Source organism: Schistocerca americana, chromosome 4 (genome assembly GCF_021461395.2).
Source record: "Schistocerca americana isolate TAMUIC-IGC-003095 chromosome 4, iqSchAmer2.1, whole genome shotgun sequence".
Classification (NCBI taxonomy): Eukaryota; Metazoa; Arthropoda; class Insecta; order Orthoptera; family Acrididae; genus Schistocerca; species Schistocerca americana.
Window position 1 is genome coordinate 116945632 of NC_060122.1, and position 72089 is coordinate 117017720.

Genomic DNA, 72089 nt, shown 5'->3' on the forward strand with positions numbered 1-72089 from the left:
GTAATCAATACCGATCAAGCTGGCTGTCAGTACCAGTCGACGAGCAATAGATTCCGTGAGGAGCGAAAATCGTTTTGAACAAGCTTAATCATTCCTTCCGAGCAGAGTATACTATAATTGCTCCAGGGAAGGTATTCCTATACGTTTTCTCATGTATGACAGAACCATCATGGAAATTTTATAGTATTGTTCAAAGAGAGTTGGCGAGTTCACTCACAAATTTAGAAATTTAGACTCATTATGTCCTGCACGAAATCAGGGAAGTTCGTGAAACTGCTGAACAAACAGATTTCAAAACGTTCCATTCATCTGTTCTATAACAATACCTTACTGATTCGTGGGGAACGCAGACTTTACTATAAAATATTTGTAGACGAGAAAAGCATGCGGCTGCACCATAATAATTATACCACAAAAATTTACAGACTTCACCCTCCTTAAGATCTTTTAGAGGCAGTTAAATTTTTCGTGAAAAAAATTCAAAATGTTCCTTACTTGCTAGAGATTAATGGAGAAATAGCTTCGAGCGAAGATACCATAAAAATCAGCTTAGTGCATTCACAGAATGATCAAATGCACGTGGTTTGTGTGGTGTCACCGCCAGACACCACACTTGCTAGGTGGTAGCCTTTAAATCGGCCGCGGTCCATTAGTATACGCCGGAACCGCGTGTCGCCACTGTCAGTGATAGCAGACCGAGCGCCACCACACTGCAGGTCTAGAGAGACTTACTAGCACTGGCCCCAGTTGTACAGCCGACGTTCATAGCAATGGTTCACTGACAAATACACTCTTATTTGCCGAGACGATAGTTAGCATAGCCTTCAGCTACATTTGCTACGACCTAGCAAGGTGCCGTATTCAATTGATAATTAATATTATGAAGCATGTACCGTAACGAGAGATGTTCAACAATTGTGGATTAAAGTTAAGTATTCTACCAGTTACCTCCTGTTTTGCTAGTCTTATTTCTCTGACCTGTTCCAGACCTCACGCCAGTCAGCGTGTAATTAAACGCGTGCATTTCGGCCTCCTCTAGAAACACAGTGTTGGCTCTTCTGCCAACACTACAGTTTGCATCGAAGTTGATCGAAGAGAGAACAATCCTTCTGAATTCAAACGAACTGTGTTTTCCGGTATTCGAAACATTCGTGAGTGTACAAGGCACTAGCTTTCATGAAATGTGCGTCGTGCTACGAATTTGCGTTTCGATTGTTTCTGCGACAAATACCATCCGGAATTCTGTTCTAGCGGGGGATGTGGTTCAAGTGATAGCGAGTGAAACGATTCTGCAACAAGCTGAATACACTTTCGAAGCAAGTTTACTGTAATGGCTCATTTAGTAATGAAACTACTGCTGTGAAATTGACTGAATTTGAATGATTTTGCATTACATTATTTAACGATGTTCTGTAGCATGACGGTGGAGAATAATGAATAAGATATGGATTTATACACATAGCGCCAGTGCGGTTGCTGCGAACCAAAGCCGCTGCACTATTCCCTTTACCCAAATCATAGCTAACGTTCTGGGTCTAGCGGATGCACATAAACCTTCAACATCCATTTTTTCCTAAACTAAGGGGCGCTGGATAAAAAGCCGCTAATCAGCTACAAAGAACCGGTCCCTCTACAACATACCCAAAACTCATGAAAATCCAAGATCTATCGGTCCGCTTTATCCGAAATACTGAAAATGAAACACGGATTCACATTAACGAAAGAGGTCACTGAATACTTTTGAGGGTACTGCTAGGGAAACGTAGAAGCAAGACGCTTTGTAAGACTTCAGAATAAAGGAAATGGAAACGAATGTGACGAAGAGTAGCAGAAAGGAGATTTACGACTCTCACTTAACATCGGTGTTTGCAGTGACACTGTTGAGAAAGAAACGGCAGAATACTCACAGGTAGATGTCAGGTTTATACAGGAAGACGGGTGGAAAGAAAATGAGCAACTGACACGGAAGAATAAAGCATTCACCAAAAAAATGTTAAAACTGAAAGATTGGCGAATTACGAAGCGGAGCGATACTCAAAGCAATAATTATGTGGAAGACCCAAACTAGAAAAAGGGACACGTTTATGGAACATGTGCATCTGCGCCGCTAAGCAGTTCTTGACGTAGTGCAGGAAGGATCGGTAGAGCATAGAAATATTAGCGCAGACAAAGAAGAGATTATGTAACGCGGATTATACCTGACTCGTTAAGGAATCGAAACCTTTTGCATAAAACAGCTGCAAACGTATGATTGCTTTACAGTTGAGATACTGTATACTGTGTTAAATTTCTCAGGTTAGGAATGTGAAACCTTTGCGCTTGAAGATGTAAAACCCTAATTACTTTGTTGCACTATCACTTTGGTTGTTTCGGATTATTCACTCACAGACTAAAGAAAAATTGATACTGAAGTCTTACCGCATGAACGACGAACATTTGATAAGCAATAAACTGTTTTCGTTTCATTATTTTGTAGGGAATTAAGCGAGAAATTTTAGAACACATTTATGATTATGTCTAAAGTCTGTTGGACTTCAGGTTCATTCAGCGGCATATATGAACACTGTCTGCGAAATGCGTTGCGGACAGAGTTTGTAGTGAGGAAATAATAAACTAAAACGTTCTACCTGACGCTGAAGCGTGGGCAGCAGAATGTAGTTTATTCCTTTCGTTGTTTTCTGGGGGGAAGGTGGGAGAGAATAACTGTAGAAAGCCCGATATTTTACGCAACACTAATTGGGTAACGTGCGCGTGCGCTGTGCTGCTCAAGACATGTGCTCGGTTTCTAACTTAAATTATTGCCGTATTTCATTCAATCTTTTACGAAAGATTATACAGGGTGACAATTATTGAACTATATGAAATGAAATCGTCGTAACTTCTGAATGGTTTGCGTTAGGACGTTCACACTGCGCGGTTGGCTGCGGACGTGATAGAAATCAGTATGCGCGTGCATAGTTTGGTTTAGCAATGAAGGCCACTTTCATTTGGACTAGTTTGTCGATAAGTAAAACTCATGCATTTGGGGGACTGAGAGTCCACATTTCACGATCGAGAAGTCTCTTCATCCTCAACCTGCTTTCGACTAGATGTGATTCATGCAAGACGGAGTTCGACTCCATAGAAGAAGACGGGTGTTTGATGTGCTGGAGGATCACTCTGGGGACCGCATTCTGGCTCTGGGGTACCCAGAGGCCACTGACATGGGCCTCGATTGATCGCCATATTCTCCGGATCTGAGCATATGTGAATCCCTTTTGTAGGACTACGTTAAAGACCAGATGTACAGCAATAATTCCAAAACAGCAATAATTTCAAAACCACTGCTGAGCTGAAAATAGTCAATCAGGGGGTCATGGCCAGCATCAATGTTCCAACAGTTTAGAGGGACATGCAGAATTTCGCTATTTGCCTGCGCCACTTCATCACCAATGATGGCAGGCAAACCGAAGGTGTCATAACCTAAATGTGAATATCTATGGTGACGTTTACACGTTGAAAAGAGTGTGTGCACGCCGTAGTTTATAACAAATTTACGTTTGTTTTATTTTAATACAGTTCAATAATTGTCACCCTGTAGCCCTTAATGTGCACATTATGGCACCATTTCATATTTTTCAATTTTATAAATTATTGTACGAAAAATACTAAGAATTAAATTCATGCTGTCATCGGATGCCGTTAGACGGCTAACTTGTGACTGCTGATGGTTGCTTGTAGCCGTCTCGTAACTCACATTGCGCAACAAAATTAAGGAATCGCTTCCTTGAAACAACATAATTATCTCCCACTAAAATGCAGGAGTTTCAAATTCGGTTCAAAGGTGCCTAAAACCTTCCTCTGCGAAGATGTAAATGTGTGCACACTTTGACGTGACCCGCTGGCTCGGTAACGGTTCCGACAGCAAGGTGTCGACACAGCCCAGAGATCAGTCTCTGAACAAGTCCATTTTTGAAGTGTTCAGTAACGGCGTGCAAGTAGCAGCAAGGTGGTGCCGAACTGGGAAGGCGTGGAGCGGCGCTTTGCCGTTTTATTCATACACGTGCAAACGTTGCCATCCCGCCCCTACCCCCTCCTAAAACCGGTGGACAGGACTACATTGTAGACCCTGGCCAGGGTGGAGAGGAAAGAGACAGGAGCTTCACGAAGGTGACAGTAGGTGACACGATCATGACCAGGAGCGGTGTTGCATTTTGTGCGGAGTGTAGCAATGAGATCCTGTGTAGTGATTGGGGCGTTGAGGTATGTGTGTGCAATGTTGTCCAAGTACTGGAAACCAGGTACGAGGGGAGGGACAGAGGTGACAGTTCGATCGCGGACATCCGGGAAGAGGGAGTAATCGAACTGGGGATCATCGGGGATGGAAAAGACATTGGAGAGGTAAGAGGCAAAGTGATTGGCCTTACTAAAGGTGTCAGGGAATGGGTGATCATCATGGAGAATAGTAGGGGGAGGGTTTAGTTCCGGTAAGGTGACGGAAGACTGACCAGAACTTGGACGAGTTTATAGGTAGGGTAGCATTTAAATGGGTGCATGTCTGTCGCCAGTCCCAGCGTTTCTTAGCCGCGAGCAAATTTCGAATGTACTGGAGTTGCCGGTGGCATCGGAGTGTGTCTGGGTCACGTGTGTGGAGGAAGGCACGGTAGAGACAGCAGGATTCACGGAGGAGGAGGACGGCCTGTGAGGGTAAGGTAGGACGGTGGGGGTGGAGGGCGACAGTAGGGGCGTGGGCCTCCACAGCCTCAGACAAGGTCTGCTGGAGAAAGGAGGCAGCATGGGTTACATCGTCAGGTTGGTGGTAGGTGAAGGGGTGGATATCGACCTGGGTGGAGAGGGTATCCCAGGAGGCATTCCAGTTGGCACAGGAATAGTCATGGATGTACTTTGGGGGAGGGTCATTACAAGGGTCAGGGTGGGGGCGACGACCATCTGAAACGGTGAGGAGGACAGGGAGATGGTTCCTACCAATAGGCTCCAGGACATACACCGTTATGTGGCCAAGGAGGTGGGGGAGGAAAGGATATCATCGGGCGTGGAGTTGGATTCGGGACGGATGTACAGGGGGATGGGGTGAGGTCGCCTTGAAGGGAGGACAGGAACCTATGCCACCGCCGTAACTGGGCGGCGGAACGACTATGGATGTTGAGATCGGCGGCGATCGCGTAGGAGGAGAAGGTACAGTCAATGTGGGAGAGGAAGTCGAAGGGAATAGGGACGTTAGGGCGGACACAGATGGTGGTGCAGGTAAGGCCGGGGAAGAAGAGACTAAGGATCTGGTGTTCAGTGGGGTTGGGAAGGAGACGTTGGAGACGAACAGGGATCTGGCAGTGGTGACCAATGGCAACTCCACTATGCGCAATCGGGAGGGGATTATCGGAGCAGGGAAGGAGGTAGGGCGACGTGTGGATGGTGTGGTGGGGTTGGATGAATGTTTCATTGAGGAGGAAGGCATCAACGCGGTGGGTGGCAAGGGTGTGCAGGAAGAGGTTCTTGTTGGCAGGAAGGGAGCAGATGTTGTTGAAAAGGATACGGTGCTGTCTCGCCATGACAGGGAATTAGACGAGGGTGTCAAGACGGGAGAAGGTGAAATGGGCATGGTTGTTGGAGTAGGTGGCATACATTTTTAAGTGGAAAATGGAACGGGCAGTGAGGGAGACCTGTTGGAGGGTGTGAGGGCAATGGAAAGGGTGGACGTTTTGTAGGACAATGGTGAGGAAGCTGATGATGTCCTCAGCGGTGGGGGGGGGGGACGAAGGGAATTGCCAGGAGGGGTGGGGGCGTCCAGAGGACGGACAGGGATGGTGAGTTCAGGGGTGGTTGCAGGGGGTCGGGCTTTACACTTTTGGGAGTAGGTGGGATGGGGGAGATTGCAGGTATTGCAGGAGGGAGGGGATTGAAGGTTAGGGCACTGCCGGAGGAAGTGCACTTGCCTACAGTCTGGGCAGATGGGGGCCTCATGGCACTTGGCTGTGAGTGTGCGTTATAGCGCAGATACCTCTGGCAGTGCAGGGATTGAGCAGGGGAATGGAAGGGGTCGACCTTATAGCGCTGGTTGAAGAGGAGGGCACCCTCCTTCAGGAGACAGTCAACGGAAGGGGTGTCCTCGGAGAAAACCCGCATAAGGTGGATGGGGCCGGCCGAGTTGAAAATGTGGATGGAGGAGGAGCAGTGGTGAGGGAGGCGTTGGGTTCAAAACGGGTGATGGGGAGGCGGGAGAGGATGTCAGTATGGAGGGTTGGGCTGGGGGAGGAGATGAGAACTGAATCCTGTCTGGGAGTGAGGAGAGAGATGGGGGACCAGGGAAGTGCTGGCAGAGGAGGAGGGAGAGATTCCGGGCCTCGAGAAGGGAAGGATTGGGACGGGATTGGAGGTATTTGTATAAAGAGGGGGGGAGGAGGAGGAGGAAGCGGTGGGAGCAGGGCCAGGTGGGGAGATATCCATGGCATCCTGGGGAGGGGAAGGAGGACGGGCCAGGCCTTTTTGGGAGCGGAGGAGGTGGTGGTGCCACTAGGGCGTTTAACGGCGACAGAAGGGTGGGTGGTGGCATGAGGGACGGGAGCTGTAGGGAAGTAGCGGGAAGGGGCAGGTCCCGGCGTGGACGCAGCAGTCGGCGCCAGAGATGGTGACGGTGAGGCGACGGCGTCGGCGACGGTGGTGTCGGTGATGGCGAAGGCGATGGGGAGAGTTGGGCATGGGCAGTGGCCCAACGGGCCACCACCCTAGCTGGAGCTGCAGTGACAGGCTGGGGGAGTGGGGGGAAAGGATCAGAGGGAGAGGGGCGGGAGGAAGAAGCTGGAGAGGGGGCAACAAAGAGCGAGGGCGAAGGGAGAGTGAGAAGAGGAGGGATGAAAAGAGGGGGGTGTGACTGGGCACACAATGTTATGGTGGTGGTGGTGGCGGAGGGGGAAGGATAAAATATGGCTGTGGTGGTAGTGGTGGTAGTGGTGGTGAGGGTTGACATGACGACAGGGATAAACAAAAATGCACAGGACGAAAAAGAAAGGAAAAAACTGGGGACAGGCGAAGACTAAGACGAAGATGGATGAAGACGAAGACGGATGAAGACGTAGACGGACGAAGACCAGAGTCCCACGCTGTTGGCGGTGGCGCTGACGCCGACGACGGCTGGCAAGAGTGCCACCGCTGCTGCTGCTGCCGCGGACGGGGCCGGGGCCGCTGCTGCTGCTGCTGCTGCTGCCGCCGCTGCTACCGCTGCTGCTGGAGGGCTGGCTGGATGGACCGCTGATGCTGGAGGGCTGACTGGCTGGCTGGCTGCTGCCAGCTGGACCGCTGCTGCTGGCCGGGACCGCTGCTGCTAGCCGGGACCGCTGCTGCTGCTGCTGCTGCTGCTCGGCTGGACTGCTGCTCCTCGGCTGGCTGGCTGGCACCTGAAAACCTAGCCCTTCGATTAGTGCTGGAATGGCACAATCGAACGGCGGTGTCCTTGCGGAGTACCGCCGGAGATGATGTTCTGATTTTCAAAAACCAGAATTTTATATAGAATTTAAAAGTAGAAAGACAACGAGATCAGATTATTTCCCAAATAGCAAACTAAGAAAAGTGGCAAGCTTATTCCAAGTATTATATTCGCTCATGTGTATATACAGGGTGGTCCATTGACCATGACCGGTCCAAATATTTCACGAAATAAGCGTCAAACGAAAAAACTACGAAGAACGAAACTTGACTAGTTTGAAGGGGGAAACCAGATGGCGCTATGGTTGGCCCACTAGATGGCGTTGGTGTAGGTCAAACTGTTATCAACTGGTTTTTTTTAAAAATAGGAACCCCCATTTTTATCACATATTCGTGTAGTATGTAAAGAAATGTGAATATCTTAGTTGGACCACTTTTTTCGCTTTGTGATAGATGGCGCTGTAAAAGTCACAGACATATGGCTCACAATTTTAGACGAACAGTTGGTAGCAGGTGGCTTTTTAAATTAAAATGCAGAACGTAGGTACGTTTGAACATTCTATTTTGGTTGCTCCAATGTGATACATGTAAATTTGTGAACATGTCATTTCTGAGAACGCATGCTGTTACAGCGTGATTACCTGTAAATACCACATGTGTAAAGACATTCCTCTTAACAGCGAGTAGTTCGCCTTCCGTAATGTACGCACATGCATTGACAATGCGCTGACGCATGTTGTCAAGCATTGTCGGTGGATCACGATAGCAAATATCCTTAAACTTTCCCCACAGAAAGAAATCCAGGGACGTCAGATCCGGTGAACGTGCGGGCCATGGTATGGTGCTTCGACGACCAATCCACCTGTCATGAAATGTGCTATTCAATACCGCCTCAACCTCACGCGACCTATGTGCCGGACATCCACCATGTTGGAAGTACATCGCCATTCTGTCATGCAGTAAAACATCTTATAGTAACCTCGGTAGAACATAATGTAGGAAATCAGCATACATTGCACCATTTAGATTGCCATCGATAAAATGGGGGCCAATTATCCTTCAACCCATAATGCCGCACCATACATTAACCCGCCAAGGTCGCTGATGCTCCACTTGTCGCAGCAGTTGTGAATTTTCCGTTGCCCAGTACTGCATATTATGCCGGTTTACGTTACCGATGTTGGTGAATGATGCTTCGTCGGTAAATAAAACGCGTGCAAAAAATCTGTCATCATCCCATAATTTCTCTTGTGCCCAGTGGCAGAACTGTACACGACGTTCAAAGTCGTCGCCATGCAATTCCTGGTGCATAGAAATATGGTACGGGTGCAATCGATGTTGATATTCCATTCACAACACCGACGTTTTTGAGATTCCCGATTCTCGCGCGATTTGTCTGCTACAGATGTGCGGATTGTCCGCGATAGCAGCTAAAACACCTACTTGGCCATCATCATTTGTTGCAGGTCGTGGTTCACGTTTCACATGTGGCTGAACACTTCCTGTTTCCTTAAACAGCGTTACTATCCGGCGAACGGTCCGGACACTTGGATGATGTCGTCCAGGACACCGAGCAGCATACACAGTACACGCCCGTTGGGCATTTTGATCACAATAGCCATACATGGACACGATATCGATCTTTTCCGCAATTGGTAAACGTGTAACACCCCACGCATCACTTATCTGGTTTTGGAATGTGTTCACCCCAGGTAGTTGACTAACAGATCAACAGAGAGTGCAAAATTGCCGCAATATCGGATAACGCAAAGAAAGTAATAAGACCCTGTTACTCCTGATTGAACTGCGGTGGCAGTGTTGACATTAATTGATTCAGATTTGATCACATTTAACTAATAAGGGGTGCACATTGATGTTATATTCAGCTATTGAACACCAGATGCAAATGTAGAACATAAAATTAATTAAGAAAATGACTTGGGATTTCAACTACTTGATTGAAAACAGATGCAGTCTCTTATCACAAATTTATTTTAACCCACGGCCTTCAATCGTCACATTACATGACTCCCCCACCAGGCAGTGGTAATAAATTGCGTTTGCGTGGAATAAAGTGCGATAACTCAAAAGTAATTCCTGTCGACTGACCCAGGCATAATGCGAAGTGTGAGAAGAATTCTACAATACACGGCCCATGAAACCCTCATGGAAACTTTGCCGACGTGATCCAACAAATTAATCAGTGGCCGCAGTGGGCGCAATATCACCGAATACAGCATGGCGGAGCGTCATCGTTGTGTGTACGTCGGGCGACCTCGTGGTGCTGCAAGGCTGCGGTCGTTTATTCACTCCTAGCTATCTTGCTCAGTACATAGCTGAACCAAAACTACCTATATCCAAGCTCAATCGTTCCATTTGCTAAGTCCTAAACTGCAGAGGTGCTCACTCTTTCTCAGGCAAGCTGAGTAAAGAATGCCACGTCCGCACTCTGGGCAAGCTGGGAATGGAAGACCTCTACGGAGACTTCTCCCAGTCCACTCTTCGCCTCGGTTTCCCCTCCAGCAAAATCACTTACTCCAATTGCAGCGCAAGTCGCGTTAATTATGCATTGCTTCCCAGCGCCGACCAATGCCTGCTCTGGGAAGTGAACGAATTCCCACAAAATTTCACTTCCTCTCAACTTCTGCTATTTAGCTCCTCCCAGGCCACCCATCAAGGTCAACGTCTGCACAAACACCAAGTTTTCCGGAATTCTGACTCCCAGGAGAGTACTTCAAATTCCTTGGTCCTATGTTCCCATCAGAGGCCAGCTTATTTCATTCTGTCACTCTTCACCTGATTTGCTTCAGACTCTGGGGACCGTGAATTCAGCGTGAAGTTGCTATAGTCACAAACATGCACATTTTGACCGCTGTTGACTTCTCCACTGTAGCTTTGCGTGGCTTTCTCGCATGTTTCACTGAAAATGGGACGACGGACATTTATCAACAGGCATACAAGTTCTCCGTCTGCTTCCCGGTACACCAGCATGGGGTCAACCACCCCCCTCACTGTCACTCATCTTAAGGCAGCTGGAGGCCGTGCCCCGTTACCGCTTTCTCAAGAGTTTGAGCCACCCTGTCTATTGTCGCTTCCCTTCGCTGCTCCCCAGCTGTGCGCCGTCTTCAACTCGAATACTTCCCTGGGGTATAGTAGCCTCCAGTAAATCGACGCGTTTCCACAAAGTTTGCATGTCGTGTGAATTACTTTAAAACCATCACCCGACATTAATTATTCCAATATGTCCGTACTATATGCTCTACAAGATCCATTGTGCCTTGTCAGTCATTTTTGTTGAGCCCTACTGTTCGCTCAATGTGAATTACGTGATCTTTAATGACTTCATGTAAGGGGCATAGTTCCTGCCATCTTACAAACGGTCCATTTTAACACGGGTAATGTATAACGAAGGAAATATCGCCCGCACAGGCGGAATGTTACGTGATAACACGTACTTATACATTTGTGACTATAACAGCGCTATCTATCAGAAAGGGAAAAAAGTGGTCTAACTAAAACATTCATATTTCTTTATGTACTACACGAATATCGAATATGTAATACAAATGGGGGTTCTTATTTAAAAAAACGCAGTTGATATCCGATTGACCTATGGCAGCGCCATCTAGCGGGCAAACCATAGCGCCATCTGATTTTCCCCTTCAAACTACACAAGTTTCGTTGTTTTTAGTTATTTACTTTGACGCTTATTTCTTGAGATATTTGGCCCGGCACTATCAATGGACCACCCTGTATACTTGTACTTCACCCACAGACATTTTACAATAGAACTGGAGTGATATTGAGTCAAAACACAAAACAAAACGAGCAAGTAAACTAGGAGAGAATAAGCCGAAACAAATCAGATGGGAAACATACATAACAAAGAGAACACTTATCATCAGAAAAATGGAATTAACCAACACCTTGCCGACGGAAAACACCACTTGAGCACCATCAGCGCTAACTAACGGCATCTACGCACAGGTACATCAGTTACGTAATAGACGCTTTGATTTGTTTTGCGATTTTCTCGGAACTGCCAGAATAGTGCACATTATGTTGTTTTAATGGTCCCGGGTTCGATTCCCGGCGGGGTCAGGGATTTTCTCTGCCACGTGATGACTGGGTGTTGTGTGATGTCCTTAGGTTAGTTGGTTTAAGTAGTTCTAAGTTCTAGGGGACTGATGACCATAGATGTTAAGTCCCATAGTGCTCAGAGCCATTTGAACCATTTATTTTAATGGCCTACTAAACGTGTACAGAGTTTAAAGTAAATCCGTGATCGCAATGTTGTGGCGTTCCTTGTAAGACAAGTACTGGGTGGCAAGTATAATGAATCTCGGGAGCGCAGAATCTGCTGGTAGGCAACAGGCGCTAGCTGGCCCGGCCACGCTCCCAGACTGCGGCCGGCCGTGTGGACCCTTGCCCGTAGTCCGCTTGCCTGTCGCCAGCCGCCAGTCGATATGAGGCGCCGGAATGTTTTCCCGGCCTGTTTGCACAGCCACCCGCCCGATCGCCGGACAGCCGCGGCCGCTGCGCCGTGGCCTCTCCTCCCGTTTATTGGATCGGCACCCATAAAACATTTCAGGCGATGCCGGGTTGGACGCTGTCACTCACCGGACTACGGGGAGAAAATGGCTGTCAGGGAAGGTCATCCCGAGAATAGGGATTGTCACACAAAAAACCGCAACAACTTACCCCCTCCCTCCTATAGCACGGAATTGCACAACTCAAGCACCTAAGTCTGTGCCATAAGCATGGTGAAACTGTCGCCCATTCACCTATTACCCAATTTTCTGGCTGTCTGCCTAAAGGCTTCCACGACCAACAAAAATTTGGTTTCCACTCTTTCATATGAAGGGTCCACGGGTCAAAGGGGTTATGTCAAAAGAATGAAATATTATATTATTATAGTTTCAGAAATCTTTCAACAAGCAGCTGTCATCAGTTTCTGTTTCACGGAAAGAAGGGGGATAGTCTCGAAGTCATAGCGGTTTAAAAATACAGCGTCCATGGGAAAAATGCGATAAGTCAGTGTGAAACAAGGAAAAAAGGGGGTTAGTCGGTTTGTAACACTGCCCGCAGGTGTTGTTTAGGTTCCATTGTCTATGATTATCAGGTATTGAATGTTCAAATGTGTGTGAAATCTAATGGGACTTAACTGCTAAGGTCATCAGTCCCTAAGCTTACACATTACTTAACCTAAATTATCCTAAGGACAAACACACACACCCATGCCCGAGGGAGGACTCGAACCTCCGCCGTGACCAGCCGCACAGTCCATGACTGCAGCGCCTAGACTATCAGGTATTGAGTATGTGCTGTTGCAGAGGTTAAGTTAGTGCTTTGTGTTTTGTGTGAACTGTTTAGTTTTACTGAACTTTGGAAGTGAACATGGAAAATAAAGATGGGGAAAGCATCACCTACAGCCAACTGTCACATTCAACGAAGAAAAATAAGAGCACAGCTCGATTTTCCGACGTCTTCCACACATGAATTAGGGCCAGATTGTTAGTCTTCCAGATTGAAATGTTTTCAGAGCATCATTGACGCAGAACGTAGGTATTTTATAAGTAACTATAACAAAATGACTGTCAATGAGCAGACTGCTTACTTGGCAGGCCTTATTAATGGCCGGACGCTGTGACCGAGCGATTCTAGCCGCTTCAGTCCGGAACCGCGCAGCTGCTGCGGTTGCAGGTTCGAATCCTGCCTCGGGCATGGATGTGTGTGATCTCCATAGGTTGGTTAGATTTAAGTAGTTCTTAGTCTAGGGGACTGATGACCTCAGATGTTAAGTCCCATAGTGCTCAGAGCCATTTGAAACTAATTAATTTAAATAGTATATCGTAAATGAGAACTAGCCAACCAGAAAAATGAAGCTAAATTTCGTGACAGCAGTTATTCATATTGTGTAAGAGTGAAGAGGGGGAATTCTGTCACAGAAGTAAATGTTTGTACTAAAGCCTTTACATCTTTTCATGGAATATCTTAAAGAATTATAAGTAATACAACATTATCTGAAAACAGGTGTGAGTTCTAAGGACGGTCGAGGCCAACACTCTAATCGGGAACATCGTGTGACACTGGAGGCACATCGAAAGGTGAACGAAGCCATTACAGCTTGAAAACCTCTAAGAAAGTGTATCTCCCACCAGATCTAAACATCAGTAAGATGTATGAGTTATTTAAGAAATCATACCTACTCTGTGTCGTATGAAAAATGTAGACTTGTTTTCAATACAGAATTTACTGTCGGTTTCGGGTACCCTAGACTGGACACTTATAATTACTGTGATAGGCATGCTGCTGAAATTCGAGCTGTTGAAGGTGCTTTGAAATCGTACCTGGAAAATAGTTCAGAAGGGGCGAGTGCTGAAAAAAATCAGTCAACTGTCAACGTTGAAAAAATTTCACTTATTAAAATCTGACACGTTTTATATTCGTAAAACAAGTTCTAAAGCAAACAGCAGAGCATCAAAAGAATGTGAAAGTATTACTATGAATTTCCAGAACTTGCCTATCCCCAAAATCACAACTAACGACGTGTACTAAAAGAGACAGTTAACGTTGTGTATGTTTAATATTCATATATTGTCAACCGATGAATCGTATTTCTTCTTGTATGATGAAGCAGTAACCCACAAAGGGTCTAACAAGGTCTCTTCCTTTTTGTTTTGTGAAGACAATTCTTGATTCCTCTGTTAGAAAATTAGTTGTATTTCCAGACTCTTGCGGGGGGTAGAACAAGAATTGGACTATTTTCCCCCAGCTGCACTGCATCGTTCATCACGTCAGGAGACTTGAGCACGTGAAAATGACTTTTACAAACCGTGGCCATTCGTATCTCGAATGTGATATTAACATGGCCAGTGTCACCCAAAAAAAGGGTTGAAATGCCCAAAAACTGGATAGAGGAAATACAGAGCAAAAGCTTCATCTTTTCATGTTTTCGAAGTAGACAGGGAGTGTGTAAGATAATGGTCTACACACCTCGATCAGTTATATTTCAAGAAGTGCCCATATCCTTCTAGATCAATAAGAGAATTAGTGGCTGCAAAGGAGCATCTCCGCTTCTTGGAATACAGAAGTTCATTACATGGACATTGGGATCGCCATGTTATCAACAAGCCACTTACGGAGCCACACAGAGAGTTCTTTCTACCTGACTATGCATAAAAGATTGAGTGTTTTTTGTTTCATTCTTATTTTTATCATCATTTTTATTGTATTATTTACTTAAAACAGTTTTATTTTAAATTTTGTAAACAATTTCACCTACATATACTTTTTTAAAAACATATAAGAAGGTGTTTTTGTTGTTGGTGCACAACCTATTACTTACGACAAGTATGCAGGCCTACAACAGTTAAAGATGTTTTGCGGAGAAGAGGCTAGGCAGTTTCTTTCCCAGCTGCCAAAACTGGAAGAAGGACAAAAGCATTACAAAAAAACTGCCATCAAGATGGCACTGTTTTTCCAAAACCAATAAGTGCAAGTGCTAAGAAGCAGACCCAGAGCGGAAATGAATAAACATAGTTTACAAAGAAACTGTTTGGACCTACAAAATTTTGTTCTGTGTGTAAAGAATTAATTCTAGTCTATAAGTTTTTATCTTATGACTTTTATGGTTGTTTTCGAGACTAATAAATGTTTGCACATTGATTTGTTACACTTTTTAATGACATCTTAAATAATACTGGTAGTTAGTTCTAATTGTACTAGGTTGAACAAAGTTAACGAATTAACGAGATTTACTGACTTTCCCCCATTTATAATGACTTACCCCCTTCTTCCCTACAAAAAGTTGAAGTTATTCGATATAATATTTTCTTTAGGTTGTTGCAGTACGTTTACACAAAAACCTTGTAGAGGTATCTAACGACTATAAGTAGGGCTACCATAAATTTCAAGAACATTGGCTAAAAATTTCATTTGGTACAGAAGGTTTGGTGTTAAAATCTTCTTTCCGGAAAAATTAAGAAGAACTGACTACATACTTTATTCTAAAATCGTTGTCTTACAATATCATTTCATAAGCACAGTTATTTATCATTACGCATTAACACATTGTTTCATGTGCTATTGAAACAATTTGAGTATAGTCTGGAAATTTTATTTAGAAATAGAAACCTGTCTTAGTCGCTGCCTGCATGCTGCTTGCTGTTATACTTTAGAGAAATCTGCAGCAATGTTGTCAAGACGCGAGGTAAGTGGAAATTTTGATCAGAGCCACCGGTGGAATGTACTTTTGGTACCAGCAACTGATACCGCTTCCCTATTCCACTCGCGAATACCACGTGGGAAGAAATATTGTTGGTAAGCCTCTGTATTTCCTATAATTTGTCGAATGTTTTGGTCGTGATCATTACGTGAGATGCATCGGGGAGGAAGTAATATGTTGTCCAACTCTTCCCGTAAAGTACTCCCTCGTAATTTCAATACTAGACATGTATGTGATGCACAGTGTCTCTCTTGTAACGTGTGCAACTGGTGTTTGTTGAGCTGCTCTCTAACACTCTCGCCCGAATTCAACGTTCTTGTGAGGAAACGTGGTGCTCTTCGTTGGTTCTTCTCTCCATCTATTTTGTCAGACTTACTAGATAAGGTTCACATGCTGATGAGCAATACACAGGAATCTGGCGAACAAGCGCCTTACGAGCCACTTATTTCGCGGATGAGTTATTTTTCCCCAAGATTTTTCCTATTAATCTCACTCTGGCATCTGCTTTTCCTATTACAAAGTGTTTGCTTTATCTGATCATTCCACTTAAGGTCGTTCTGGATAATTACTCCTAGATACTGTTTCGATACTGTTTCCAGCAGTTTGATATTTGCAATGTAGTTGTAGAGTAGTGGAGTTCTTTTCCTATATCCGGCCGCGGTGGCCGAATGGTTCTAGGTTCTTCAGTCCGGAACCGCGCGACTCCTACGGTCGCAAGTTAGAATCCTACCTCGGGCATGGATCTGTGTGATGTACTTAGGTTAGGTTTAAGTAGTTCTAAGTTCTAGGGGACTGATGACCTTAGATGTTAAGTCCCATAGTGCTCAGAGCCATTTGAATCATTTTTTCATTTCCTATGTTTGTGCAATATTTTAATATTCTAAGAACATAAGCACGATCTGAAGGAGCTGTATTTTTTTCCGTGCAGTTGGCCACTTTCAACCGTGGGTCAATCTGAATCTCGAATATATTAGGCCTCCAGCTTCATTTCACATTCTAATGCTTCGCTGGTACATGTGGACGGGAATGCATCGTATTTCCGTGTGTGTGTGAAATCAAGCTGGAAGCTTAATATATGTGCTTCAAAATGACTCACGGTAGAAACTGTCCAATTGCATGGAGAGTAAAAAGAATACAATCTACTTGGACCATGTTTTCATTCTTAAAACACACACCGAAATACGACGCATACCTGTCCACGTGTACCAATTGTGTATTAGAATATGAGATGGAGCTGGAAGCTTAACATACGAGCTTGGAAAGACGCTTGGTTGAAATTGACAAATTTCACGGAGGATAAACAGAATACAGTCTACTTAGACTATGTCTTCATTCATAAAACACGCCAAGGCTCTGGATCCCGACAAAAATAACATTTTAAAAGGATTAACATGTTTCATTTATTTATGTCCAGGATCAACTGCCAGAGCCTGCAACATTCATCAGCCCTCTGCAGGCCGTTCTGCAAATGGATAGAATCTTTTGGCGTTGCTACTTTCGCGTCGAGTTCTATCTGCAGGGAAGTCTTGAATCCAGTAGCCTTTGCTGTCCGATACTCTAAGTTCGCATTTCTTTGCTACACTTCTGTGCAGGTAGGCGTCAAATGCCTTCCTGAAATCAGGGAAAGCGGCATCGACCTCAGCGCCATTGTCTACAGCCTCACGGATGGACGGATCGAGCTGAGTTTACAAGATCTCTGTGTGCCGAATCCATGTTAATTATTACAGAGGAGATTTTCGTTCTCGAAAAACGTCATAATTCTTGAGCATAATACATGTTGCATAATTCTACAATAGACAGATGTCAACGATACAGGGATATAGCCGCCGGCCGAAGTGGCCGTGCGGTTAAAGGCGCTGCAGTCTGGAACCGCAAGACCGCTACGGTCGCAGGTTCGAATCCTGCCTCGGGCATGGATGTTTGTGATGTCCTTAGGTTAGTTAGGTTTAACTAGTTCTAAGTTCTAGGGGACTAATGACCTCAGCAGTTGAGTCCCATAGTGCTCAGAGCCATTTTTTTGAAGGGATATAGTTGTGTGCGTCTGTCCCAAGTCCCTTCTTGAGGTCGGAAATTAGCTGCACATTTTTCCGGTCGCTGGGTCCCCTTCATGGCTCCGGTAGCCTGCTGCTAAAAGAGCAGGAAGTTCTTTTGCATAATCTTTGCAACATCATATAGGTATCTCATCCTTTCTTTCTACCTTTCCACTACTAAGCGTCTGCGGTTTCTTCTGTATACTGAGATCGGTTATCTCAATACTGGCCATTTGGACATTCGTACGGCGATTGAACGGAGGCACCATGTTGTGGTCTTCCGCGATCAAACAGTTTCTGAAGATCGAGAAAAAAGGAAAACAAAATTGTAGTCTTCACTCTGTTGCCTTCGTTTCGGCGGCAGTATGGTCAATGAGTGGATAATAGAGAAATTCGAAACTCTTAATGGTTTTATGTAAGAATTGGAAGCCATTTTGACTATTTTCCGACCTTGACTGTCTCAAGAAATATGTTGAGGTTTTTTCAAATTACCTCTACCAGTCACAAACTTTGTGAACTATTGTATCACTTATTTATTTAGCGACATGTTTCGGGGGTTAAACCTCATCTTCAGGCTAAATGGCATTACAAAAACAACTTTACAATAAGGTCATACTGATGTTACATGCCCTTCAGGCTAAGACCATAAACTCTTACGGGCTTTATTCAGATCGGTTGACTAAATTTTACTCTTAAAGTCATTGAACGCTTGTCTCATAGCTTTCCCTACACTCACTTTCGCTTGGTTCAGCTTTTGTTTGTCAGCTAGGTTTTGACTTCTCTTGAATCTGTGATGAAGATCTCTTCTTTAAATTCTAGGCACTACAGTCCGGCGCCGCGACACCGCTACGGTCGCAGGTTCGAATCCTGCCGAGGGCATGGATGTGTGTGATGTCCTTAAGTTAGTTAGGTTTAAGTAGTTCTAAGTTCTAGGGGACTGATGACCTCAGATGTTAAGTGCCATAGTGCTCAGAGCCATTTGAACAATTTCTCTTCTTTAAACGACAGTGGATCTTTCCTATCCTTTGTGGCCTTGTCTTAAACATACTTGTCAAATGGATACTGAACGCTGTTTTTGAATTTTTTCCAGTTGTGACCCACGTATTTCTCCTCAGCACTATTTGATGCTGACTACTCAGATACTCCGCAGTTTGTGTCCTGTCGCTCTTGTTAAGCAAAAAATATTTTCATTCCTTTCTTAGCATTCCTTGTAAAATCCGTAGATGTAGTTGCTATCACAGCGTTATGATCACTGATACCTTCCATTACGTTAAGTGATTCGATAAGTTCCTGTCTGTTTGGTGCTAGAAGGTCAAAGACGTTACCTTCACCAGTTCGTTCTCTAATTATCTGATCTAAATAATTTTCGGACAAGACACCAAGAAAAACGTCACATGAATTCATGTCTATACCACCAATTTTGACACTATGAGTCTTCCAATCTATACCTGAGAAGTTGAAGTCACTGCTCCCTGTCACAACCACATGATCAGGAAAATTGGTGACGATATTCTGCAAGGTCTATCTGAAGCGCTGTGCCATTACATCTCCAGTCTCAAGCGGTCTAATAAAGCACCCGATTACCTTTTCTGACCGACCTTCGACGCGTAACTTCACCCGGACCAGTTCACCTTCGGAACCCGTCATAACGTCGCTACGTATTGTCTAGATCTTTACCGCAATAAGTACGCAGCTGCCAGTGGCGACTTAGCTATTCTTTCGATAAATATTCAGTATGAACTTGAGATTTCGTTGCTATTCACTTTCTATTCCAACAACTTCTCCTGTTTCTTACACTGTCTGAGAATCTTCCTCCATCTCGTCCTACAACTCCTCCCCCACCTCCCCCTTTCACAGCCTTACCCTCCCACCCTCTCTGCCCATCCCTTCTTCACCCCTCTCTCTGACCTTGAGCCTTGTTTATTGTTATTGCAAACGAAATCTTGACTAAGAAACGAAGTCACTTAAAATGACTTGGTATATCTGTGGGGATCATCGTTATCACGAGCCCAAGGCAGATCTACCCAGCTGCTGGGTCTGTGAGAATACTAGCTTCAGTATTTCACTTAGTTTAAATCAGCAAAGTTACAAAGATTCAGACGGTTTACTTCCGTAGTAGTATTCCAGTCATAAGTCGAGAAGCCGCAATTACATCTTTCCTGTTTCGTATTGAAAACCAATGGCGATGAAGAAAACAAAACAGCACATTGTCATGTACACAATTTTTCTTTAAAAAGATATGTATCGCGAGATAATGCATATGGGAGAAAGAATTTGTTTAACGGTATGCACGCCTATAATAAAGTTAACTAAGAGAAAGAAAACGAAACAGTACATTGTCAGCAAACACCTGTTTCTTTCTCGAAGTCAGTCTCGACAGAAAATCTGTACACTGTTATTTAAAAATGTAAAGTAAATCGGTCAAGAAGTTTTCAACATTTTTGCTAATCACGTTTCCCTCTAATGTACCGTATACAACTTTCGTCTCATTTTAACACAAAATAAAAAGAAAAAGAGAGACTCACCGCAAAGAAACTATCTGTATGGGACGGAATTGCAAATGTGTTGCAAATGTACAGGCATACAAATGATTATAACTGGATGCATTTTTTAAGAGGCACGTCTTCACACTTCGAGCAAGTCAATAAAGCGTCGGTCCACCTCTGGTTCTTACTTAAGCAGTTACTGGGCTTCGCATTGACTCGTAGAGTTGTAGGATGGCCTCCTGAGCGATGTCGTGCCAAATTCTGCCCAATTGGCGCTTTAGACCATAAAAGAAGCCGAAGTCGATAGGGAAGAGGTAGGGGATTCAGTACAGGAATCAGTAATTTGAACAGCTTTAGAGTACTTAAAATCAAATAAGGAGGAAGCGATCGGAACTTCTAAAATCACTGGGGGAGGTGGCATAACTAGAAACAAAAATTATTCACGTTGGTGTTTAGAAAAATATCATCAACACAATTTCCAATATTGCAAGAACCGAAAAGTGCGAGAATTACAGGATAATCACCTTAACAGTTCATTCATCGAAGGTGCTGACAATATACAAAAGAATAGAAAAGAAAGTTGAGGATCTGTTAGATGACTATCAACCAGAGAGGCAATTCTGAATTTGCTTTTCATAATAGAAGCAAGAATGGAAAGAAATCAAGACACGTTCATAAGATTTGTCTACCTGCAGAAAGTGTTCGTCCATCTAAATTGGTGAAAGATCTTTGAAATCCTGAGAAAAATAGGTGCAAGCCTTAGGAAGAGACAGGTGATATACAATATGTACAAAAAACCAAAAGGGAACAACAATAGTGAAAGACCAAGAACGAAGTGCATGGATTAAAAAGGGTGTAAGCCAGGGTTGTAGTATTTTGCTCCTGCTGTTCAATCTGCATATCGAAGAAGCAATGATGGAAATGAAACAAAGTTTCAAAAGTGGGATTAAAATTCAAGTGGAAAAGATTTCAATGTTAGCATTCGCTGATGACATTGCTATCCTCAGTAAAAGGACCTGTTGAATGGAAACAAGTCTAATGAGTATAGGATTACAGACTGAGAATAAATCGAAGAACGACGAAAGTAACGAGAAGTAGCAGAAAAGAGATCAGCGAGAAACTTAACATCAGCATTGGTATCACAAAGTAGACGAAGTTACCTTGGCAGCAAAATAGCCCATGACGGACGGAGCAAGGAACACAAAGAAAGCACACTAGCACTGGCAAAATGGATATACCTGACCAATAGAAGTCTACTAGAATGAAACATTGCCCTTGATTTGAGGGAGAATTTTATGAGAATGTACGTTTGAGACACAGTATTGTGCTGTAGTGAAACATGGACTGTGGAAAAACCGGAACGGAAAAGAATCGAAGCATTTGAGATGTGATGCTACAGAAGAACATTGACGATTAGGTAGACTACTAAGGTATGGAATTTCCTAGGATCGACGAAAGGAATGCATGAAAAACAGTGGTAACAGGAATGGACAGGTTGACAGAATATTTGTTAAGACGTCAGGGAATAACTTACACGTTCCTAGAAGAAGCTGTAGAAGTTAAAAACTGAACAGGAAGACAGAGAATGTGATATGTACAGTAAATAATTGAGATTGTAACACATGCATTCGTGGTCTAGGGGTACCGTCTTTGATTAGTAATCAAAACCTTTTCAGTTTCGGTTAATAATCAGCACTGGTGACCCCAAAACTTCCGGCATAAGAAGTCAATCTCATTCTTCCAACGGCCTTGGCAGGGAGGGCGGAGGAGCGGACAGAGGTTCAGGGTGCTCTCTTGTCCTAGGGGTGTAAAGCTGCCCCTCAAGGAGGAAGAATCAGGAATGATGAACGGCTTGAGGATGCAGAAGGCAATGGAAACCACTGCATTAAAGACACGTAACGTGTGTCCACACAAAATGTGGGCTGTAATTGAAAAAGTGTCATGACTGTCTCTCCATTGGCAAAAGATGCCGCAGTAGTCCCTCATTCGGATCTCCGAGTGGGGACTGACGAGGTGGGGAGGGGGGGGGGGGTGCGTGAACATGAGAAAAGGACTGAATAACCAACGAAAGGATAACATTCTACGAGTCGTGGCGTGGAATATTAGAAGCCTTGACATGATAGGGAAGCTAGAAAATCTGAAAAGGGAAATGCAAAGGCTCAATTTAGGTATAGTAGGCGTCAGTCAAGTGAAATGGAAAGAAGAGAAGGATTTACAGTTAGATGAGTATATCAATAACATCAGAAAATAATATAATCGGAGTGGGATGCGCTATGACTAGGAAGGTAGAGCAGAGAGTGTGTTACTGTGAGCAGTCCAATGATAGAGTTGTTTTTTCAGAATCGACAGCAAACCAACACAGACAACGATAGTTCAGATATACATGCCGACGTCGCAAGCTGAAGATGGACAAAAAGAGAAAGTACAGAGGGATATTGAAAAGGTGATGTAGTATGTAAAAAGAGTTGAAAAACTGTAAGTCATAGGAGACTGGAATGCAGTTTTAGGTTAAGGAGAACAAGAAAAGTTACTGGAGAATATGGGCCTGGGACAAAGAATGAAAGAGGATAAAGAGTAATAGAGTTCTGTAACAAATTTCAGATAGTAATGGCGAGAGAAAGAACAGAAGGTATACCTGGAAAAGGCCGGATGAGACGGGATAATTTCAGTTAGATTACACCATAGTCAGACAGAGATTTCAAAATCAGGTACTGATTTGTAAGGCGTACGCAGGAGTAGGTACGGATTCAGATCACAATGTAGTAGTGATGGAGAGAAGAGATTAGTCAGGAAGGATCGATACACGAAGGACTTGGATACGGAAATACAAAGGAAAGGCGAGATACGCTTGAAGTTCTCTACTGCTATAGACACTGCGATAAGGAAGAGTTCAGTAAGCAGTACAGTTGAAGAAGAATGGACATATCTAAAAAGGGCAATCACAGAAGTTGGAAAGAAAAACACAGATACAACGAAGGGTAATCAGAGAGGCAATGAGTAACAGAAGAAATACTTCAGTTGACCAGTGAAAGAAGGAAGTACAAAAATGTTAGCGAAATCAGAAATACAAATCACTGAGGAACGAAGGAAATAGGAAGTGCACGGAAGCAAGAAAGAAATGGCTACATAGAAAATGTGGAGAAATCGTAAAAGAAATGACTGTCGGAAGGACTGTCTTAGCATTCAGGAAAGTCAAAAATGGTTCAAATGGCTCTGAGCACTATGGGACTTAACATCTGTGGTCATCAGTCCCCTAGAACTTAGAACTACTTAAACCTAACTAACCTAAGGACATCACACACATCAATTCCCGAGGCAGGATTCGAACCTGCGACCGTAGCAGCAGTGTGGTTCCGGACTGAAGCGACTAGAACCGCTCGGCCACAACGGCCGGCGTGCATTTCGAGCACAGCATTGTATGGTAATGAAACATGGACTGTGGGAAAACCGGAGCAGATGAAAATCGGGGCATTTGAGTTGTGGTCTTACAGACGAATGTCGAAAATGAAGTGAACTGATAAGGTAAGGAATGAGGAGCTTCTGTGCAGAATCGGAGAGGAGAGGAATATGTGGGAAACGTTGACAAGGAGAAGGGACAGGATGATAGAACCCCTGTTAAGACATCAGTGAATGACTTCCTTGGTACTAGAGGGAGCTGTAGAGGCCAAAAACTGTAGAGGAAGACAGAGATTGGAATTCATCAAGCAAATAAATGAGGTCGTAGGTTGCAAGTGCTACTCTCATGTGAAGAGGTTGGCACAGGAGAGGAATTCATGGCGGGCCGCATCAGACTAGTCAAAAGACTGATGACTCGAAAAAAGAAAACTCTGCAAGTGCTACTCTGAGATGGAAAGGATAGCATAGAACGGTAACTTGTGGGGCATCAGATCTGCCAGAAGACTGGCACAACGAGAAGCAGTAGAGACCCTTACCCTGTGGAGGCGGGAATAATGTTGCTGAAATGTAAGCCCGCAATAGCTTGCCACGAAGGGCAACAGGATGGGGCTAAGAATATCGTCGACGTACCGCTCTGCTGTGGGGGGTGTATCGAATGACAAATAAAGGGGTCTTACTGTGAAAATATATCGCGCCGCAAACCATTACTCCTGACTGCCAGACCGAATGGGGGGTGACAGTCAGGTTCAAATCCAACCACTATCTGGAGCGGCTTCACACACGTCTTCGCTGGTCAACAGGGCTTAGTTCGCGGTGGGGCTGACCACAAGACATTTCTATTCCAATCACTGAGATTTCAGTGTGAAGACGGGTCATGACATCACACAGCAGAGGGATACTAACTTATCGCCCGCCATATGGCCTGACAACCAGGAGTAATGGTCTGGGTCTCATTTCTTTCCATAGCAGGACCCTTTGGTTGTTATCCACAGCACCTTTGCTGCGCGACAGTACGTCAACGATACTCTACGTCCGTTCTGTTGCCTTTCATGTCAAACCATCCTGGGCCTACATTTCAGCAAGACAATGCCCGCCCACACACAGCGAGAGTTTCTCCCTCTTTTCTTCGAGGTTGCTAACCCCTACCTTGGTCAGCAAGGTCGCCAGATCTCTCCTCAATTGAGAGCATTTGGAGTATAATGGGCAGTGCCCTCTACCAGCTAGTGACTTTGACAATCTGACGGCCGGCCGTTGTGGCCGAGCGGTTCTAGGCGCCTCAGTCTGGAACCGCAAGACGGCTACGGTTGCAGGTTCGAATCCTGCCTCGGGCATGAATGTGTGTGATGTCCTTAGGTTAGTTGGGTTTAAGTATTTCTAAGTTATAGGGGACTGATGACGTCAGATGTTAAGTCCCATAGTGCTCAGAGCCATTTTTGACAATCTGACGCTCCCATTGAACATAATTTAGCACGATGTCCCTGAAGAGGATAGCCAGAGGTGGACCAACGTGTTATTGACTTGCTTAGTTTGTGAAGCTATTTCTATTGAATAAATCATCTTTTCTGTCCCATTTGAAAAATTCCTTTACTGTACGTCGTTTCTTATTTTCATGCAGTGTATATCTGGCTAGAAAAGCAGTATTCTATAAGCTCGAGCGCTCCAGCCGTGCTCCTCCATAGCGCTCCCAGCGAGCGACAAGTGGCGCTGAGGGGCGAGGAGGAAGACGAGAACGAATGATGCAGCCGGACGCCACTTGAGAAAAGAATCCGCCTTGTCAGATGCCAGGTGGTTTGCTGACAACACTAGTTGCGTTGAATTAGATTTATATTCCGCTTTAGTTTTTCTACGACGTCTATGCACTTCTTCAAAAAATAAAAACTGGGGAAACCGCGTCTTACATGCTCGATGGGAATTGCCTTACTTTTCATATCGTTCAATGCCCATGCAAAGTGCTTAAGGTACCATAGCACTATTATGTCTGGAAATTATTTACTGGATCGTCGACACAACACCAAGCAGAATTGCGGTATCATGCAGTTTCTCCTGACGAATGATAGCGAATGCTAACTAAGCTGAATATAGCCATTAGTGCAAAAACTAAGTTACTGGCAAGTACAGTGGTAACAAAATCTTTTGTGGACAACATCTCATATTATTTGCGTACATCAGGTGTCTTAATGCAGAGGGAAGATATTTTGGTTAGGTATGGCGGAGTTTCCAGTAATTCAAGGTAGCCATTGGTGGACAAGGCACAACTAACTACGTTTTAGGAAATTGAAATCATCAAGACTTTGCATGACTGAAGACGCATTCCAATTAATCTGTCAGAATGATCCCGCTTTTGGCTGATAATGTGCCTCATTACGTCCAACTTGATCTCAGAGACATACAGTGCAGCAGCCAGCTTAATGATCGGTTTGTCCAATACAGGTATTTACAAGATTTTTATAATATGCCACCCCAAGATCAATATCCTACACTGCACAGACCAACCGCTAAAATTATTTCAATGTTCGGTTCAGCACAAGTGTGAGGTTTTTTTTCTGTTATGAAACTGAAAATGTGCCACCAGCGTTGAAGTTTAACAGATTTTAATCTGCCTAACTCCATGTCTTTCATGGTATCATGAACGGTAGTTCTAGATACATTACATATTACAGTATAAAGAAATCTGTACAAATTTGTAAACGTCACAACTTAATGTTAAATGTCTGTACACAAGCTTTCTGTAGTTCTGCCCAACATATTTGCACTATCTAATATAGTTCTTTAATAAGTAATAAAAGTTTCTGCTTTGGGATAAAGACAGGAAATTGTGTTACTGAATACCTCGAAAACGACGCATCGTACAGAAAAAATGTTCTAGGTGAAAAGTAAATATTAGTCAACGGAACATCTGTCTGTGCTACCATTGACCACCTCCTAACTACCTCTGTTATGTGTGTGGAATCAACTTTTTATTTGCAAATGAGAAGCATCATTTTTATTGCATATTCGGATTCTCCACTGAAAACTATATACGGTTTACCAAAACGTTTTTCCCATTCGTGGTAGTTGGTGCTGAAATCGGCATATATCAAGTGTGCCTATATAATATAGTCCATCCGAATATCTAACATTACCGCTGGTAACACATCCCAAACTACAACAAACACTGAATAATCAATACCGCAGACCGAAAGTGAGGAGAGGGGATGGTGTAATTGGTTAATACAAACCACTGAGAAATGCACGGAAGTATGATTTTCAACACAGACTTACTTTTTAAAGTGGAAACCAGTTATCATTTTATCACAACTGAAAATAGAAACAAATACTTAATCAATGCCGTTTGTTATATTATAAAATGTTAGTTACGTCCACCGTAAACGTTAACTTGACGCTTGAGTAACTGCTCAGCAGTTGAATCGTGTGTATCAGAACCGAATTAATTAGGGATACAAAAGGAACAGTGATGAAACATAGGTACAGAAGAGACTTGAACAGCACGTTACGTCCACATGCTAACATTTTTGTGGTGTCACCGCCAGACACTACGTTTGCTAGGTGGTAGCCTTTAAATCGGCCGCGGTCCGTTAGTATACATCAGACCCGCGTGTCGCCACTATCAGTGATTGCAGACCGAGCTCCGCCACACAGCAGGTCTAGTCTAGAGAGACTCCCTAGCACTCGCCCCAGTTGTACAGCCGACTTTGCTAGCGATGGTTCACTGACTACATATGGTCTCATTTGCAGAGACGATAGTTTAGCATAGCCTACAGCTACGTCATTTGCTACGACCTAGCAAGGCGCCATATTCAGTTACTATTGAGATTGATATTGTGAATCATGTACTGTCAAGAGCGACGTTCATCATTAATGGATTAAAGTTAAGTATCAAACTAGCTACGTCCGCTTTCTGAATTCTAATTCCTTATCATGTTCCAGACCTCACGTCAGTATAGTCCTTCCCTCCTCACGCCAGCCTGCGTGAGCTAAAACGCGTGCATTTCGGCCTCCTCCCGTAACACGGCGTTGGCTCTTCAGCCAACACTACAATTTTTATTAGTCTTTTTCTCTGAAGAATACTGTATGGCACTGATTTGTTAAAGAAAAATGTACATTAACGTGAGAATGAAGTAAAACTTACAAATTTGTTTTTCTGTCGATTACAGAATGGAAAAGTGTGTGTCCTGAAATTTCTGGCTACTACATGTTCAAAGTGGTACCCATCATTTTCTGCACACATTTGCAGTCTACAATGAATGTCTTACACGACGCAGTACATCTCTCGTAACGTTGCCACAGGCTCCCTCAATACGATTTTTCATAACCTCTGGGGTTGTAGGCACATCACGGTACTCGTTCTCCTTGAACGTATCCCATAGAAAGAAGTCTAAAGGTGTAAGATCAGGAGAACGAACTGGCCAAATTATGCGTCCGGCACGTCCTATGAAACGCCCGTCGAACATTCTGTCAATGGTAAGCCTTATGTTAATTGCAGAACGTACAGGAGCACCATCATGTTGTTACCATATACGTCTAAGCGTTTCCAGTGGGACACTATCCAGCAATGCTGTCAGATCATTTCATAGAAACTCGGTGGATTTTGTAGCTCTTTGGATGCCTTCAATGAGTCGCTGTCGCTCTACCTGTCGAAGCCAGCGAGGATTGTCCAAGGACCAGTAATGAATGTTTCGTAAATTCACTGCACCATGGTTTGTGAAACCTGCTTCATCGGTAAACAAGTAGAACTGCAACACATTCTCTGTTAATGCCCACTGACAGAAATTCACTCGATTATTAAAGTTGTCTCCAGGTAATTGCTGCTGCAGTGACGCATGATACGGGTGAAATTTGTGACGATGCAGTATGAGCATTACACTCCTTTTGTAACGTCACAAGTTGTTCCGAGCGAACGTTTGTATTAGGATAGCCTGCTGCATGTAATTTCGGGGGCTGACATCTGAAAAAAGTAAAAAACCGACACTTAGGCAACTAAATTAAGTTATGAAATATGATAGTCTATCTTTTGGTATAATTAGAAAACATAAACCGAACTCTCAGTGTGCCGAATTAATTAATTGATATTTTCGTATTAAAACTTTAATTATTTTTGGTTTTCATAATATAAAAACCGACAAAATTATTATTTGTTGTGGGAATAAACGTGAATAAATGAGAGTGTGTACGTGGGACATTCGTCAGATTTAAATGTTGCATTATATACCGTCTTAACTAACCTGCAAGAGTTACACAAGCCTGTCGTGGGAAAATTATCCTAGGGAATTTACCCACGTTGCTTGTGACGTATGTCTATGTGTAATTGCTATTGTAAAATAGCAGCCAGAAAGTCAGCTGGTGTAAAATCTGTATCTACATAATATTTTCAGAATTATTGTCTTTTCGTTTTCGTTTATTAAACATTACTTTAATCTTTGCATGTGAGATTGACGCAAATGCATCTGTGTGTAAGGATTGGAGCAAGCCAGTTTTGGCGCGAGTATGATCATGAGTGAGAATTCTGATTGGCAGCAAGTATGGTCAGCTAATCAGAATTGAGACGGTTTTCGCTCGTTACCTGATAGTTATACTGGGAGTGAGGCTGCAAAAAGGGAGTCGCTCGCTAGCTTTGAACGCGGATGGTCATGTTACTAGTGCCAGTCGAAATAATGTGTAAGATGAAGAATTCCTTAGTGTTTTAGATATTGGTGAGCTAAGTCGATAGCAGTTGCTGTTGAGGACTGCTTGGCGAAATTTCAGAGATCCTGACTAAATCTCTTGGACAGATACTCGTGGCCTTCATAGCATCCGTGTGGCATGTTTCAGTATTCAACCACTGAGCATTTTTGGCGAGTAGTTTCTTTTTTAGAAATCCACAAGAAGGACCGAATGTAATAACTCAAATTAGTGGTGAAATTAATGACTGTGAAAACGTTGTTTAATTCGAGTCGGGTTTGGACAGATTTCTGGCTGCTGTGCTTGTGAAATTTGTGTATGAGTTGTGAACTGGAAGAAAATAGACAATAGTTTAAATGTGCACTGAATAGTATCTTTTCTTTGGCTATCAAGGACAAAATAAACATTTTTGTGTGGAAATTTCGGACATTGTTTTCCAGAAGTCAATCAATTTTCATACTGCCCAATAAATTTTTAATGCTGTATTTCTACAGAAATTTCTTTCGTAATTAGAGTTGCGTGCCTCAGTAATTGTAGATAATAGGTGGTTTCTTTCATCAACGCCGCTTTCACATCATTTTGTAAGTATCTACGTTGCCGAGTGAAGGGACATTGAGCAGACGCCGTTCTGAGGTTCGCGAACTTTAGTTTGCAGCCTGCACAGTGACAACGAGTTAACAAAAGAAGACCCACCCCGCCGCGCTTTGACTCATTGCACTGCCTCTAGTGATGTCACGTAAACCCATGCGTGGTTTCAAGGCAACAGCAGCTAACACACTACCTTCACCTGCTTCTCCTGTGATGAGTTTGTCATGGACCCGTTTGCGTGTTACGGCCATACCTGTTACACACAATTGTATGTAGATGTTTTCAACGTGCAGCGCGTTGGATGATCTCTATCCGGGTACGTTTCTGCGTACAACCTACAGACTGCAGCTGCATGTTGTCTACACTCGTCGTGGATGAGTATCATCTCTGCCTTTTCAGAGTCAGCATAAACCATTTTCACAGTTTTTGCAAAACTGTACACGCTGTTGTACTTGCGACCTTCTCATGTTCCTACTGAGTGTACTTCTGTTCTTACTTGGGCACAGTACACTATCACAAACGTCGTTTTACACAGTGTACTACAGTTATTCTGAGTACAACGATTAATTCAGCAAGCACTACATGCAGACACTGAGACAGCCAAACTCGTAAACATCGTAGTCTTCATCAACATACCCCTACAGATCTTGTTTGTTACAACACAGCCGGCCGCGGTAGCCGAGGGGTTCTAGGCACGTCAGCCCGGAACCGCGCGGCTGCTACGGTCGCAGGTTAGAATCCTGCTTCGGGCACGGATGTGTGTGATGTCCTTAGGTTAGTTAGGTTTAAGTAGTTCTAAGTTGTAGGAGACTGATGACCTCAGCTGTTAAGTCCCATAGTGCTTAGAGCCATTTGAACCATTTGTTACAACACAGGACTGAACGCCTGAGGTTTCAAGCACCAACTGTACGTTACACATTACTCCGTATGTACTTAACATTTTACAATGTAACAAACGGCACTGATCAAGCATTTGTTTCTATTTTCAGTTGTGCTAAAAATAATAACAAGTTCCTATGTAAAGAAACGTAAGAATGTGTTGAAAATCATACTTCCGTGCATTTCTCAATGGTTTGTATTAACAATTACACCAGCCCCTCTCCTCACTTTCTGTCTGCGGAATTAATTGTTCAGTGTTTGTTGTGGTTTGGGAGGTTTTTCCAATGGTAATGTTGGGTGACTCGGCCTGTATAGTTGTGTAGATATACAGTGGATACCACCAAATCTGCGGTCTGATATGTTTACTGAATGAAACAAGAAGTGTAAAATGCACCTGGTCAGGGATGGACCCACATGATGGACAGAAATGTACGATCGATAAATTGAACAAACACCACTTTCAGCATAAAGTTACGTTTATTTAAATGGCATAAGAGTGTTTTTTGTACTGAAATTAAAACTAGAGGTGGAATTAGTGACATTACAATTGGTTTCACTATTCTAAACCTCACACCTTCTGAAATGCTTAGACGCTGCTGTTTCTGTCTTAATGCGCAGAGCAGGGGTTGCCTGCAATGTCCTAAAGCTTGCTATAAACAGTTCTGTCTACTAGTGCTCCTTACCGATCCTGCTGTACAGCCGTCGGTGTCAGAAAGGAAAATACACTGTAACATGTTTCGCGTACTCCTCGGGTACCGCTTTACATGATTTTCAGTGGCTATTTATGTTTACTTTCGTCTAGTCGATATATCGGTCTTCAGTAACGAAGAAAAACTAGATATTATTTTAATTTACGATTGAATGTCACAGAAATGCAACCACTGTTTTAATTTGATTCCTTGGTTGGTTTGTCACAGCGTTTCCCTTTCATTTTTCCCAAGCTTTGTGCACCAACTAAGTTGGCGAGTGAAATTACACCATTGGAATAAGAATGCAGCACCTTCAGGAACAAGGCCGTTTAATTGATACATAATTGCATAATTACACGATAAAAAATTCTTATTTTTATTAAAAATGGAACTCCTCCAGCTGTACATAAGATTTCATATTTGTTTGGCTACTAGTTTCGACGTTGTGTCATCGCCATCTTCAGGCCCATACACTTTGATGATATCAGTTGTGTGTGGCTGACTACTAGAAGTCCGCGGTGAGACCAATACGTGCTCCACATGGGTGGCGGGCAGTAACGACTGTTATTATACCAGTTGATGTCGCACCATCATCCAGTTTAAATATGGATGGACGAAGGATAACAAATTCAGACCAAATGAAACATTCGTCTGCGTGCAATGAGTACAAGTTGTCGGCCACTTCAATCATAAATATGTGTCTGAGTGAAGCTAAATGTTACTATCTTTACACCAAAGGAGAGTACTATCTTGTCAATAACCTTCAAATCATGTGCTATTCTCACGAGTCATCTACATGAATTAGCGAATATATTCAAGGCACTTTGTTTCTCTTTGCATGCAATCGCTTTCAGAAGTCAAATTAATAATAAATTATATTATTATTCAATTTTAACTCCCCCGAAGCGGGTGCCAAGCCCGATTGAGAAAGGAGGAGGGGAGGTATAACATCTCATAAAAAAATCTTGATGCTGCTGGCCCGGCTTGTAGTACGTTGTAGGGGCCCCTTACCAGGGTATAGGTGAAGAGGATCAATGACTTTGATGGCGAATGATGAAGATCTCAATGGCAGAGAAGGCGGAAGAGTTCTCTTCTTAAAACCCAAGCGGCGTCTGTTGTGGAAACTACCGGAAACTTGGTCAGCGACTGATCATCCAGTGGGTGCGGCTTTAGCAATTGCTCCAGGAATTAACAATCCCTGGTTCTACACAACCAGCCTAGCTGGACAAAATTTAATAACAAACTCTAAGGTTCGTGAGAGCAACAACAACATTACCCCAGGTGGTAACCAATCCACCCGTCGGCAGGCGGCAACCGGGCATTTGGATTCTGGGGGACCCAGATAACCGCGAAATGAGACAAAGTCGGAGTTCTCTGGCAAACTATACACTAAAACACCAATATTCATTGGCACGCTAAAATATCAACAAACGAATACAACCTGGAAAGCTACCCCGTCTGACTACAGAACTCGACAGACAAAATATCCTATTTCTAGTAATTCAGGAAACACGATATACTGACCATGATACCACAGATTATGGTAACTACCGCATATTGCAACAGGAAAAGTGATAGACAAATTAGCAAATATGCCCCCTTGCTGGGAATGGCGATACTTGCACACAAGAAGATCATAAACTCCGTCAAGGAAGACACTCCCGTCAACAACAGACTCATGAAGGCACGTATATAGTGCACCAACATAAATTATACACTTGTCAATGCTCACGCCCCAATCAACATAGACAACAAGGAAAACCCTACCGAAGTGGAGAATTTCTGGAACCAACTGGAGGAGACTATGGCGAAGATCCCAAAGAAGGGCACCATATTACTCCTTGGTAACCTTGATGCACATCTCGGCAGAGAAAAAGGACACAGGAAGACTACAGGCAGATATCCTGCTCACAAATTTACCAATAGAAATAGAAAGCGACTAGTTGACTTCTGCCAAGAATTCAACCTGAAGATAACGTTGACATCTTTCTGAAAGCACTCCAGAAAGCGAAAAAACTTGGCACTCTGCTATTCAAGAAGTTGGAGAATTCCAGTTTGACCATATAGCAATCACACACACACAACAACGAGAAACTCATGATGTTCCAGTCCGAAGAGGTTCGAATATTGATTCAGGCCACTGCCTTACACGAGTCAAAGAAAAATTCACTCCACTAAAGTACAATCATAAGAAATCGCACCCGCAAAGTCTCCACAAAACAAACATAAAGAGAGAATGGGAGAAAAAAGAGGCAAACACATGGGGAGAGTTCAAAAACAGGGTTATACGTAAAGCACAGGAACTACTACCGCTAAGAAAAAAGAAAAACATGCATGATGGAACGACAACCGTGAAAACGCCCTTAAAGCACGCAACTTGGCCTTCTAAAAATACAGCAACAAGAAAACGTCAGAAACACAACAAAATTTCTTCAAAGTACGGAAAGAAACAGCCAGAACCATTAGACAAACAGAGAGAATAAACCTAAACGAACAAATGGAATGCTGGAGAGTGACTTTCGGAATTACAACATAAGAGATTTCTACAGGACATTTGCAAATAGGAAACGAGGATACACACCACAAAACCTCTGCATTAAAAACCAAAATGGAGAATTAGCCCTTACTAATGAAGGAAACTGCAAAAAAATTGCAGTTTATTTTGCCTGTTTACTAAACTGCCCAGAACCCACTGAAGGAATCCCACTTATGGAACGCGCACACACCAACCAAGACTCAATACTACCTTCAAAAGGAGATATCCTCAAGCACATCCACCATCTCAAAACCAACAAAGCGGCTGGTCATGACAACATAGTAGCAGAACTACAGAAATATTTATGGCCTAAATCACTGGAGGAGCTCACTGAAATTACAAAGAAATTTGGACAACAGAAGAATTTCCTGACGACTGGAAGCGTGCCCTATCCACCCCCTGCACAAAAAAGGCGACAGAACGGATATCAACAATTACGAGGCATTTCACTACTACCGGTCACTTACAAGACCTTCTCTTCATGCCTACTGCAGAGAACACAGGAACAAATCCCTGCCCTGAACAAATTTTTACTCCAAAAACAACGTTGAAATACAGCGCTATTAAACATAAGCCTACCATATGTACTTGAAGAAGGCATATGACTCAGTTGGCCGTAAATCCCTTGTCAACACTCTAATAGAACTCGGACTTGATAAGAAAACATGTAAGCACATTGAACAAACACTCTCCAACACAACCTCTAAAATAAAATTCACGGGCGAGATCTCGGATTGTTCTGAGATCAGAACTGGAGTAAGACAAGGAGACGGACTATCTCCAATTCTGTTCAAATCATTTTGGACGATGTCATAAGGGAATGGGAGAGTGAGCTTAGAAAACGTGGCCTATGGAAACCAGTGAAGACTGGAAGGAAAACTCAAGTCACCTGCCTAGCCTTTGCCGTCGATTGACAGACAATGAACAAAAAGCAAAACATCCAATAGAAATATGCGCCGAGAAGTTTGGCTTGCAGATCTCTTTTGAGAATACGGAATTTATGTGTACACTCTTAAACATACAGAACCTCACCACAAAATATGGACGGATGAACAGAGTTCCACATTTTAAAGACGTGTGGGAAATTTTGGAACCCACTGGACTAGAAAAAAAATCTTAGGAAACACGAACACAGAAATTAAAGAGAGCATACAGTCGAACACATAAACTTTACAACAAAAAGTGCATGTCCATGCATGCAAAAATCAGGCACTACAGCACTGTCACTGAACCCGAGGTGCTATACGCAGTAGAAACCGTGTCATTCCATAACAAGATGCTACTACATAATCTACAAAAAGAAGAACGATAGATCATTAGGAAAATCCTTGGACCACGAAAAACTGAAGCTGGATATAGACTGCAAACCAACAAAACTACAGAGGAAATTTCAAATATTTCTGCTGACATTAGAAAAAGACGCCTTAAATTCTATGGACACATACACAGACTCCCTGAGTAAGGACTCACACGCTAGATACTCACAGCCATTGAAAATCTTAAAGGTATGACATGGGCCGAACAAGTACGAAGAGACCTTACTGATGCTCAACTCACCATTCAGAACACTGCAGACTGTAACATCTACAGAAGCAAAATAGACAAGTGGGAAGTCCAGCCATAAAAAAGAGCCAAAACTACCGGTACAGAGTGGACGGACGACAGAAAGAAAGCCATGAACGAGAAAATTAATGTCTCATGGAAAAACGCAGGAAGAACTGTAGAAGCTTCATGTGATCCACAAAGAGTATAATAAATATTGAATTTTAAATTGCAGGTGTACTCATGCACCACCATAATAAAATAAGAATAGTGAATACTAGAGGGACTATAAACGAGAACAGTGGCGTATTTAAGTTTACAGAATAATGATAAGTTTTATTAAAACTTTAAGAACTAGAACTTTCTGGGGAACCAACTGATAAATGTTACATATCGCAAACACAAATCAGTTATGGAATGAAGTTTGATAGGTAAAGCAAACATTGGGGTGGAAGATATATAAATTTTGAAACCGCCTGGCAGATTAAAGGTGTGTGCCGGACCGAGACTCGAACCGTGAGGACCTTTGCCTTTCGCGGGCAAGTGCTCTACCAACTTTTTTTTAAAATCTCATTTTGTTCGCTTTCGTTCGTTGCATCTGCTCGGGGCGGACGTCGTAAGACATCCGTTTAAGTTCGCTATTGATCCATTTATTCAGTTTTTTTTTTATTATTACAGAGGGCTGCTAACCCTCTGACCGAACACGCTGAGCTACCGTGCCAGCGCAACTGAGCTACCCAAGCACGACTCACGCCCGGTACTCACAGCTTTACTTCTACCAGTATCTCGTCTCCTACCTTCCAAACTTAACAGAAGCTCTCCTGCAGACCTTGCAGAACTAGCACTCCTGAAAGAAAGGATATTGCGGAGACATGGCTTAGCCACAGCCTGGGGGATGTTTCCAGAATGAGAAAAAATGGTTCGAATGGCTCTGAGCACTATGGGACTTAACTTCTAAGGTCATCAGTCCCCTAGAACTTAGAACTACTTAAACCTAACTAACCTAAGGACATCAAACACATCCATGCCGAGGCAGGATTCTAACCTGCGACCGTAGCGATCGCGCGGTTCCAGACTGTAGCGCCTTTAACCGCTTGGCCACCCCGGCCGGCCCAGAATGAGATTTTCACTCTGCAGCGTCTGCCGGAGAGCTTCTTTTAAGTTTGGAGGGTAGGAGACGAGGTACTGGTAGGAGTAGAGATGTGAGGAAGGGTCATGAGTCGTGCTTGGGTAGCTCAGTTGGTAGGGCAATTCCCCGCGAAAGACAAAGTTCCCGAGTTCGATTCTCGGTCCGGCACACAATGTGCCAGGAAGTTTCATATCAGCGCACACTCCGCTGCAGAGTGAAAATCTCATTCTATATAAATTTTACCCTGGATTAATCGCTTTTAAAACGCAACCTGACTTGGTTTACATGACTCCAGTTGAGGCCCAACTATATTCAAATTGAATCAACTACGATCAACTGTACCACTAACTATGGTTCACCCAAGAACAGGGAGCTGTGAATAAGGTTTAACGACCCTTAACCTTGAGTCAGTCGGCTGCAAAAGAGGCGCGCTGTGGGCGACGAGCAGTTTCTGTGGCAGCTTTAATGTTCTAATGTGTCCACGAAACTATGCAAACTACGCGGTCTGGTGTTCTGATTATCAAAATGCGGGAAAGTTCATTATCAGATTCCTGAAATCCCGGCAGACTTCAGGGTAAGGTGCACCTCTTCGCTGGTCTGGCCAAACCAATATGTCTCACAGGCACAACAGTGCATGCTGGAATAGTCAAACGTCAGACAGAGTGAATAAAATCACCCTCGTCACACAAGATATGTGATATGCAGTTCCACCGTGGGTACAGTTGGAAACTGCCATAGGCTCTTAGTCCACCACAAGATAACAGACCACAAGTCTCACCCACTAGGAAAATACCTGAAGTTGTCACCAGGGGAGGACCAGGAGACGAGGTCCCCGAAGAATCACAACCATTTTCTACCAAGCCTCACTGGGGTGCAAGCTTGTACTTTGCATATCCTAATATGAGCCAATCAGCGTCTCCACTCTTATCTGAAAAAAGAGAGGTGTCGTTCACTTGGTAAGCACGGCTACGTTTTGGCAAAACAAACATCTACCTAGATAGTAGTACAGTTCATCATTTACGGAGTGATCTAATCTTTCTGGGCCAACCATTTCTGATTTCTGAAATAAGGCTGTTAAGCTTCGCAGACACCGTGCCTGCGAAATACATGTTTTCCCAGATTCTATCATGAGAATGCACAGAGTTTTATGACCATCCCACCATCTGCACATACGCTAACTTTACAGCAGTCTTTCTTAAACGCCTTCTTCCACCAACTTTCAGCCAACTGGCTATCTTCTGTGATGGATTGTCGCCTGGTCCAGGTAAAATGTTTTGTGAACCGGTGCCCTTCTATCCAAACCGAAGCAGAATGAGATCACAGCTTTGGCCAGAAGTCCCTCTGCTAGTAAGAACCATTGAACACTGTTTTCCAGAATCAGTCGCACAGACAGGTCGCTGCACTCAGAATTTAAGGCCCCAAATTTATCTCTCTCGCTGTTCTTTGTCGCCCCCACAATGGCTCCTGGGTACAAGCTCTCTACAAGTTACCAGTGCAGTTAGTTCTGCCTACAACTTCCTCATGTAGGAAAGGTCGTGAATCACACATAGCAAATGTAGTACCGGGGACCGCCAATATCACTCCCTATAATATAGAGTTAATCTGACCGAAAATGTTGGTAAAGTGAGAGGGTTGCGTGCCACTTCTCAAGGGTGCCCAAATAGTCGCGTCACTTTACAGTGTAGCCCCTTTGGTGGCAGTGCAGGCTGTGTTCTTGCATACATACGATCCTAGGGGTGCCGAATGGCACAGTGCGACGGACTGTCCAAAGCACCTAGTCCCTTTTGTTGCAATTTGGTAATGGTTCTTGCAGGCTGTGGAGAACGAGTAAGTTTCCACTTTAGCATGTCTTACACTTCTTCAACCGCCTAGAGATCTTGTGAGGTTGCTGGCCAGGGCAGTTTTGTACTCCATGAAGACGACATGCGTTGTCCTGCTGAAAAAGAACATACCTTCCTCTGGTAGAAATGACAATAGTACAGGTATAACAACCAGTTCAATGTAGTGGACACTGGTTACTTCGCCCTATATAAACACGAAATGTGACCGCGACTGGTAACTGATGGTCTTCCACACAAAAAATTGATGCGGATGAGTAGAAAAACGAATGTTCGAACACAACATTAGTAAAGTGCCGCTTTACACAGTCACATCGTTTATATATCCAGGCGTAACGAAGCAAAGCGATGTGAAATGAAATGCGCACGTCAGGTTGGTAATAGGGAAAGCGAATGGTTGACTTTGTTTTATTGGGAGAATTTTGAATACGTGTAGTTGATCTACAAAGGAGATACTGTATAGGAGGCTACTGCGCCCCTTCCTTCAGTACTGCTCGAGTGTTTATAATATCAGGACGGACTAAAGGAAGGCATCGAAGCAATTCAGAAGCATGCTGTTAGATTTGTTACTGGTAGGTTCGGTCACCAGACAAGCATTACCGAAGTGCATCGTGAACTCAAATGCGAATCCCTAGAGGGCGCACGACGCTATTTTCGCGAGGCACTATTGTGAAAATTTATATAACCAGTATCTGAAGCCTAGGTATGTATCAATTCTACTGCCGTCAACGTATATTTCGTGTAAGGACCACGGAGATAAGATGAGAGAAATTAGGGCTCGTTCAGAAGTTAATAGACGGTCGTTTTTCCCTCGCTCTACTTGCGAGTAGAAAAGAAAAGAAATTGACTAGTAATGATATTGGTACAGTCCGACAAGCACTGTATGGTGGCTTGCGGAGTGTGTATATAGACGTAGATGTAGATGAAGCTAGACTATGGGTGTAGAAATGTTCCACAGACCACTGCTGAAAGCATCGACACCGCACCGATACACTATACCCAACATGTGCTGCCAGCCATCGATAATTCCATCCATCTTCCTGCAGGCCAACGGTGGGACCCTGTTGAAATGGCTTTAGTTGTTCAACAGGGCTACGAACTCGTCAGCAGGCAATGGGGATATACCTTAGAATGAATGTTGCACACACTGTTCACCTCTGAATGCAACACAGTTTCTGTCTGCACACAGACGGGCCCCCACAGTGCCATCTGATAGCCGATGACTGTGACAAGAGACCACAGGCCTACAGCATGTAAAAACTCCCTGCAAGTGTAACGTTACCTTGACCCAGAAAATTAATTAAGAGCCGGACACTATTTTAAGATCTAAGTTCCAATTTAGTGTGCACAACTTTAATGAATAACGTGAAGTTCCTATCTATAGATCCTAAACGTGGAAGTCTGGACAGATAAATTATTTAATGTGAATGGTAGGTGATCAACAGAACCAATCTCTCGATTAAAACACTAACTAATCCAGTAAAAAATAATCATTCATAAAGATCATGAATGAAATGTGATTTGCTTTACAAATTCTTTACCCAAACTCTAATTTACATGTTGAGTCGCAGAGTTACTTGAAACGTCTCAGGCTAACGGCGATCAGAAATTTACTCTCGAATCCTTTTAGCCACAGACGAGAAACAATGACTGCTTACCAGATAGATGACTTGAGACAGTTGATGGTACTCATTTGCATAAGTGTGGAGCAATAAAATGCCGCATCATTGCAGTGATGGTAATTATGCTTAGTGTTTCTCCAATAGCCATGCAGAACGCCAGTGTCACGTGAATGGTTCTGCAGCAGAGGCCGAGAGTCACACCGTTGTTTCAAATACTGTGGACTCCAATATCTTCAATATTTCGCGGGCCGGGTGGCCGAGCGGTTCTAGGCGCTACAGTCTGGGACCGCGCGACCGCTACCGTCGCAGGTTCGAATCCTGCCTCGGACATGGATGTGTTTGATGTCCTTAGGTTAGTTAGGTTTAAATAGTTCTAAGTTCTAGAGGACTAAAGACTTCAGAAGTGCTCAGAGCCATTTGAACAATCTTAAACATTTCGCGGCCCTGTCAGCAACTCTATAAATCAACAGCCTCAGTTGCGCCGTTTACCTAGAATTTACCTAGGTTTCAGTCGGGATAACCGAGTGTTCTTCAGAATAACAGTAACTACCGTTTGTCCATAGTGGACATCGTCAAGCTAAATCTACACATGCCTAAATTATCGTCAGACTGTAAAAAATAATCTCAAACTGCTTCGGCCCCACTTCGGACTGCAATGCGGCAGCCACGAGTGCTGTACTGGAACTCTAGACTCCGCTCATCTGCTAAGGTGAATGAACTCGAAAGACTCGCTCATAGGTTCATCTGGCTATGTACTCTCACCTGCTCTCCTTCACATCTAGCGACCGACTCCTTAATACTTTTACAGTATGTTAAACGTGGCAGTTCCGACTCAGCAAACCGTAGGTGCCCGCCAATAGCAGAAAATCCACAGTAGTGGAGCTCCTCCAAGCATACAAAATCCTGCCAAGACAGTGTGTCAATACAAAACGCCGATCACATTGCACAACGCCCTCCTACATCTAAGAAACTGCCATTTGAGCTTCGTCTGCATGAAATCACTGACAAATCCGCAATGGTGCGTTCTGCGTCCAGCAACTAGCTAGCTTTGCTTCAGAGGTCCTCTGAAATCAGGAAGCTGCTCGTGAGGCTACACCGTTATTTTCAGCGAAACATGTTATTTCGAAAACGGTAAGATGCTTTTTTCCAAAAGTTTTTCTGCAAAACCTGGGAAATCACCACCCTCCTGCCATCAGTTTGGCTGCTGGTATGTCCTCTGTTGCAAACTGCACAGTGATCTGAAACAATACTAGCAGATTCAAACTGTGTGCTGGACCGAGACTCGAACTCGGGACCCTTGCCTTTCGCTGGCAAGTGCTCTACCATCTGAGCTACCCAAGCACGACTCCCGAGTTCGAGTCTCAGTACAGCACACAGTTTAATCTGCCAGGAATGTTTCATATCAGCGCACACTCCGCTGCAAAGTGAAAATCTCATTCTGCACAGTGCTCTACTGGCTCCGGAATTTTGCAATGAGTTGCGTGGTCGCAAAATTGTTGTGTGGTCTGGCGTTATCAGGTTGCAGATGAAAGTTCTTTTTCCTGGCCTTACCCTGGAAATTCGGACTTTCAGCTTAGTCAGTGTCAACTCGCAGCGTGCTGGATTGACAGTTTCTCAAGGTTCCAGGACATCAAGCAGAATCGGACCCTGGCTATCCCAGAAGACTGTGCACATCATTTTGCCAGCAGATGGCTATCTTGAATTTCTTCTTTGATGGAGGATTCATACGTCGCCATTCCATGGACTGTCTTTTGGAATCCGGCTCGTGGTGGTGACACCATGTCTCATCTCCAGTGCCAATGCCATTCAGAAAATTGCCACCTTCATCTTTGTATTGGTCCAGCAGGTCCTGACAAACCTTCATTCGACAAGCTTTTTGTTTTCTGTAAGTATCCATAGGACCCATCTCGCACGGACTTTGCGATAACATAAATGTTCCAATATTGTTTTCAAGGCATTACGATGAGGCGCCGCTTTGCACACGATTCTCCGGTCGTTATCTGCAGACCAGTGCGGAACGAGTTGATCAAGATTTTCATTGAGAGGGATGACAGCTGAGCAGGGTCGACTGGGCCATGGCTTGTCTTGCACACCCTTCTCAACACTTTGAAAAATCCGTACCCATCGCCTCACATTGCTCACGTCTCTTGATCATTTACATACACCTTTACCGAGCATTGATTCATTTAAATCACTGCTATTTCTTTACTAGTCAGGAATTCAATCACATACCGCTGATTTTAAGTGCGTACATATTGTTATTGTGGTCTTCAGTCCAAAGACTGGTTTGATGTAGCTCTCCATGCTACTTTATCATGTGGAAGTTTCTTCATCTCCCAATACCCACTGCAACCTACATCCTTCTGAATCTGTTTAGTGTCTTCATCTCTTGGTCTCCCTCTACGATTTTTAACTTCCACGCTGCCCTCCAATACCAAACTGGTAATCCCCTGATGCCTCAGAACATGTCCTACCAACCGATCCCTTCTTCTAGTCAAGTTGTGCCACAAACTCCTCTTCTCACCAATTCTATTCAATACCTCCTCGTTAGTTATGTGATCTACCCATCTAATCTTCAGCATTCTTCTGTAGCATCACATTTCGGAAGCTTCTATTCCCTTCTTGTCTAAACTACACTCCTGGAAATTGAAATAAGAACACCGTGAATTCATTGTCCCAGGAAGGGGAAACTTTATTGACACATTCCTGGGGTCAGATACATCACATGATCACACTGACAGAACCACAGGCACATAGACACAGGCAACAGAGCATGCACAATGTCGGCACTAGTACAGTGTATATCCACCTTTCGCAGCAATGCAGGCTGCTATTCTCCCATGGAGACGATCGTAGAGATGCTGGATGTAGTCCTGTGTACCTGCTTGCCATGCCATTTCCACCTGGCGCCTCAGTTGGACCAGCGTTCGTGCTGGACGTGCAGACCGCGTGAGACGACGCTTCATCCAGTCCCAAACATGCTCAATGGGGGACAGATCCGGAGATCTTGCTGGCCAGGGTAGTTGACTTACACCTTCTAGAGCACGTTGGGTGGCACGGGATACATACAGACATGCATTGTCCTGTTGGAACAGCAAGTTCCCTTGCCGGTCTAGGAATGGTAGAACGATGGGTTCGATGACGGTTTGGATGTACCGTGCACTATTCAGTGTCCCCTCGACGATCACCAGTGGTGTACGGCCAGTGTAGGAGATCGCTCCCCACACCATGATGGCGGGTGTTGGCCCTGTGTGCCTCGGTCGTATGCAGTCCTGATTGTGGCGCTCACCTGCACGGCGCCAAACACGCATACGACCATCATTGGCACCAAGGCAGAATCGACTCTCATCGCTGAAGACGACACGTCTCCATTCGTCCCTCCATTCACGCCTGTCGCGACACCACTGGAGGCGGGCTGCACGATGTTGGGGCGTGAGCGGAATACGGCCTAACGGTGTGCGGGACCGTAGCCCAGCTTCATGGAGACGGTTGCGAATGGTCCTCGCCGATACCCCAGGAGCAACAGTGTCCCTAATTTGCTGGGAAGTGGCGGTGCGGTCCCCTACGGCACTGCGTAGGATCCTACGGTCTTGGCGTGCATCCGTGCGTCGCTGCGGTCCGGTCCCAGGTCGACGGGCACGTGCACCTTCCGCCGACCACTGGCGACAACATCGATGTACTGTGGAGACCTCACGCCCCACGTGTTGAGCAATTCGGCGGTACGTCCACCCGGTCTCCCGCATGCCCACTATACGCCCTCGCCCAAAGTCCGTCAACTGCACATACGGTTCACGTCCACGCTGTCGCGGCATGCTACCAGTGTTAAAGACTGCGATGGAGCTCCGTATGCCACGGCAAACTGGCTGACACTGACGGCGGCGGTGCACAAATGCTGCGCAGCTAGCGCCATTCGACGGCCAACACCGCGGTTCCTGGTGTGTCCGCTGTGCCGTGCGTGTGATCATTGCTTGTACAGCCCTCTCGCAGTGTCCGGAGCAAGTATGGTGGGTCTGACACACCGGTGTCAATGTGTTCTTTTTTCCATTTCCAGGAGTGTATTTATCGTCCACGTTTCACTTCCATACATGGCTCCACTCCATACAAATACTTTCAGAAACGACTTCCTGACACTTAAATCTACACTCGATGTTAACCAATTTCTCTTTTTCAGAAACGCTTTCCTTGCCATTCCCAGTCTACAGTTTATATCCTCTCTACTTCGACCAACATCAGTTATTTTGCTCCCCAAATAGCAAAACTCATTCACTACTTTAAGCGTCTCATTTCCTAATCTAATTCCCGCAGCATCACCCGATTTAAATCGACTGCATTCCATTATCCTCGTTTTGCTTTTGTTGATGTTCATGTTATATCCTCCTTTCGAGATACTGTCCATTTCGTCCAGCTGCTCTTCCACGTCCTTTGCTGTCTCTGACAGAATTACGATGTCATCGGCGAACCTCAAAGTTTTTATTTCTTCTCCATGGATTTTAATTCCTACTCTGAATTTTTCTTTCGCTTCCTTTACTGCTTGTTCAATATACAGATTGAATAACATCGGGGAGACGCTACAACCCTGTCTCTCTCCCTACCCAACCATTGCTTCCCTTTCATGCCACTCGACTCTTATAACTGCCTTCTGGATTCTGTACAAATTGTAAATAGCCTTTCGCTCCCTGTATTTTACCCCTGCCACCTTCAGAATTTGAAGGAGAGTTGTGGTGTCACCGCCAGACACCACACTTGCTAGGTGGTAGCCTTTAAATCGGCCGCGGTCCGTTAGTATACGTCGGACCCGCGTGTCGCCACTATCAGTGATTGCAGACCGAGCGCCGCCACACGGCAGGTCTAGAGAGACTCCCTTGCACTCGCCCCAGTTGTACAACCGACTTTGCTAGCGATGGTTCACTGACAAAATACGCTCTCATTTGCCGAGACGATAGTTAGCATAGCCTTCAGCTACGTCATTTGCTACGACCTAGCAAAGTGCCATTATCAGTTGCTATTGATCTTGTGATTAATGTATCGACAAGAGCGACTTTCACCATTAACGTATTAAAGTTAAGTATTCCACCAGCTACGTCCGTTTTTTCTAAATTCTAATTTCCTTGTCCTGTTCCAGACTTCACGCCAGCCTACGTGAGCTAAAACGCGTGCCTTTCGGCTTCCTCTTGTATCCCGGTGTTGGCTCTCCTGCCAACCCACAACAAGAGTATTAGTGTCAACATTGTCCAAAGCTTTCTGTAAGTCTACAAATGTTAGAAACGTAGGTTTGCCTTGCCTTAATCTTTTTTCTAAGATAAGTCGTAGGGTCACTATTGCCTCACATGTTCCAACATTTCTACGGAATCCCAACTGATCTTCCCCGAAGTCGGCTTCTACCAGTTTTTCCATTCGTCTGTAATGAACTGGTGTTAGTATTTTTCAGCCGTGGGTTATTAAACTGATAGTTCGGTAATTTTCACTTCTGTCAACGCCTGCTTTCTTTGGGATTGGAATTATCATACTTTTCTTGAAGTCTGGGGGTAATTGGCCTGTGTCATACATGATGGTAGAGTTTTGTTAGGCCTGGCTCTCCCAAGGCTGTCAGTAGTTCTAATGGAATGTTGTCTACTCCCGGGACTTTGTTTCGACATAGGTCTTTCAGTGCTCTGTCAAACTCTTCATGCAGTATCATATCTCCTATTTCATCTTCATCTACATTCTCTTCTATTTCTACAATGTTGTCCTCAAGAACACTGCCCTTGTGTAGAGCCTGTATATACTCCCTGCACCTTTCTGCTTTCCCTTCTTTGCTTAGAACTGGGTTTCCACCTGTGCTTTTGATACTCATGCAAATGGTTCTCTTTTCTCCAAAGGTGTCTTTAATTTTCCTGTAGGCAGTATCTATCTTACCCCTAGTGATATGCGCCTCTACATCCTTACATATCTACATCTGTACATATCAGACTCCTTTGCTGGCGCCAACTACCGTTAGAACAACGGAAACACCTAGAAATGAAAGAGGAAGGTTCGAGCATAAACACTACACCAGCGACATCCGGCGCGGACATCCGGAGTCACCAAACGAAAAATATATAGGAGCATTACATTCGCAACGATCCTCGTAAATAATGAATGCATACGAAATCAGCTGCTATGTTTCAAGTATGTACATATTATATCGTGCAACTGAACACAGTCTTTGGGAGTGCTGTATTTCTTTTCAGGCAGTGTATAAAATCAGCTTTCTTTTGTTACAAGTCCGGCTTACGTATCAGGGTGGCCGCACGCTGCCGGAGGTGACGAGCAGCCGGAGAAGAAAGCCCGGCCGCCTGCTCAGTATGCGACGGCCGTGCGCCTCGCACGCTGCGCTCTCCAGCACCTCGGCTGTGCGCGCGCCCTCTTCTTATCCGAGGCAGGGAGTGCGCCGCGCAGTATCACGTGACTGCAGGGCCAGGGCAGGGCAGAGCAGGGCGGCGTGTACGCCCGTAGTGAAAGGGGCCGGACGGGCCAAGTTTTACAACGCAATTACCCGCGGCGGGTGCGCCGGGCTGCACAAAGGAAGAACCTGCTAGCCGGCCGCGGGCCAGCGGGTCCGCTGCTGCTGCACTGTGCTTCTCAGTGAACACGTGCCCACACGTACTCGGTCCTGGCTGGCTTTCTTGGTACGGATATAAATTACAAGGCCGTCGAGCGATTATGAACTAAAATCACGTAGGTCCTTCCCTCATAAAAGGGGAAGGTCACTACCAAAGGACCACACAAAGGAAATATGCAAATCGAATGAATATCTTATTGTGTAACTTGAACATTATTCCTTGCTTTTCGCTAAAATAGACACAGAGGTTGTAAATATCTATTGTTAATGAAACATTTGAAAAATGAAAACGTGTATCAGCCGCCCAAGCACGGCGATTTGTTTTCTTCATTGGATCGCATAAGAGGCGGTGCCCAAAAAAAGCCGGAATAACATTGGCGTGGGCGGAGGTTGTGTAGTACGCATTTCTGCCGCTAGGCGTTACAGTGCAACTCATTACTAGGGAGCCTATATAGGGAGAGAGTGACCAATCGGCCCGTAGCCGCCATGCTTTTACCAGATTGCGCGCGGGACGTGCAGTTAGGCAGCGACGAAAGACCTTGTAAAAAATAACTAGACTCACTGATGGCGCTGCAGTCGCGGGATAATTTGAACCTTTGGCTAGACGCCATTATAGTGGCAGTAGTCTGATGTGTTGTATAGTATTGTTGTTTATGAAGATCCCGATTCAACGTTGTATATTTGTTGGGGCGTACATACAGTATTTGTTACTCGTAATTCTACTGACTGTACGTTCCAATCAAAAGAAGTACAATGGTGAAGAGTTGTGCAGCGATTAATCGTACAAATAAATTCGAGAAAGGAACGAATATTACATTTCACAGGTATGTGAATATTTTAAGTTGTTTTGCATGCCAGTGCACTTGCATAATAAATGTTTTTGTAACACGGTATTAGCATAATGTCTGTGCATCTATTTGCAGGTTTCCTTTCTCAAAACCACAGTTGTTACAAAAATGGTTACACGCTATCAGGAGGCAAGAATTCCGACCGACAGAATACCATTTTATATGTTCTGATCATTTTGAAGAAAGTTGGCTGATCGGTAGTGTTTTCATGGTCTAGGCTAGGTTGAAACTTGATAATTTGGTCGTGAGTTGCCAAAGCAATATGCCATATATAACGTACTTCTCGTCATAAAATCTAAAGCAAGGTAGAGTCAGAAAATATCTACTAATACAGTGGGCAAATCTTCGAGTATTTTGATGCATTTTGCGTACATCTATCGTAAATGAACTATGAAAAATGCTAGGGGTCCAGTACATAAGTTTTAGCTATGGCAGATTCCATGTAGTACGTAAGATAAATTCATAAACAGTGACTAGTTGCTGTGTTCATAAATTAAAAAGTATATTGTAGTAACTTATTTAAATGAGGCATTATGTTCGTGACCTAACTCCAGGGAAGTCATTTTGTAACCAAAAGCGATGTATAAACTTTCGAACTTGGCGCGTCAGTTTACCACTCTAATGGCCGCCGCCCAGCTATTCAATTTGTCCGCTCTTCACAGTCGACCACTCGTGCGGTTGTGGGGGCCTGCTAGCGACGCAAGCAGAAAGCTAGCCGCTTCACGAGTAAAATAAGGCATGTGTTTGACACATGAGAGCAATGCATATCTTCTAGCTTAATGCTCGGTAAATGATTGAAACAAATGCCATTCGTCTATGTTTATATAGGCCTAATAAATTTGTGAGCAAATGTAAGTATCGTGAAGCAGTGTGTGTCTGCCGAATTGCAACGGCTGCATTTTATGAAGTTATGTAAACACTGACAAATGATCAATAAGAAAAAGAAGTTTCATTTGTTGTATCTCAGAGTACATGATAATATTTCAGATTTTTCCGTGCGGATATTCATCGCTGAAATTGGTAAACTCTTGTCTCTTTCCGTCCCCATGTAATGCATTTTAAGTATGTGTCGATCTTATAACATTTTATTATGCTGGCAAAACACCTCATTCTGTACACTCTATACCACAGAAAATCGGAAAAATATCAATACTTGGGTACTCTACTGAAACATCAGAAAGTAATACAAAATAGGTAACAGAACATCCACACGATAGTTATAATTTAAAGGATTGTGAATAGCCAAATGCGAGTCTCCAGTCGGACTTATGTAGACTGAGGGTTCCGTATACATGTTAAAACACATCGTGTAGCATGAAGTGTCACTCAAGAACCATTAAAAGTCTAGAAAATAACGTTTAAAAAAACCGGACTAAGCAGGATTCGTACTCAAGACCTTCGGATTACCATGTTACAACACTACCTCTGTGCTACAAGGCCACATAGGTAATACAGTTGTGTTCATTTACTTTTTCTTTCATGGAGGGGATGGACCAGTAAATAGGTTACTCTGTATTTTTTTAAATTTTGTTTTGTAGGCATTATAAGCATATAGAAAGAAATTGATTGTTCGATGCACAAAGAAACCAACCGAGCTTTCTAACAGTGACAACCAGTGACTAAAACACACGTAACACAGGGTCATCTCATGACTGAAAGAGTTCCTTGTACTTGTTGTTGTCCCAGACCGGACCATCAGTCAAACCTTTTATTTCCATGTTTTAAGAAGACTGCGCAGGAGTGTCTGTCAAAAAAGATCCGATTTGTGGCAGACAGGAGACTGGTTCTTCGACCACGATAACACTCCTGCACACACACAGCCGTCTCTGTTAGACAGTTTTTGGCTAATGATGGTATAGTTCCGCTGGCCCACGCACCTTATTGCCCTATCCTGGCTCCGCGCAGCTTTGTCTGATCCCCACACATGAGAAGGGGCATGAAAAGACACCGATTTGTCAACACTGAAGAACTCAAGAAAAAAAAATGAGAGAGGAGCTATCAGGCATTTCTAGAGATGACTACAAAAACGTTTCATACAGTGGAAGCAACGGTGGGCTGTTAAATATGTAAATACTATTATACGTATCTAAATCTGCCAATACAGTTCATATTTTTTGTTCTTAGAACTCAATTTTCTCGTGTTGAGAGGACAGAAGGAGCGACGCGTTTTACTTGCTAAAAGCTTTCTTAAGCCAAGATCGCACAAATATTTCTTTATTCAAAACAAAAGATTTCGGCAGTCTTTGTTGTCATCTTCGCGTCTTAAAAAATCTTTTTGTTATGAAACGTGTTCATTTTAAGTTGAACCTCACGCCAGGTTGTCATTTGGATAGAAATCTGAATGTAAGGAGACATGCTACCGTGTATTGTGTTTTTGTGTCATAACAATCATCTGTGAGCGGTGCATATATGGACATAGCAACTTGCACAAGGTCCTTTACGTTTTTGAATATTTTGATCATGACAAACGTTTTATAGTGTGCCGTTTTTAACCGCATAACAACTTGGAGTTAGGTTCAACTCAAAATGAACATATTTCATAACAAAAAGATCCAAATATGACAATAGAGTCTGTTGAATCTGTTTGTTATAAACAAAGAAATATTTACTGTATGTGAACTTGGCTTTAGAAAGTTTTTAGTTTGTTTTCAGAAGTTTTTCGTTGGCGTCGAACCTTAGGAGACTGGAAGTGCAAATTTCTTCCTAAATGTGTATAAAATATCGGTGTGTAAGAGCAGATATTTTTATTGATATGTGTGGATAGTGTACTGAACAACATCACATAGTTGTTTACTTCATTTGCAGACTAATAATTATAGCTACTTTAAGTCGTTTGTTTTTAGGTTGAGTAGTACCTCCAAGAACATTTGGCGAAAGCAAGCCACTAACGTTTATTTTACCCTGGGCAGTATGCCAGGTGTTGAAGTGTGGACGTGAGGCGCAAAACGAATGGTGTATACTGACAGATGTAGTCCACTTAGTGACGCAGTTACGATCGTGTAGAAAACATCAGGCCGCGGGGGTAGCCGAGCGGTCATGGGCGCCTTGTCACGATTCGCGCGGCTCGCCCCGTCGGAGGTTCGACTCCTCCCTCGGGCGTGGCTGTGTGTGTTCTCCTTAGCGTAAGTTAGTTAAGTTAGATTAAGTATAGATTAAATAGTGTGTAAGCTTAGGGACCGATGACCTCAGCAGTTTGATCCCATAACGCCTTACCACAAACTTCCAGATTTTCCGAAAACATCAGGGAGTAAGTTATCCGAAGTGTGTGCAGAAAGATTGTTAGGCACAGAGTATAAACAGCTAACACACTGAAATAACCAATAATGACAATATCTACTTTTCTACCCCTAAACACCCTGTATACATAAAATACATTTGGCTGATTATCAAAACATATACATACTATTCGACAACATATGATGAATACCATTACTTAAGTTTTGTTTGTAGTAGCCTCCTTAAGCCTATGTTTGGACAAAACAGATTTTTGATGGTCTAGTTTTTGACTTCTGTTACACGGAGTTCAGTTACAGTTTTCACAATAAAACACATCCTGTGGCTAGTATGTTTGTCATTACCCACTCTTTCAATAAAAAACAATGAATCATATCGTTTTCTGTATCATTGCTACAGATGCCACAAAACCATGACTGCTTCCGAGACCAGCGTGTAGACTTCTCCGAAGCTTCTAAAGGAAAGTAGAGTTGAGCTCTAGCTGACTTCGTGGGCGGATAATTCTGTATACGTCGATTAGGCCCAATTGTTGTTTCCTTTTCACCCTTTTGTTCTCTTCCGGTCTCTGTTCGTATGGACTAGTCGTGATAACTGTTTTCAATATGGGAGATATTTCATACAAGGACACTTTCGCTACCGATGTTGCTGCAGCTACATAATGGCAATCACGAGAAACATTCCTGTTTACTGGCAAATTCATGTTCTTGCAAAGCCATTCACTGTAGTCGCTATTGTTGCAGCATGCCATGTTCCTTCCCGATGAGACACAATACCAAATACATGATTTATTAAATAAAATATTACATACTGTTGATCAGTTCATATCAAACAATAGAACTCCAGGTAGGAAAATCAACAATGTAGGAAAGGCAGATAGCTATTTACCATAAAGAAGACACTTACACCAAGCTTTCGGCCACAGCCTTCATCACTAAAGAACACACACACCATTCACACACAAAAGCAGTCGCACCTCACGCGCACACGACCGCCAACTTCAGCATCTCGACCCGAGATGCTGAGTTGGCAGTCGTGTGTACATGAGGGGTGCCTGCTTGTGTGAGTGAATGGTGTGTGACTCTCGTAACTAATGAAGACTGTGGCCGAACTCTTTATGTAAATAAGTTTTGAATGAGCGTCTCTGCCACTATTCATTTAATAGTTATTCAATTAATAATTATTCGACTGATTGTTACTCAACTGATTATTGCGAAGTAACTGTTCACTTAATCATTAGTAGATCGATCGTTATTATTTAATTTGTCCATTTATTATAACTCATTTAGACCTTATTATTTATCCAGTGACTCATTACTCATACACTACTGGCCATTAAAATTGCTACGCCACGAAGATGACGTGCTACAGACGTGAAATTTAACCGTCAGGAAGAAGATGCCGTGATATGCAAATGATTAGCTTTACAGAGCATTCACACAAGGTTGCTGCCGGTGGTGACACCTACAAAGGGCTGACATGAGGAAAGTTTCAACAGATTTCTCATACACAAACAGCAGTTGATCGGCGTTGCTTGGTGAAACGTTGTTTTGATGCCTCGTGTAACTAGGAGAAATGCATACCATCACGTTTCCGACTTTGATAAAGGTCGGATTGTAGCCTGTCGCGATTGCGGTTTATCGTATCGCGACATTGCTGTTCGCATTGGTCGACATCCAATGACTCTAAGCAGAATATGGAATCGGTGGGTTCAGGAGGGTAATACGGAACGCCGTGCTGGATCCCAACGGCCTCGTATCAGTAGCACTCGAGATGACAGGCATCTTATCCGCATGGCTGTAACGGATCGTGCAGCCACGTCATGATCCCTGAGTCAACAGATGGGGATGTTTGCAAGACAACAAACATCTGCAAGAACAGTTCGACGACGTTTGCAGCAGCATGGACTATCAGCTCGGAGACCATGGCTGCGGTTACCCGTAACGCTGCATCACTGACAGGAGCGCCTGCGATGGTGTACTCAACGACGAACCTAGGTGCACGAATGGCAAAACGTCATTTTTTCGGATGAATGCAGGTTCTGATTACCTGCATCATGACTGTCGCATCAGTGTTTGGCGACCTCGCGGTGAACGCACATTGGAAGCGTGTATTCGTCATCGCCATGGTATGGTGTGCCATTGGTTACACGTCTCGGTCACCTCTTGTTCGCATTGACGGCACTTTGAACAGTGGACGTTACATTTCAGATGTGTTACGACCCGTGGCTCTACCCTTCATTCGATCACTGCGAAACCCTACATTTCAGCAGGATAATCACAACCGCATGTTGGAGGTTCTGTACGGGCCTTTCTGGATACAGAAAATGCTCGACTGCTGCCCTGGCCAGCACATCCTCCAGATCTCTCACCAATTGCAAACGTCTGGTCAATGGTGGCCGAGCAACTGGCTCGTCACAATACGCCAGTCAGTACTCTGGTACTGTGATATCGTGTTGAAGCTGCATGGGCAGCTGTACCTGTACACGCCATCCAAGCTCTGTTTGATTCAATGCCCAGGCGTATCACGGCCGTTATTACGGCCAGAGATGGTTTTTCTGGGTACTGATTTCTCAGGATCTATGATCCCAAATTGCGTGAAAATGTAATCCCATGTCAGTTCTAGTATAATATATTTGTCCAATTAATACCCGTTTATCATCTGCATTTCTTCTTAGTGTAGCAGTTTTAATGTCGAGTAGTGTAGATTACTAGTGAACTAGTTATTATTCACGACCTTAGCTCAACTATCGTGTTTATTTGGTACGTAGCTCAAACAGAGTTTGCGACAATACACGTGGATACAGTTCCATCATTGGGACACAAACTCATTCATGGAAACTCGAAATGAATTATGGAAGGCTAATCGCACGGCGTCGTTTAACAACACCATGTCTCCATGCAGAGCAAGTAGCTTTATATTGTGAGTTTAAAAAAATACTGCAGATACTCGTATTTTGCATCGATGGCCTGGGCTTGAGCAGTAGAGAAATGAAACTGATGGCTGGACTATTGACAGGCCATTGGAATTTCAAAAAAGACCTACATACCATGGGGATAATAGAAGAAGACCCCAAATGTAGGATGTGTGGCGTGGACGACGAAACCGCATCACAGCTGATCTTCGAATGCGAGGCACTGGAGGATAAAAGACACAGAATATTCGGATCAACCTGACCTGAAGAAACTGTGTCTAGCAAAGCGCTGGTAAAGGATCTCCTTGCACTATTTAATGGCATTGGTTGGCTTCACTAGAGACACAGGGAACGATACGGCACAATAAACTCTGTTTCGGTGCGGGCAGCAGCGGGCTTGATCAATGTTGTTTTTGCTTCCCTGATACAATCAAATCAGATCAAATCAAGGATGGCTGCAGAGATTTAATAACTATTACCGTATCACTCCGACTATTCAGTAACTAACACCTCTGCTCAACTATTCATACTATCTTCTTCCAATGTTGCTTTGTTTTCGTAGAGCAATTCACAGCTAACACTGCAACTCTTTGGCGACACTGGGTCCGCTTAATGACTGCTGTAATAAGCCTATTGTCGATATGAACAAAGAAATCGAGCGACCTTAACCTAACAAGTAAAGATTATCAACTTGGTGTACATTTTAAGGAGAGAAAATAGCACTACCTAGGTGACGGCACCAGCAGTCAATCCCGCGCGAAAATTTTAGTCGTAATTCCGAAAGTACGCCTTTGTGACCCTCTAGAACAGTTCCCATCATTTCCTAGGCAATTACCCCTGCGTGCAATCAGACATTAGCTAGTACCGCCGCCCTCGCCCCCACCTGCGTCTATTTCACCACCCCCTCCCACGCCATCCCCCAAACTCCCACATTAACACAGACTTTATCACCTATCTAAACTGTATAATGAAAGACTTTTCTTGGAATGCTATTATTTATAAAATGTTGAAATATAAACGATATTTAGTTTGTGAGTGTGTGTGTGTGTGTGTGTGTGTGTGTGTGTGTGTGTATGTGTGAATGACGAAGGAATTCGTGGTGGATCGCAAGTGCTACCCACAACTCCTTCTCAGATAGTAAAGCTAACTATCGACAGTGAGGCTAGATGCTTGTTACAAAACAAACTTCCCCTGCATTAGTCCTCTCCATTGCGACACTTGGTTGACCTGTTCGTTGCAACCTGATTTAAAATCAATCAAGTTAAAATGTGTGCACTAGGCTTACTGTTCGTAAATTGCTCGACTGCTGCACTCCTTACTTCTGAACTGGCAGAAATTGGAAGGCTTCAGGGTGTTAAAGCTTTGTGTCTGACCACATTCACTACTAGTATCAGTAATAATAATAATACTGAATAATACTGTGTACAGCACTATATTAGCCGTTATATAGTTACTGCTGTGTCGAGCTGTCAATTAATTCGTTTATCTGTTTCGAAATGAGTAATGAAGTAATTTCTGGACTATTGCAAGTACTATCTGTAGTTGGAGAATTTCTTGAGCTGTTTAGTATTGGTTCTGTATTTGTCTCACTTCCAACATCAGCGACATACGGGACAAAGCACAACATACGTGCGTAGTGGGTGGCCTATGTGAGGAACGTGTAACCTTCATTGCATTAATGTTGCTAACTGAGGAAAAGTGATTATTGATAACTTACATAGTTACTATTAGGGTGTTACAAAACTGTTATAATAGTAATGACCTTTGAATATAATTTAGTTTCCAGACTGAAACAGAATCGATCTGTTTAATTTCTGCCCCTCAGAAAATTTCGTTTCACCGCCTGGGGGTAATTACCCCTATGTTGGGACCCGTTGCTCTAGAAGTACAGCTTTTAATCTTTCCGAGCACCTGTTGTTTGTCACTCACTCCACCCCACTTCAGACACTTAATGATTGAGCGCGAAGTAGTGTGGAGTGAGTAAAAAGTTTGTGAAATGCTACTTTGTGATTGACAACACGCTCTGTTCATTGTGCAAACTGTGCAGTTTCTAACCTTTAGCTGTTGCCAGATATTCCTTTGTTTTAAATTTTTTTTTATTTTGCGATTCACAAATGCACCGTAAATGAACGAAACAAATGAGTGTGTCATTAGAGGTAGCGTAGCGTTATTTCATTACGAGATTTTTTTCCTTCAAGCTCCGATGGGTAGCTAAGTTAAAATTGCGAAATTCAGCTCTTTCAGCTGCTATTAAGACTTTAATAAAATTGCAAAGTTAATGAAAATCAGAACAATGGGAGGAGTTGTGTTCTAAATAACAATTGATTTATTCATTCGTAGCATCACATGACAAAAGATGGCTAAAGAAACGCCACACAATTTTTTTTTATTTATTTGACGAACGTGTTCAATAATATGGGTCTGTTGTTGTTGTGGTCTTCAGTCCTGAGACTGGTTTGATGCAGCTCTCCATGCTACTCTATCCTGTGCAAGCTTCTTCATCTCCCAGTACCTACTGCAACCTACATCCTTCTGAATCTGCTTAGTGTATTCATCACTTGGTCTCCCTCTACGATTTTTACCCTCCACGCTGCCCTCCAATGCTAAATTTGTGATCCCTTGATGCCTAAAAACATGTCCTACCAACCGATCCCTTCTTCTAGTCAAGTTGTGCCACAAACTTCTCTTCTCCCCAATCCTATTCAATACCTCCTCATTAGTTACGTGATCTACCCACCTTATCTTCAGCATTCTTCTGTAGCACCACATTTCGAAAGCTTCTATTCTCTTCTTGTCCAAACTGGTTATCGTCCATGTTTCACTTCCATACATGGCTACACTCCATACAAATACTTTCAGAAACGACTTCCTGACACTTAAATCTATACTCGATGTTAACAAATTTCTCTTCTTCAGAAACGATTTCCTTGCCATTGCCAGTCTACATTTTATATCCTCTCTGCTTCGAACATCATCAGTTATTTTACTCCCTAAATAGCAAAACTCCTTTACTACTTTAAGTGTCTCATTTCCTAATCTAATCCCCTCAGCATCACCCGATTTAATTTGAGTACATTCCATTATCCTCGTTTTGCTTTTGTTGATGTTCATCTTATATCCTCCTTTCAAGACACTGTCCATTCCGTTCAACTGCTCTTCCAAGTCCTTTGCTGTCTCTGACAGAATTACAATGTCATCGGCGAACCTCAAAGTTTTTACTTCTTCTCCATGAATTTTAATACCTACTCCGAATTTTTCTTTTGTTTCCTTTACTGCTTGCTCAATATACAGATTGAATAACATCGGGAAGAGGCTACAACCCTGTCTCACTCCTTTCGCAACCACTGCTTACCTTTCATGCCCCTCGACTCTTATAACTGCCATCTGGTTTCTGTACAAATTGTAAATAGCCTTTCGATCCCTGTTTTTACCCCTGCCACCTTCAGAATTTGAAAGAGAGTATTCCAGTTAACGTTGTCAAAAGCTTTCTCTAAGTCTACAAATGCTAGAAACGTAGGTTTGCCTTTTCTTAATCTTTCTTCTAAGATAAGTCGTAAGGTTAGTATTGTCTCACGTGTTCCAACATTTCTACGGAATCCAAACTGATCTACCCCAAGGTCCGCTTCTACCAGTTTTTCCATTCGTCTATGAAGAATTCGCGTTAGTATTTTGCAGCTGTGACTTATTAAACTGATAGTTCGGTAATTTTCACTTCTGTCAACACCTGCTTTCTTTGGTATTGGAATTATTATATTCTTCTTGGAGTCTGTGGGTATTTCGCCTGTCTCATACATCTTGCTCACCAGATGGTAGAGTTTTGTCAGGACTGGCTCTCCTAAGGCCGTCAGTAGTTCTAATGGAATGTTGTCTACTCCCGGGGCCTTGTTTTGACTGAGGTCTTTCAGTGTTCTGTCAAACTCTTCACGCAGTATCTTATCTCCCATTTCATCTTCATCTACATCCTCTTCCGTTTCCATAATATTGTCCTCAAGTACATCGCCCTTGTATAAACCCTCTATATACTCCTTCCACCTTTCTGCCTTCCCTTCTTTGCTTAGAACTGGGTTGCCATCTGAGCTCTTGATATTCATACAAGTGGTTCTCTTCTCTCCAAAGGTCTCTTTAATTTTCCTGTAGGCAGTATCTATCTTACCCCTAGTGAGACAAGTCTCTACATCCTTACATTTGTCCTCTAGCCATCCCTGCTTAGCCATTTTGCACTTTCTGTCGATCTCATTTTTGAGACGTTTGTATTCCATTTTGCCTGCTTCATTTACTGCATTTTTATATTTTCTCCTTTCATCAATTAAATTCAATATTTCTTCTGTTACCCAAGGATTTCTATTAGCCCTCGTCTTTTTACCTACTTGATCCTCTGCTGCCTTCACTACTTCATCCCTCAGAGCTACCCATTCTTCTTTTACTGTATTTCTTTCCCCATTCCTGTCAATTGTTCCCTTATGCTCTCCCTGAAACTCTCTACAACCTCTGGTTCTTTCAGTTTATCCAGGTCCCATCTCCTTAAATTCCCACCTTTTTGCAGTTTCTTCAGTTTCAATCTGCAGTTCATAACCAATAGATTGTGGTCAGAATCCACATCTGCCCCTGGAAATGTCTTACAATTTAAAACCTGGTTCCTAAATCTCTGTCTTACCATTATATAATCTATCTGATACCTATTAGTATTTCCAGGATTCTTCCAGGTATACAACCTTCTTTTATGATTCTTGAACCAAGTGTTAGCTATGATTAAGTTATGCCCTGTGCAAAATTCTACAAGGCGGCTTCCTCTTTCATTTCTTCCCCCCAATCCATATTCACCTACTATGTTTCCTTCTCTCCCTTTTCCTACTGACGAATTCCAGTCACCCATCGCTATTAAATTTTCGTCTCCCTTCACTACCTGAATAATTTCTTTTATCTCGTCATATATTTCATCAATTTCTTCATCATCTGCAGAGCTAGTTGGCATATAAACTTGTACTACTGTAGTACGCATGGGCTTTGTGTCTATCTTGGCCACAATAATGCGTTCACTATGCTGTTTGTAGTAGCTAACCCGCACTCCTATTTTTTTATTCATTATTAAACCTACTCCTGCATTACCCCTATTTGATTTTGTATTTATAACCCTGTAATCACCTGACCAAAAGTCTTGTTCCTCCTGCCACCGAACTTCACTAATTCCCACTATATCTAACTTTAACCTATCCATTTCCCTTTTTAAATTTTCTAACCTACCTGCCCGATTAAGGGATCTGACATTCCACGCTCCGATCCGTAGAATGCCAGTTTTCTTTCTCCTGATAACGACGTCCTCTTGAGTAGTCCCCGCCCGGAGATCCGAATGGGGGACTATTTTACCTCCGGAATATTTTACCCAAGAGGACGCCATCATCATTTAATCATACAGTAAAGCTGCATGTCCTCGGGAAAAATTACGGCTGTAGTTTCCCCTTGCTTTCAGCCGTTCGCAGTATCAGCACAGCAAGGCCGTTTTGGTTAATGTTACAAGGCCAGATCAGTCAATCATCATGGGTCTACGGTGAACAAAGTGATCAGCTGGGGATCAACCCACAACACTAGCCAGAACTAATCGCTTTATTTGATTTCATACATGTGAATCCGTGGTATGGCCCAAAAACTACGCTACTATCAGGCATCTATACTCTGCTATTACATAAAGAAAAATATGGTTCCAAAGAACAGGGTGCTGAGAAGCACATATTGGAGCCCTATGCCGTAGCAGCGAATACTTTACCCTTCTGGTGGTCAGGGAGACACACCACGATACACTTGCCGACTGCTGCCATGTACAGCGCCAATCTGCTATTAAAAGCGTGCGCCCAGAAGTATGCAAATACGCAGTCTCGCATTTGACTAATTCGGAATGCAGGTACTTCCCCACAAGCCTCTGACACCGCGGCGGATCCCAGTGTGCAGGTGGACCCGTTTACTGGTCTGCCAAACCAATTTGACTCTGTGACACGACTATGCGTGACGGAATACGTTAAATATTTAGACAGCAGACTCAAAACAAATAAGTACACCCACGCATCACTCATTGTGTGCGTGATGGAAGAAGCAATAAATCTGATGGTTCAAATAGTGACTAGCACAGGCTCTAAGTGACACACTAGCCAAGGACACAAGTCTCATCATTTAGGTAAGGATCTGCCGTTCTTTACTATCGAAGGGCCAGTTCAAGAGTGTCCTCTTTTTCTCAGCTTTCCTCGCCAGCTCAGTAACGCAGCCCATTTACATGCTTAGACTATTCTCACTTTAGCACAAGCCAGTCACGAGCTGGAGCACGCCATTCGAAGCTGGGAGACCACCCCCTGCTCTGCATAGACAGAGTTGACCAACCAGCGACATTAAAAATTAATTGGGAGAAAAGGAAGAAAGATTCAGCTTTTTTGCCTCATTCCCACGTGTTTACGCCATTTCTTTGCTGAAAACATGACCTGGATGGAACCACAGCCCTCTATAAAAAGATCGTTATCTACCCTGATGGGTCCATTTCGAACTTTCCAAAGAACGGCCACAAACTTGCAAAAAGCCTCGTGCCTTCACAAATATGTTTTGTAGCAGAGTCTGGAGTCCTAGGCGCCACTGACCTGTCCCACAAGAAATTCGCGGAAACTCACAGCCCTCTCATCGGCTTCCTACCTGACAAGGGCCAATCTCCTCTGCTTTATTGCCGGTGATCAATGATGTGCTTACAGCTCCAGCAACTCCTCGGCACTAGTCAGCCTACCTGGGCGCAGCCAACGACCGACTGGCGCCGTCCAATATATCTGTACAATGAGACCGAGGAACTGGGCAGTCCACAAATGTTTTCACCCAGGTTCCGCACAAAAAGCCCTCTCTTCGTCCCTCAGCCACCGTACACTTATACAGCGCTCAATTAACTCGGCACCGTCTTCCTTTGAACGCAGGTAAAGCTTACCGCTATTCCTTCACTAGAGCACACAAGCAAGAGAGTTAACCACTGCCAACCATTTTATCATATGAATGAAGTCAGATCGTATCCAGTACAGCGACCAAGTAACAAAGATCATCTTCCCTAAGAACATTAAGCAGCATAAACCCATATCAGAAGTGAGAGTGCCACGCAATCTCTCAACCGCACTGAAAATCCGATAAAGCTTTGTGCAGAAGTGTTGTGCAGTGGCTCTAACATCCCCCTCGCTGTTGTCACCTACCACATTTCAGTTCTGAGCTCACAGTGAGCAAATAATGTCTCCTACCATGTGTGAAGTATGCGCTGTCGTTTTCTGAGGCTTTTCGTACAGCCCGTGACCTCCCCCTTACTAATCGGCCTATTATGCTAGCGATATAAAATATGACCGTGGATCGCTTGTATACCTAATGGAATTTTTCTAATTGGATAAGGATATCTTTCCCGAAGAAGTAATACCGATAAGTAGGGGGAAAGTGTACAACCAATCTTTCTGATAGAAAAGCCTACTAAACATAAAAAAGTAATTAAACCGAACAGGGCTACAATTTGGAAAAATGAAAGTTATTTTGTGCATTCACTAACGAACAACACTGGACAGAAAAGGAGTACCACTGATCATGAATCCAAAAGTTACACTAATGAACGAAAAGGAAATAATCACGGTCGCCAGCCCACTAGGGCGATTTACATCCAAAATCCTGTACAATGAAAGGGAACGAAAAACATTTATTACTAAACACTGACGCGGCAACTGTAGGTTGTCACTTTTTTTACACTAATTTTAAGTCAGTATATAATGATAAAGAAAACTGAGAAGTCACTTTTACGTAAAGTTTGTCATTAAATTTTGAAAAAGGAAATCGAGTAATGATTTGAATATCTCCACTTAAGCTGTATGTTAGTACTGAACCTCGTTACGTGAACAATGACTTTCAGAGACCTCAACATAACGTCATCAAAGTAAGCACCTTTTACTTTGCAGTCACTTAATTTTCAAATTAGATTTCATATTATTATCTGAACAACTGAGCCTTTTTTACTGACTTGAACAGAAATAAACACTAGAATACTTACCAAACCAAACAACCATGTGCTCCAAGCTACATGTAAAATAAATAAAACTTCAGCACTCTTAATTTGTGCATTTTCTTTAGATTTGGATTTTTTCCATTGATACATTCTCAATCTTCGGTTAGCATATCAGGAAAAAAGCGGAACAAAGACCCTGCTTGGTAACAATCTCTGGGGGCAATGAGGGCACAATCGCTCTGAATTTAACTGATTATCATTTAAATAAAGTTTATTAATCAAATCACATTCAGTTGTGGTGCTGGGTTAGCCGTTAATACTTTCTACCAATGAACAGTCTTACTTCAGTGCAGTGCGTGCGACAAAATTCGGAGCCGACGACGAATCTGTATTGCTGGAACTGCTGCTGTTATTGAAGACGGTAGCATCTTGTGGGCCACGGTTAATTACAGGGACGGGCAATCGCAATTAATACAGCCTCTTACGCCCATCCACTGTTCTTCCTCCTGCTTCTAGTCATCTGGCCGGCACGCGTACATGATGCCGCCGAAATGGTACTGTCTATTGCGAGGTCGTGACACCACACTTCCGTACACTGCAAACGCTGGAACCCATCTCTCGCTCTCTCCGCGCGCTCTGCGCAACAACCCCCTAACCAACGATTTTACAACGCACAAGCACTGCTATTATCGTTGCTAATCGATGGAAATAACAATTCCTTTGGCTTTTTCCCAGAGCTTATAAGTTTCACAGTAAAACACAGATAAATACAATGAAACGTCAACAGACTTCTACCTAAACGTACACATACAGTGAAGCAATGTCCCTACTTATTAAAAGAAAGCATTTAAATTAAAAATATTTACATAAATTTTAAAAAAATTATTTATCGGTAGCAGGTGCCATGAATCTTGCATTTTCGGTGTTACAAGACCACATCAGCAACCTCTCACGGGTGACAGCAGTTTTGCAGAAGCTCACTACAGCTGCAACAAAGACGCTCTTGCCTCCTTTTCGATGGGAAGTATTTGATTACCCACTGTAGAGACCAAACATGGCTCCCTCTGATTTTCGTCTCTTTGCTCACATGAACCGTTGGCTATGAGAACAACATTTTGGCACAGACAACGAGCTGCAGAACAGCGTAGAGAATTGTCGAAAAGCATAGGCAGCTGCCTTCGATGACGAGGGTACTGGAAAGTTGGTACAACGCTGTGGCAGACGTCTGACTTGTAACGGCGACTATGTAGAGAAGTAGCTGGAAGCTGTGACAAACTGTTACAAATAAAATATTTGTTGTTTTCTCTATGATTTCCATTTCGTGACCGATCGGAGACTGAACGAAAAGATGCACTTTAAATAAGTTCGCTTCTGTCCACCATTTTCTTTAGGTTTTAAAACTGTCGCCGTTGAAGTGAAGTGCATCTGCAGGAGACCTGCTCTTCGACGTGACTGCTTATGATTACATTATAAATCGAAGATCATTAACTTCATAATGATTCCTTAATTTCTTAGGTTTAATTATTTTGATTCTGAAGCGTATTGTAAGCTGTAGAATATCAATAGGAGAATATTGCGACACTAATATTCAGTGTATATGTAGATGAGTTGGATATATTACCTACCTATATTGCTTAGTATTTTTTGCGTAAAATGATATGTTTTCTCGAACTTCCCCAGCCTTCAGAATTCCGAGAATATCATGGCGCTGGTTGACGACACTCGAATGTTAGGTACTTCGTTCTCGGACATTAGGCGCCTGAAGTGCGGCAACACGAGTGACAAACAAAAGGTGTGCGCAGAAGTTTAATGGGGAATGACCAGATGACGGACGAAAATATTGCTCAAATTCAAGAATTTTTTTCTCTGTATTGATATTTAGTAGAGAAGTAGGGTGTGCTGCAATGAATAAGCCATGCATTGTAGTTTTAATTGGTATTTTTTTATTGAAAAATATTAATATCTTCACTGCGTAATTGGAATTTTCCCGAGGCAGCTCTGAAAGGAGGTATATCGACGATTGCCGCTCTAATTCCGTTTGTGCTTATCTGAAGCATGATATCAACGTAATACCCTGAACCTTGCGGATGTAATTTTAATGCATCTTAGGAATTTGGAAAAAGAAGTTTTTGGCAAAACTGTAGATATTTGAAAAAATGGACTGCTTTGGACCCCTATTTTTTGGCCAAAAAAAAAAAAATTACTAAACATCAACATAAAAAAATCGGATACGATGAACTGAAGACAATTCAATTTGCTTCAATGAAGATCACAAACCATTACTATCGGATGAAAATTATAGCGTGGGCGACGACAACCGTGCCGAAATACATGGTTTTGAGAAAAACCCGTTTAAATTTTGACACGTATTTATCATATAAGAAAGGGACAAAGCTTGCAACTTACGGGATGCTTGGTCCATAATAACTATTGCCCCGGCTAGTGGATGGTCGCTTTCTGCTTCTTTGAACTGATAAGCCGTCATTTTCGATCTCAGAGTCATTTTCGTCGCTGAGCGCATCGCCGCTGGAGTCTCAATCTTCACAGGATCGCCGCATTTCATCGCCGATTATGGTTTGAAGAGCATTTTCCACGTGCATTAATGCAACATGCATACATTGAATAGACATATGGCCAGATTTGAAGCAATGACAATTTCGCTTCGGCTGGATGTTACTTGTGGAGCGTACCTCCAAAGGAGACTATTGAAACTTTCGTTCACTTTTTGAGTAAAACCACCCAAGCAATGCCCCAGCAAATCAGGTTTACTCAGATCGGTATAAATAGGGGTGATGGCATCGATAACGACTTGTCGCAGGAGCATTTTCTGTTTATAACTTTCCAAGTCACCGTTTGCTTTAGCCTCAAACGCTCACAGAGTCATTACTTTTTAGAGTTCCCACATATTATTTCGGGGAATAATTCTTCAAATTCTATAGAATACAATTCCGTAGTAAAAAAATGTCGTGGTTTTTCGACCGTCACCCTGTCGTTCTCCCTTAGGAGCTGCGCTTTCAGGACGCTATAACTGCTTACCGTCAGAATTTCCGCGCGAAATCCATTACAGGGGCTGAAATCCTGCTGCTGTGATTTTTTTGTCAAAACGTGAGGCCAAGCTGATGTGGTTTCCTTGTAAGATTCTCGGAGAATATGAAGGTTGCATGCTGATGCAACTACACAACTAGCCATTAAAATTGCTACAACACGAAGCTGACGCCATACAAACGCGAAATTTAACCGACAGGAAGAAAATGCTGTGATATGCAAATAATTAGCGTATCACCTACAACGTGCTGACATCAGGAAAGTTTCCAACCGATTTCTCATACACAAACAGGAGTTGACCGGCGTTGCCTGGTGAAACGTTGTTGTGATGCCACGTGTAAGGAGGAGAAATGCGTATCATCACGTTTCCGACTTTGATAGAAGTCGGATTGTAGCCTATCGCGATTTGCAGTTTATCGTATCGCGGCATTGCTGCTCCCGTTGGTCGAGATCCAATGACTGTTAGCAGAATATGGTATCGGTGGGTTCAGGAGGGTAATACGGAATGCCGTGCTGGATCCCAATAGCCTCGTATCACTAGCAGTCGAGACGACAGGCATCTTATCCGCATGGCTGTAAAGGATCGTGCAGCCACGTCTCGATCCCTGAGTCAACTGACGGGGACGTTTGCAAGACAATAACCACATGAACGAACAGTTCAGAATGGACTATCAGCTCGAGATCATGGTTGCGGATACCCTTGACGCTGCATCACAGACAGGAGCGCCTGCGATGGTGTACTGAACGACGAACCTGGGTGCACGAATGGCAAAACGTCATTTTTTCGGATGAATCCAGGTTTTGTTTACAGCATCATGATGGTCTCATCCGTGTTTGGCGACATTGCGGTGAACGCACGTTGGAAGCGTGTATTCGTCACACCATACTGGCGTATCACCCGGCGTGATGGTATGGGGTGCCATTGGTTACACTTCTCGGTCAGCTCTTGTTCGAATTGACGGCACTTTGAACAGTGGACGTTATATTTGAGATGTGTTACGACCCGTGGCTCTATCCTTGATTCGATCCCTGCGGAACCCTACATTTCAGCAGGATAATGCACGACCGCATGTTGCAGGTCCTGTACGGGCCTTTCGGGATACAGAAAATGTTCGACTGTTGCCCTGGCCAGCACATTCTCCAGACGTCTCACCAAGTGAAAACGTCTGGTCAATGGTGGCCGAGCAACTGGCTCGTCACAATACGCCAGTCACTACTTTTAATGAACTGTGATATCTTGTTAAAGCTGCATTGGCAGCTGTACCTGTACACGCCATCCAAGCTCTGTTTGACTCAGTGCCCAGGCGTATCAAGACCGTTGTTCTGGGTACTGATTTCTGAGGATCTATGCACCGAAATTGCGTGAAAATGTAATCACATGTCAGTTCTAGTATACTATATTTGTCCAATGAATACCCGCTTATGATCTGCATTTCGTCTTACTGTAGCAATTTTAATGTCGAGTAGTGTAACTAATGTCCGCATCTCGTGGTCGTGCGGTAGTGTTCTCGCTTCCCACGCCCGGGTTCCCGGGTTCGATTCCCGGCGGGGTCAGGGATTTTCTCTGCCTCGTGATGACTGGGTGTTGTGTGATGTCCTTAGGTTAGTTAGGTTTAAGTAGTTCTAAGTTCTAGGGGACTGATGACCATAGCTGTTAAGTCCCATAGTGCTCAGAGCCATTTGAACCATTTGATCCGTAACTAATAGTCAGTTTCTTGGTCCAAAAGAAAATTGAAGTAACATAAGTACATGCTGCAAATTTAATCCAAATATAATTAGTGTTGATTGTTGGAAGAGAGTAATAGATGAATGAAATAAGTCGTGGCATGACAGAAGTCCAACACTATAAACCACGCCGTAGTCGTTCTTCCTTCGAAGACGTACAATGACGGGCACTTACATGCAGTACACGAGCACTGAAAACTAAATATTCCCTCGGAAAGATGCGGAGGTGACGGGGGTTCGGCGTAGATCCAGGTGCTCGTAGCGCCCTTCTATTCACAGCGAGTCGTCGAGGTCATCAGCTCTCAGACATCAGGGCAAAACTGGCTGACGCCTTGATGGGTAGGCAGACGTTCGCATTTAGCTGTCGTTACGGAGTGACACTAGCCGAACCGAAGATGGTCGCTGACAGCCTTGCGGTGTCGCCTGATATCAGGTCGAACGAACTTCCAAACACGCGCGCCACCAGTCACACCGCGGCGTTTCCTACAGCCGCCACCGCAGCACGACGGCGCTGCCTGCCACGAACGATTATGTCGCTGCCAATGAGATGCGAGCATTTCCTCTCCAGAGCTCCAGCGGCGGGTGTACTTAAGTTGGAATATTTGTGAGCTGGCCAAATGGGATGACAATTAGACTTCCATTGTGGCCAGAGTTCGACATATTCTGAATAGACATTGTAATAAAGAGAGTCGGATTTATGAATCTCTGGCATCTGTATGTACAGGGGATAGACAAAATAAAGTGAATAGTGGTAGCAATGGGATGCTTGTGCTTGACAGCAGTAATGCAGGTAAGGCATGAGTCGTGCTGGACTGGGCGTATTCAGTACGGACTAGGCATCAGTGCAGGTTGTTTACGAGTAGTGCACACTTCGAATCTGCATTCAGAGGTCGAGGTCGATGTGCAGTGAAAGACCTAACAGAGGGCAGATCGTGGGGCCCGATTAGCTGGAGCATCAGTAACCAAAACTGAAAACTTACTGAATCTTTGAAGAGCAACTGTTTTAACAGTCATGACAGCCTACACAAAAGACATCATCGTGTAAACGTAATAGTGGTCCTAAGTCAAAAGCGAATGACACAGATCATCGTACGATAACACGAATTGAGTAACAACAACAAAAAACTACGGCGGGTAAAGCTGACAGCAGGTCTCAATAGGCATTTTTGAGACCACGTATCTATCGACACTGTCCGCCGAGAATTTCATAAAGCGAATATCCAGGGACGAGTTGCTATATCGAAACCATTAGCTACGACAACAAACGCAATGAAGTGTAGAACACGGGGTCGGCAGCAGAAATCCTGGAGGGCTGATCAGTGGAAACACGTCATATGATCCGACGAGTCAACGTTTTCGTTGTTTCCAACATCGGGCCTAGTTTACGCCTGGAGGACGTCAAAAGAAGCCTAAAGCCCTGATTGCTTGATTCCAACGGTTAATCATGGAGGTGGGACTGTGAAAGTGTGGGTAGCCATATTATGGTATACTGCTGGCCCTATCATTACCCTCAAATACCGTGTTACAGCCAACGATTAGGGAAATTGGAAATTTGTGGTATGGTCTTATGGGACCAAACTGCAGAGGTCATCGGTCCCTAATCTAACACACTACTTAATCTAACTTAAACTAACTCACGCTAAAGACGACACACACAAACACACACACACACACACACACACACACACACACACACACACACACACACACACACATGCCCGAGGGAGGACTAAAACCTCCGACGGGGAAGTAGCGCGGACCGTGACAACGCGCCTCTGACCGGTCGGCTACCCCGCGCGGCCTGATTTTTTCCACACGATCGTAACTGCATCACTAAGTGGACTACATCTGTCAGTATACATCATTCGTTTTGCGTCCTCACGTCCACAATTCGTTACTTGACATGCTGACCAGGGGAAAAAAACGTTTGTGATTTAAATGTTGTTCCCCAGCAATGATGCCATATTTGAGGACGATTATGCTCCCATCCACACAGCCAGGACAGTGCAATCGTGATATGAGGAGCGTGCAACTGATTTGCAGCAGCCGGCCGTGGTGGCCGAGAGGTTCTAGGCGCGTCAGTCTACATCTGCATCTACATTTATACTCCGCAAGCCACTCAACGGTGTGTGATGCAGAGCACTTTACGTGCCACTGTCATTACCTCCCTTTCTTGTTCCAGACGTGCATGCTTCGCGGGAAGAACGACTGCTGGAAAGCCTCCGTGCGCGCTCTGAGTTTACATTCATGATCTCCTCGGGAGGTATAAGTAGGGGGAAGCAATATATTCGATACCTCATCCAGAAACGCACCCTCTCGAAATCTGGACAGAAAGCTACACCGCGATGCAGAGGGCCTCTCTTGCAGAGTCTGCCACTTGAGTTTGCTAAACATCTCCGTAACGCTATCACGCTTACCAGATAACCCTGTGATGAAACGCGCCGCTCTTCTTTGGATCTTTTCTATCTCCTCTGTCAATCCGACCTGGTACGGATCCCACACTGATGAGCAATACTCAAGTATAGGTCGACCGAATGTTTTGTAAGCTACCTCCTTTGTTGATGGACTACATTTTCTAAGGACTCTCCCAATGAACCTCAACCTGGCACCCGCCTTACCAACAATTAATTTTATATGATCATTCCACTTAAAATTGTTCCGTACGCATACTCCCAGATATTTTAAGGAAGTAACTGCTACGAGTGTTTGTCCGCTATCATATAATCATACAATAAAGAATCCTCCCTTCTATGTATTCGCAATATATTACATTTGTCTATGTTAAGGGTCAGTTGGCACTCCCTGCAACAAGTGCCTATCCAGAACCGCTCGACTGCTGCTGTCGCAGTTTCGAATCTTGCCTCAGGCATGGGCGTGTGTGATGTCCTTAGATTGGTTAGCTTTAAGTAGTTCTAAGTTCTAGGGACTGATGACCTCAGATGTTGAGTCCCATAGTGCTCAGAGCCATTTGAACCATTTGATCTGCAGCGTCTTCCCTGGCCGGCACAGTCCCCGGTCTTGAAAATTATAGAACCCTCTTGGGCGGTATTGGAACGCAGACTCTGGAGCAGACTTCCGCCTCCCTCGTCACTGCAGGAGTTAGAAGAGGTTCTGATCGAAGAATGGCATAAAATTCCACTGGAGAATGTACAGTCATTATATGCCACTAGTCCAAGAAGAATCGCAGTTGTACTACTGTCAAATTGGGGCAACCCCTTACTAGTAAACCGTTCTCAAGTAAGTACGGGTGTTCACATTATTCTGCCTATCTCCTGTATTTCAGCATTCAGATCCACTGTTAGCAACTGACGCCGCAAATTCAACATCAAGTTTATGTATTAGTTTTCTGTTCATGAACGGCATTAGTTCCTCGGTCCTGTATCCACTAAAGAAACCACACAGCGTGCAAGGGAGTCTCGACAGATCTCTTCGCGCAGCTGACGTCGACTGGCAAGATGTCAGGTTTGCGATCTCCTTGCGATGTTCCAAGGTGGGGTCCACAGAGACGTCAGCTCCCGCGAATCCACCAGCAGACTTGGACCAAGTGGTTGCTGGGTCTCCACAGCGTGGCACCTAGCATGAGCCTCCCTTCCACGACGCTTCCTTGCTATCGTGGAGACACCAGTGCGGGTGCAGGGTATGTAATCGCTACCAGACAAGAGACGGACGAATGGTGCCGGCGACCCACTGGTGCTGCTCATTTGATGGGGGAGACACTGAGAGGGCCACCACGTCGAAGGCGACACACAGGCGGGCTGCCCACGTCTCGGTGACCTGCGCCGACGATTTGTCCCACATAAGGTGTCGCTTCAATGGCGCAGTTTCTGCTGAATCTCTCCCAGGCCTATATCTTTGTTGGTGTGCCCGATCTTCTGCAGCACTAGCAGATAGTTCACTGGAGAGCCTGCTCCGTCCAGCCGCTTGGGCTACAGGGGAATGGAAGTAGCCCAGGCATAACCGTGTTCTTACCGCTGAGATGTGCAGCCTCTGTCCTTGAAACCGCCCGCCCCCTCAGCTGAGTGGTGAGCACGTCCGACTGTCATGCTTTGGGTCCGGGTTCGACTTCCGGCCGAGTTGGAGGTTTTCTCCGCTAGCAACTGGGTGTTTGTGTTGGCCTCATCGTCATTTCATCATCAGTGAGACGAAAGTCCCCCAGTGTAGCGTCAACTGGAAACACTTGCAACTCGGTGACCCAACTTCCCCAGGTCGGAACTTCTGGCCATCAGTGCCACACGATCTATCCATTTCACACCTTGGAACCACTAATGATAAATAAGCATTGGCCCATTACCTAGCTAGCATTTATCATTTATCTCTCGCCCAGCAGAAAGTCCCAAGCGAGTGGTAAAAAGCTCAGGTGACTCCAGTGTATACGAAGGCTAAAAGAACAGATGCGAAAAATTGCAGATCAATATCCTTAACTTTTGTTTGCTGCATAATCCTTGAACATATTATCAGTTGGAATATAAAACATTCTTCAGATTGAGAAGTTTACGCCCACGAATTACCATGGAGTTAGAATGCATGGGTCGTGCGAAACTCAGTGAGACGTGGCACTTAGGGAAAGCAGGTTAGGTGTGGACGGGGCCTACTCAGTTACCGTTGTTTGCACAGAAAACATATACACTATTTTTTTAAGCCAAACTCTCAAAAACCATTTTCAAAATATTTTACTACACTGGCGGCTGACAGACTCATTAGAAGAATTGCAAGTTACTGTCGGCTGCAGGCCACAAGCAATGTTACACACAATCAACAGCTGAAGGCCTGATTAAGAAGGTTCGAAATTATTCGACGGCATAAGGCCAGAAGCAATTTCAAAAATACACAACGGCTGAAGGCCTTAATTACCAATAAGGTGGACATTTACACGCTAAAAATACCAAAAACCCTTTTTACAATCTTAATAACTGTAACAAGTTATAGTGACAGCTTAAGGCCTTAACAAGACAGAACTGAAACTATTTGTCGGCTGAAAGCCACAAGTAATGTTACAAACAATTAACAACTGCAGGCCAGCAGCAGTTTCAGAATGCACAATGGCTGAAGGCCTGAAGCACAAGAGAGGAAGGCAGTTACACATTAACAAATACTAAGATATTTTCTTCTTATCAATCAAAACGGTAACAAGCTATAGTAAGGCTGAAGGCCTTATTAAGACAAAATTGTAAATTATTGGTCGGCTGAAGGCCACAAACAATGTTACACACAATCAACGGCTGAAGGCCTGATTAAGAAAGGATTCAAAATTATTGGGGGCTGAAGGTCACAAGCAACTTTCAGAATACTCAACGGCTGAAGGCCTGAATTACAAGTAAGGAAGGCAGTTGCATGTTAAAATACTAAAACCTTTTAAAACAATCTTAATGAACTGTAACAGGCTATAGTGACGGCTGCAGGCCTTATTAAGAGAAAATTAAAAATAATTTGTCGGCTGAAGGCCTCAAACAGTGTTACAAACAATTAACGGCTGAAGGCCGGAATTACTAGTGGGGAAGGCAATAACATGTTTAAACATTAGAGTAAATTTTAAAGAATTGTGACAACTTGTCCAAATAAGTTGGAGTGATCTACAGACAGAGCTCCCTGGATCGACCTCAGGAAGATGACTACCGCTGAGTAAGCGGTGAGACAGGCAGCCAAGAGTTGTACTCACGTAACAGGATGGCAACTCACACTAGGGGTAGCTTAAGCGTCGACCGACCGACTAACCAATC